At 36.9% G+C, this 71,500-nt stretch overlaps 6 protein-coding genes and 1 non-coding gene across 14 annotated transcripts; 4 read left to right on the top strand and 3 right to left on the bottom strand.

The window, feature by feature from the left end:
* The first annotated feature begins 24,579 nt into the window (after nt 1-24,579).
* TRNAV-UAC (transfer RNA valine (anticodon UAC)) lies at nt 24,580-24,652 on the top strand. The gene has a single exon. It is a non-coding gene; the product is annotated as a tRNA-Val (tRNA).
* A 12,111-nt stretch (nt 24,653-36,763) lies between these two features.
* On the top strand, nt 36,764-37,656 carry LOC149659287 (uncharacterized). Its single transcript, XM_089844059.1, has 2 exons — nt 36,764-36,961; nt 37,009-37,656. The coding sequence occupies exons 1-2, from the start codon at nt 36,764-36,766 to the stop codon at nt 37,654-37,656; spliced, it is 846 nt and encodes a 281-aa protein (XP_089700185.1).
* A 581-nt stretch (nt 37,657-38,237) lies between these two features.
* Nucleotides 38,238-39,661, top strand: LOC149659286 (uncharacterized). Of its 2 annotated transcripts, XM_089844002.1 has the most exons (3): nt 38,238-39,108; nt 39,178-39,368; nt 39,432-39,661. In XM_089844002.1, the coding sequence occupies exons 1-3, from the start codon at nt 38,865-38,867 to the stop codon at nt 39,483-39,485; spliced, it is 489 nt and encodes a 162-aa protein (XP_089700128.1). In that variant the 5' UTR covers nt 38,238-38,864; the 3' UTR covers nt 39,486-39,661. The 2 variants fall into 2 exon arrangements, with proteins under 2 accessions (XP_089700128.1, XP_089700127.1); XM_089844001.1 differs by having other exon boundaries at nt 39,178-39,661.
* A 1,078-nt stretch (nt 39,662-40,739) lies between these two features.
* Nucleotides 40,740-42,044, bottom strand: LOC149659285 (uncharacterized). The gene has a single exon (XM_089844058.1). It carries the CDS (start codon nt 42,042-42,044, stop codon nt 40,740-40,742), a length of 1,305 nt encoding a protein of 434 aa, XP_089700184.1.
* LOC149659284 (uncharacterized) lies at nt 41,872-45,467 on the bottom strand. Of its 2 annotated transcripts, none has more exons than XM_089843999.1 (2): nt 44,995-45,467; nt 41,872-44,907 (listed from the first exon to the last, which is right to left on the bottom strand). In XM_089843999.1, exon 2 carries the CDS (start codon nt 43,737-43,739, stop codon nt 42,543-42,545), a length of 1,197 nt encoding a protein of 398 aa, XP_089700125.1. In that variant the 5' UTR covers nt 43,740-44,907; nt 44,995-45,467; the 3' UTR covers nt 41,872-42,542. The 2 variants fall into 2 exon arrangements, with proteins under 2 accessions (XP_089700125.1, XP_089700126.1); XM_089844000.1 differs by having other exon boundaries at nt 43,796-44,907.
* LOC149659283 (uncharacterized) lies at nt 45,452-46,677 on the top strand. Its single transcript, XM_089844003.1, has 3 exons — nt 45,452-46,245; nt 46,319-46,462; nt 46,548-46,677. Exons 1-3 carry the CDS (start codon nt 46,126-46,128, stop codon nt 46,644-46,646), a joined length of 363 nt encoding a protein of 120 aa, XP_089700129.1. The 5' UTR covers nt 45,452-46,125; the 3' UTR covers nt 46,647-46,677.
* A 116-nt stretch (nt 46,678-46,793) lies between these two features.
* LOC149659282 (uncharacterized) lies at nt 46,794-54,592 on the bottom strand. 6 transcript variants are annotated; one of them, XM_089843994.1, is made up of 9 exons: nt 52,743-54,592; nt 52,386-52,682; nt 52,198-52,326; nt 51,862-52,142; nt 51,674-51,790; nt 51,404-51,620; nt 48,464-51,341; nt 48,078-48,398; nt 46,794-48,011 (listed from the first exon to the last, which is right to left on the bottom strand). In XM_089843994.1, exons 1-7 carry the CDS (start codon nt 54,248-54,250, stop codon nt 50,081-50,083), a joined length of 3,810 nt encoding a protein of 1,269 aa, XP_089700120.1. In that variant the 5' UTR covers nt 54,251-54,592; the 3' UTR covers nt 46,794-48,011; nt 48,078-48,398; nt 48,464-50,080. The 6 variants fall into 6 exon arrangements, with proteins under 6 accessions (XP_089700120.1, XP_089700121.1, XP_089700123.1 ...); XM_089843995.1 differs by having other exon boundaries at nt 48,078-48,333; XM_089843997.1 differs by having other exon boundaries at nt 48,078-49,149; nt 49,204-51,341.
* Nucleotides 54,593-71,500: the final 16,908 nt, after the last annotated feature.

The raw sequence follows: 71,500 nt of genomic DNA, 5'->3' as shown, positions 1-71,500 counted from the left end.
TGCCCGAAAACCCGAGATAAGTAAATTTTTGAAATTGATTACCTGTAAAATAAGTTATTTCAACGGAAAACGGTAATGGAACGTTGTTTTTTCTTAAGCATGTCTTTAAGTTTCAATTAAAAAGAAAAATTAATATCTGAACCTTAAGTCAATACTTTTTTAAGTCTTGATTCTAATCAAGACATTTTTGATTAATATTGATAGAGTCAAAGAATATTGGTTATTTATTAAGAAAAGGATTTAATTTATAACATAATTGTTCAATTGGCGATTGAATAAGAACAAAAAGGCAGTCTTGGCTCTACATGGGATCTCAGAACGTTTTACGGCGGAAAGGGCACGAGGCGAGGCTTGGCCCATTTTTGTAGATGTTAATGTTTTTCATTGGATCTCACTTCTTTCTGTAGACCCTCTCGTTATACTTCGGTAGTTATATTAAAACAAGACCCTCTCGTTGTACTTCGTATGCCAATATAATTGCTAACGCTTGTCCATATTTACGCTGAATAACCCCTTTCGACCCCTAGAGAATATCCAAAAATGATAGTACGCTATATCCTAAAATAAGAAAGTAGCATCAGCTACGACTTTTACGTCCTTTCAACAAGAACACACTCTAATTCTGTTGAAAAGATGACGGCGCCATCTAGTTTTAAAATAAAGAACTAATGAACAGTTTTATAAAAATTTCGGGATGTTTTAATTTTTCTGTGCTTTATAAAATAAATAAAAACTAAGTCCTGAATTTTAAGTTTCTATCTACCCTAGAAGGGTTCACGGGTAGTTGAGCGGTTTTCAAAAGAGCGTTTTGGAATAAAGCGGTTCCCAAAACAGCGGTTTACAAAACCGCGTGGAAGCAAAACCGCGGTTGCTGTTTCCGCGTTTCTCAATACAGCGCTATTTCCCAAAACAGCGGTTGCTGTTTCCGCCCAAACTGTGATTGATAGGGAGGGAAATCTCTATTATATTAAGTATATAGAACAAAGAACAATATTATGCAAAAAGGAGTAATGTTATAACGGAAGTAAATATAAAATATATTTTTTTGGAAAAGGCATGTTATTTTGGGAAGTCAATGAAGATAAACAACAATATTTTATAAAAGGCGTACGAAACGACGCTCAAGATATAAACGCTGTAATCAAAATGCGCTAAAACGAGAAATTGCTATAATGGCAAACGCGTTTATGAAAAAGCCGTTTTGGACAATGCTGTTTTGATAACACGCCCAATCGATAGCATACCCCTAGAAGTACCTTAGAATTTTGATGATCGGCGAGTGAGTGAGTGACAAAATAAGGTAGATTTCACCTTCGATATTTCGAAAAGTATAAAGGGTAGGAACTTGAAATTCGGAAACTATCGCTAGGATTGACAGACCTCGCGGCAAGCAAAATTTCAGACTTTTACCTATACCCATCACGAAGTTACAGTGGTCTTAAAAGTGCCGTGATTGGCTTCGAGAAAAGGATGTCAGTGCTCGACTTGGCGGGGCGCTCCCAGATTTACGCTTTTTCAAGAACAAATTAGATTTTCCTGATTTATTTTATGATATTAATTACTTTGAAGGGAATACGTGTTGAGACATATTGAATATGTGAAATATTCTACTGACTGTTTAAAAAGAGCAAGAACTCCTTAAATTTAGAATTTCAAGGTATAATAAATTATCCGTGTGGAATTAGAACCAGGGACCACTTGAGCCCAAAGCGAGTATCATACACCTAGACCAACGGACCACGAAAACTTAATGAGAAGAAAAATACGAAAATCAAAAACTCCCTGAGATTTAAACGCGGTACCACTCGAACCCAGTGCGAGTACCATACCCCTAGACCAACAGACCACTAACATGTACTACGAAGTCAAACACGAAAATCAAAAGCTCCTAAAATTTAGAAGTTCAAGGTGGAAGAAACGGTTCTTGCCAGTGTTGGCAAAACTTTTGTTTATAAGAAAAGCTGTGATTTTTATTGTTTAAAACACGATTTAAAATTAGATTTTCCGAAAACATTTTATCATGAAATTAATTATTAAGAAGGGAGTACGTTTTCAGAGAAAAATATTCTACTGACTGTTTAAAAAGATCAAGCGATCTTTTCAAAAGGAAAATGTTATATTTTAATAGGGATACAAAATGAGGGTGATGCGTGAATTTATACATTTAACCTCTAATGTCTAAATGCTCTTTTTGTCGCCACTATTAAGGAATTTCCGCTTCCGTACTTTTGAGTTTCTTGGTCAGAATTCATCATACGTTTGAAACGTCACCACCCCTTACTACTTTGTAGGCGCTTCATGTTTTCCGTTTAAGCGTATTAGTTTTAGCACTGTCAAGTTCCTGTAAAACAGTAAAATGTACCAACAGTGTAGAGAAACCACATTGGAGAAACGCTGTTGCTTTGTTTTAAGTAGACGACAAAAGCCTTAATCATATTTTTGGAATATCATTCTTCAATACAGATTGGTAACGGATAAATCAACTGGTAGGGTTTTTTTATATACTAAGTATATGGGCCATGTGGGCTTGGCTATACGCCTGCCTCGGGCCCGTCTTTATAGGTTACAGCTTGGGTTTATGTACAAATTGCTCTTCTACATTTTTTGTCGGTTACATGGCTGTGTGTTTTGTTACAATGTTAGTGTACAAGTGTGTTGGATTTTTATTTTTATTTTTTTTTTCGTTACAACCAGTTTATTGTAGAATTTGGTAGTGTTTAGAGTGGACCGGCACTGTCCCTGGTTTCAGCGGCCTGTGGAGCCAAAGCCCCCCTCTCCTCGGTCGGTTGGCGGTAATGTGGCGGCCTCTTCCATTGGTCCTGTGTAGCATGGTTAATTATCATGTGCGCAATTGCGTCCCCTTGGGTTATGTGAAGTTCCGTCTGTGCTATGTTGAAGAGGATCACTTTGACCGGGCCGCGGTAGTCTGCATTAATTACGCCTCCTCCTATATGGCATCCCTACATCATTAGATTGTGTAGTCCTAGTAACATGCCAACGTGGCCATCCGGTATTGCAAAGGCCAGCGCTGTGTCCACGGCAACTCTGGTTTGTGGGGCGATCTGTATGGTTTCTGCGCTGTGAAGGGTCAGGACGCCATTGCTAGAGCTTTCTCTCTCTGGGGCTGTGGCAGCGTTGGACAACCGTTGATATGGGAGTGGCACCGAGGAGCCTTGTTCCACCATAGGTGTCGTCTTTGTGTTGGAGTAGGGGTTGCAGCTATGTTATATACCCCGTGTGCTGTCACGTCACCAACGGCGGGCTGTTTTCTCATACGCAGCCCAGAGGCACGTGATCTTCCTTATAGTTTCTTCTTGCCATTCATGGTGCTAGTTAGTAAATTTTTTAGGGTAACCTGTTTGTTGGGGTTAGGGGGGCGCAAGGGTTGTCTGTGTGTGTCATAAAGTGGACAGTGACACAATACTCAAAAAACTAAATATTCGTAATGTAATTTAATTCTTTAATGATTCACGAGGAATTATTAAACAAAAGTTAACTTCAAAATTCCAGATAATTATAATTATTCATTAAAGAACTCTTTTCTTGAATAAAATTATTGACCATAATTTTTATAGCTATTTAATTACTGTACTCAAGACCTAAATAGCTGACAACACGTAATTTCACGATTCATTTCATAAGTATAAATAAATAGTTATTTTCAATGCTTAATGCTAAAGCTAAACAGTTCCATTGCCTACCCTAACACGGTACCTAATATTCTACCCTACAATTTTTCAATACCAAAGTCAGAAACCAACTAGAAGTCAATACGAGGGCGGACCTTAAAGTAGCTTATGCCAGCTTTTTCAAAAATACACAAAAAAGAAAATCTCTAAAAGTACCAAAGTAGCGATGTTGCACTAAACTTGCGCCTGTTATTGCATTCAAATTACTATCAAATTGCCCCATTTAGAACGATATTACTAAAGTGCCAATTGAATGTTTTTCCACCAAAATATTGCTACCTTTCCCAAATTATAGGTAGTTGGTTTATTTATAGTCACGTTTATTATAAATTGCCTATTTCACCAACTGCCAGAATAAGACATACTTCAAAGTCATTCATGTTGAACATGAAAGTATTTAAATGTTGTTGGAACAATGGCATTAAAACAGTCTTTAAGAATGATCTGCGTTGGAACATCTGGTATATTTCTGGTCAACCCCCATCGGGAATTAATTAATAATGCCGATTCTATGGTATGAGGGAATCGGAAATTAAATAATAATGCCGATTCTATGGTATGAGGGAATACGCGATGAAATAATGGCTAAAATCAACCCCGGTTTCAACATTAAAATAAATTAATAAACAATTAAGACTTAAGTTGCAGATATTAATCAAAAATGTCTTGATTAGACTCAAGACTTAAAAAAAGTATCGATAAGACTGAGGTTATCACTTGACTGAAAGTTCAGATATTAATTTTTCTTTTTAATTGAAACTTAAAGGCATGCTTAAGAAAAAACAACGTTCCATTACCGTTTTCCGTTGGAATAACTTATTTTACAGGTAATCAATTTAAAAAATTTAATTATCTCGGGTTTTCGGGCACAATTCCATTCCCCCAAAACATTTTATCATTACATTAATTACTTTTGAGAGATAACGTGTCAAAATAAGCTTTAAAACAATAGAAAACTGTATGAACGGTCTGTTTAGCCATGACCAAAACTTTCAAATCAGTGTTGCCAAAGTTAGAAAGTGGATTTTCGCACTTCCATTTTAAAATTTCACTCATTTCCCGCACCCCCTTTTTTACAATCATATTTATCTGGACTATTTTATCCTACAAAGCTTAATATCAGTCCGCATGGCTTTGACAATATGTACAAATGCTCCAAAATGCTATAAAGCTTAAATTCTCAAAATAGGCTTTCTTTTTCAGTGCCAAACTTAAAATCACCGAATTTATTTCAAAACGTCGCTTAAAATTATTAAACCGGTTAAAATTTTCGAAAATACACTAATTTTAATTGCACAGTCTGCACTATTAACCCTTTAACAGGAAAATTCCGACATTTGATCGATTTCGGAAAAATATTACCTTTTCCCCACAGAGCCTAACATCAAACTTAAATTTCCCACTGTGAGAAATTACCCACATATTGGCAACACTGCTTTAAAAAGTTACAACAAGCACCCTTTCGAGACATGTCCAGAACAAATTAGTGCTTAACCTGCTAATAGTACGACTACGGAGAATTGATGTAAACTGTAGTTGAAATATCATCATGTGCGACCAGCGGCACTGAATAGTCTCTAACCATTGTTTGAAACTAGAGAGAGAAATAGGTGAGTACCATTAATCATGTCCTGAGCTATGAGAATGAACAGTATGACTGTTGACTGAAGTACACTAGACATTACATCATTTTGCATAACCACGAGTAGAAATCTAACTGTCCCTACTTAATTTTCCGCCATTATTTTCAACTGTTCCACTGCGAAGTGCGAAGCATGCCGGGCACAAATGGGGGAACCTTTTAAAACTCAAAGTCATACACGTACTCTCTCAAAAGTAATTAATGTAACGATAAAATGTTTTGGGGGAATGGAATTGTGCCCGAAAACCCGAGATAAGTAAATTTTTGAAATTGATTACCTGTAAAATAAGTTATTTCAACGGAAAACGGTAATGGAACGTTGTTTTTTCTTAAGCATGTCTTTAAGTTTCAATTAAAAAGAAAAATTAATATCTGAACCTTAAGTCAATACTTTTTTAAGTCTTGATTCTAATCAAGACATTTTTGATTTATATTGATAGAGTCAAAGAATATTGGTTATTTATTAAGAAAAGGATTTAATTTATAACATAATTGTTCAATTGGCGATTGAATAAGAACAAAAAGGCAGTCTTGGCTCTACATGGGATCTCAGAACGTTTTACGGCGGAAAGGGCACGAGGCGAGGCTTGGCCCATTTTTGTAGATGTTAATGTTTTTCATTGGATCTCACTTCTTTCTGTAGACCCTCTCGTTATACTTCGGTAGTTATATTAAAACAAGACCCTCTCGTTGTACTTCGTATGCCAATATAATTGCTAACGCTTGTCCATATTTACGCTGAATAACCCCTTTCGACCCCTAGAGAATATCCAAAAATGATAGTACGCTATATCCTAAAATAAGAAAGTAGCATCAGCTACGACTTTTACGTCCTTTCAACAAGAACACACTCTAATTCTGTTGAAAAGATGACGGCGCCATCTAGTTTTAAAATAAAGAACTAATGAACAGTTTTATAAAAATTTCGGGATGTTTTAATTTTTCTGTGCTTTATAAAATAAATAAAAACTAAGTCCTGAATTTTAAGTTTCTATCTACCCTAGAAGGGTTCACGGGTAGTTGAGCGGTTTTCAAAAGAGCGTTTTGGAATAAAGCGGTTCCCAAAACAGCGGTTTACAAAACCGCGTGGAAGCAAAACCGCGGTTGCTGTTTCCGCGTTTCTCAATACAGCGCTATTTCCCAAAACAGCGGTTGCTGTTTCCGCCCAAACTGTGATTGATAGGGAGGGAAATCTCTATTATATTAAGTATATAGAACAAAGAACAATATTATGCAAAAAGGAGTAATGTTATAACGGAAGTAAATATAAAATATATTTTTTTGGAAAAGGCATGTTATTTTGGGAAGTCAATGAAGATAAACAACAATATTTTATAAAAGGCGTACGAAACGACGCTCAAGATATAAACGCTGTAATCAAAATGCGCTAAAACGAGAAATTGCTATAATGGCAAACGCGTTTATGAAAAAGCCGTTTTGGACAATGCTGTTTTGATAACACGCCCAATCGATAGCATACCCCTAGAAGTACCTTAGAATTTTGATGATCGGCGAGTGAGTGAGTGACAAAATAAGGTAGATTTCACCTTCGATATTTCGAAAAGTATAAAGGGTAGGAACTTGAAATTCGGAAACTATCGCTAGGATTGACAGACCTCGCGGCAAGCAAAATTTCAGACTTTTACCTATACCCATCACGAAGTTACAGTGGTCTTAAAAGTGCCGTGATTGGCTTCGAGAAAAGGATGTCAGTGCTCGACTTGGCGGGGCGCTCCCAGATTTACGCTTTTTCAAGAACAAATTAGATTTTCCTGATTTATTTTATGATATTAATTACTTTGAAGGGAATACGTGTTGAGACATATTGAATATGTGAAATATTCTACTGACTGTTTAAAAAGAGCAAGAACTCCTTAAATTTAGAATTTCAAGGTATAATAAATTATCCGTGTGGAATTAGAACCAGGGACCACTTGAGCCCAAAGCGAGTATCATACACCTAGACCAACGGACCACGAAAACTTAATGAGAAGAAAAATACGAAAATCAAAAACTCCCTGAGATTTAAACGCGGTACCACTCGAACCCAGTGCGAGTACCATACCCCTAGACCAACAGACCACTAACATGTACTACGAAGTCAAACACGAAAATCAAAAGCTCCTAAAATTTAGAAGTTCAAGGTGGAAGAAACGGTTCTTGCCAGTGTTGGCAAAACTTTTGTTTATAAGAAAAGCTGTGATTTTTATTGTTTAAAACACGATTTAAAATTAGATTTTCCGAAAACATTTTATCATGAAATTAATTATTAAGAAGGGAGTACGTTTTCAGAGAAAAATATTCTACTGACTGTTTAAAAAGATCAAGCGATCTTTTCAAAAGGAAAATGTTATATTTTAATAGGGATACAAAATGAGGGTGATGCGTGAATTTATACATTTAACCTCTAATGTCTAAATGCTCTTTTTGTCGCCACTATTAAGGAATTTCCGCTTCCGTACTTTTGAGTTTCTTGGTCAGAATTCATCATACGTTTGAAACGTCACCACCCCTTACTACTTTGTAGGCGCTTCATGTTTTCCGTTTAAGCGTATTAGTTTTAGCACTGTCAAGTTCCTGTAAAACAGTAAAATGTACCAACAGTGTAGAGAAACCACATTGGAGAAACGCTGTTGCTTTGTTTTAAGTAGACGACAAAAGCCTTAATCATATTTTTGGAATATCATTCTTCAATACAGATTGGTAACGGATAAATCAACTGGTAGGGTTTTTTTATATACTAAGTATATGGGCCATGTGGGCTTGGCTATACGCCTGCCTCGGGCCCGTCTTTATAGGTTACAGCTTGGGTTTATGTACAAATTGCTCTTCTACATTTTTTGTCGGTTACATGGCTGTGTGTTTTGTTACAATGTTAGTGTACAAGTGTGTTGGATTTTTATTTTTATTTTTTTTTTCGTTACAACCAGTTTATTGTAGAATTTGGTAGTGTTTAGAGTGGACCGGCACTGTCCCTGGTTTCAGCGGCCTGTGGAGCCAAAGCCCCCCTCTCCTCGGTCGGTTGGCGGTAATGTGGCGGCCTCTTCCATTGGTCCTGTGTAGCATGGTTAATTATCATGTGCGCAATTGCGTCCCCTTGGGTTATGTGAAGTTCCGTCTGTGCTATGTTGAAGAGGATCACTTTGACCGGGCCGCGGTAGTCTGCATTAATTACGCCTCCTCCTATATGGCATCCCTACATCATTAGATTGTGTAGTCCTAGTAACATGCCAACGTGGCCATCCGGTATTGCAAAGGCCAGCGCTGTGTCCACGGCAACTCTGGTTTGTGGGGCGATCTGTATGGTTTCTGCGCTGTGAAGGGTCAGGACGCCATTGCTAGAGCTTTCTCTCTCTGGGGCTGTGGCAGCGTTGGACAACCGTTGATATGGGAGTGGCACCGAGGAGCCTTGTTCCACCATAGGTGTCGTCTTTGTGTTGGAGTAGGGGTTGCAGCTATGTTATATACCCCGTGTGCTGTCACGTCACCAACGGCGGGCTGTTTTCTCATACGCAGCCCAGAGGCACGTGATCTTCCTTATAGTTTCTTCTTGCCATTCATGGTGCTAGTTAGTAAATTTTTTAGGGTAACCTGTTTGTTGGGGTTAGGGGGGCGCAAGGGTTGTCTGTGTGTGTCATAAAGTGGACAGTGACACAATACTCAAAAAACTAAATATTCGTAATGTAATTTAATTCTTTAATGATTCACGAGGAATTATTAAACAAAAGTTAACTTCAAAATTCCAGATAATTATAATTATTCATTAAAGAACTCTTTTCTTGAATAAAATTATTGACCATAATTTTTATAGCTATTTAATTACTGTACTCAAGACCTAAATAGCTGACAACACGTAATTTCACGATTCATTTCATAAGTATAAAATAAATAGTTATTTTCAATGCTTAATGCTAAAGCTAAACAGTTCCATTGCCTACCCTAACACGGTACCTAATATTCTACCCTACAATTTTTCAATACCAAAGTCAGAAACCAACTAGAAGTCAATACGAGGGCGGACCTTAAAGTAGCTTATGCCAGCTTTTTCAAAAATACACAAAAAAGAAAATCTCTAACAGTACCAAAGTAGCGATGTTGCACTAAACTTGCGCCTGTTATTGCATTCAAATTACTATCAAATTGCCCCATTTAGAACGATATTACTAAAGTGCCAATTGAATGTTTTTCCACCAAAATATTGCTACCTTTCCCAAATTATAGGTAGTTGGTTTATTTATAGTCACGTTTATTATAAATTGCCTATTTCACCAACTGCCAGAATAAGACATACTTCAAAGTCATTCATGTTGAACATGAAAGTATTTAAATGTTGTTGGAACAATGGCATTAAAACAGTCTTTAAGAATGATCTGCGTTGGAACATCTGGTATATTTCTGGTCAACCCCCATCGGGAATTAATTAATAATGCCGATTCTATGGTATGAGGGAATCGGAAATTAAATAATAATGCCGATTCTATGGTATGAGGGAATACGCGATGAAATAATGGCTAAAATCAACCCCGGTTTCAACATTAAAATAAATTAATAAACAATTAAGACTGAAATTGCAGATATTAATCAAAAATGTCTTGATTAGAATCAAGACTTAAAAAAAGTATCGATAAGACTGAGGTTATCACTTGACTTAAGGTTCAGATATTAATTTTTCTTTTTAATTGAAACTTAAAGGCATGCTTAAGAAAAAACAACGTTCCATTACCGTTTTCCGTTGGAATAACTTATTTTACAGGTAATCAATTTAAAAAATTTACTTATCTCGGGTTTTCGGGCACAATTCCATTCCCCCAAAACATTTTATCATTACATTAATTACTTTTGAGAGATAACGTGTCAAAATAAGCTTTAAAACAATAGAAAACTGTATGAACGGTCTGTTTAGCCATGACCAAAACTTTCAAATCAGTGTTGCCAAAGTTAGAAAGTGGATTTTCGCACTTCCATTTTAAAATTTCACTCATTTCCCGCACCCCCTTTTTTACAATCATATTTATCTGGACTATTTTATCCTACAAAGCTTAATATGGAATATCAGTCCGCATGGCTTTGACAATATGTACAAATGCTCCAAAATGCTATAAAGCTTAAATTCTCAAAATAGGCTTTCTTTTTCAGTGCCAAACTTAAAATCACCGAATTTATTTCAAAACGTCGCTTAAAATTATTAAACCGGTTAAAATTTTCGAAAATACACTAATTTTAATTGCACAGTCTGCACTATTAACCCTTTAACAGGAAAATTCCGACATTTGATCGATTTCGGAAAAATATTACCTTTTCCCCACAGAGCCTAACATCAAACTTAAATTTCCCACTGTGAGAAATTACCCACATATTGGCAACACTGCTTTAAAAAGTTACAACAAGCACCCTTTCGAGACATGTCCAGAACAAATTAGTGCTTAACCTGCTAATAGTACGACTACGGAGAATTGATGTAAACTGTAGTTGAAATATCATCATGTGCGACCAGCGGCACTGAATAGTCTCTAACCATTGTTTGAAACTAGAGAGAGAAATAGGTGAGTACCATTAATCATGTCCTGAGCTATGAGAATGAACAGTATGACTGTTGACTGAAGTACACTAGACATTACATCATTTTGCATAACCACGAGTAGAAATCTAACTGTCCCTACTTAATTTTCCGCCATTGTTTTCAACTGTTCCACTGCGAAGTGCGAAGCATGCCGGGCACAAATGGGGGAACCTTTTAAAACTCAAAGTCATACACGTACTCTCTCAAAAGTAATTAATGTAACGATAAAATGTTTTGGGGGAATGGAATTGTGCCCGAAAACCCGAGATAAGTAAATTTTTGAAATTGATTACCTGTAAAATAAGTTATTTCAACGGAAAACGGTAATGGAACGTTGTTTTTTCTTAAGCATGTCTTTAAGTTTCAATTAAAAAGAAAAATTAATATCTGAACCTTAAGTCAATACTTTTTTAAGTCTTGATTCTAATCAAGACATTTTTGATTTATATTGATAGAGTCAAAGAATATTGGTTATTTATTAAGAAAAGGATTTAATTTATAACATAATTGTTCAATTGGCGATTGAATAAGAACAAAAAGGCAGTCTTGGCTCTACATGGGATCTCAGAACGTTTTACGGCGGAAAGGGCACGAGGCGAGGCTTGGCCCATTTTTGTAGATGTTAATGTTTTTCATTGGATCTCACTTCTTTCTGTAGACCCTCTCGTTATACTTCGGTAGTTATATTAAAACAAGACCCTCTCGTTGTACTTCGTATGCCAATATAATTGCTAACGCTTGTCCATATTTACGCTGAATAACCCCTTTCGACCCCTAGAGAATATCCAAAAATGATAGTACGCTATATCCTAAAATAAGAAAGTAGCATCAGCTACGACTTTTACGTCCTTTCAACAAGAACACACTCTAATTCTGTTGAAAAGATGACGGCGCCATCTAGTTTTAAAATAAAGAACTAATGAACAGTTTTATAAAAATTTCGGGATGTTTTAATTTTTCTGTGCTTTATAAAATAAATAAAAACTAAGTCCTGAATTTTAAGTTTCTATCTACCCTAGAAGGGTTCACGGGTAGTTGAGCGGTTTTCAAAAGAGCGTTTTGGAATAAAGCGGTTCCCAAAACAGCGGTTTACAAAACCGCGTGGAAGCAAAACCGCGGTTGCTGTTTCCGCGTTTCTCAATACAGCGCTATTTCCCAAAACAGCGGTTGCTGTTTCCGCCCAAACTGTGATTGATAGGGAGGGAAATCTCTATTATATTAAGTATATAGAACAAAGAACAATATTATGCAAAAAGGAGTAATGTTATAACGGAAGTAAATATAAAATATATTTTTTTGGAAAAGGCATGTTATTTTGGGAAGTCAATGAAGATAAACAACAATATTTTATAAAAGGCGTACGAAACGACGCTCAAGATATAAACGCTGTAATCAAAATGCGCTAAAACGAGAAATTGCTATAATGGCAAACGCGTTTATGAAAAAGCCGTTTTGGACAATGCTGTTTTGATAACACGCCCAATCGATAGCATACCCCTAGAAGTACCTTAGAATTTTGATGATCGGCGAGTGAGTGAGTGACAAAATAAGGTAGATTTCACCTTCGATATTTCGAAAAGTATAAAGGGTAGGAACTTGAAATTCGGAAACTATCGCTAGGATTGACAGACCTCGCGGCAAGCAAAATTTCAGACTTTTACCTATACCCATCACGAAGTTACAGTGGTCTTAAAAGTGCCGTGATTGGCTTCGAGAAAAGGATGTCAGTGCTCGACTTGGCGGGGCGCTCCCAGATTTACGCTTTTTCAAGAACAAATTAGATTTTCCTGATTTATTTTATGATATTAATTACTTTGAAGGGAATACGTGTTGAGACATATTGAATATGTGAAATATTCTACTGACTGTTTAAAAAGAGCAAGAACTCCTTAAATTTAGAATTTCAAGGTATAATAAATTATCCGTGTGGAATTAGAACCAGGGACCACTTGAGCCCAAAGCGAGTATCATACACCTAGACCAACGGACCACGAAAACGTAATGAGAAGAAAAATACGAAAATCAAAAACTCCCTGAGATTTAAACGCGGTACCACTCGAACCCAGTGCGAGTACCATACCCCTAGACCAACAGACCACTAACATGTACTACGAAGTCAATCACGAAAATCAAAAGCTCCTAAAATCTAGAAGTTCAAGGTGGAAGAAACGGTTCTTGCCAGTGTTGGCAAAACTTTTGTTTATAAGAAAAGCTGTGATTTTTATTGTTTAAAACACGATTTAAAATTAGATTTTCCGAAAACATTTTATCATGAAATTATTTATTAAGAAGGGAGTACGTTTTCAGAGAAAAATATTCTACTGACTGTTTAAAAAGATCAAGCGATCTTTTCAAAAGGAAAATGTTATTTTTTAATAGGGATACAAAATGAGGGTGATGCGTGAATTTATACATTTAACCTCTAATGTCTAAATGCTCTTTTTGTCGCCACTATTAAGGAATTTCCGCTTCCGTACTTTTGAGTTTCTTGGTCAGAATTCATCATACGTTTGAAACGTCACCACCCCTTACTACTTTGTAGGCGCTTCATGTTTTCCGTTTAAGCGTATTAGTTTTAGCACTGTCAAGTTCCTGTAAAACAGTAAAATGTACCAACAGTGTAGAGAAACCACATTGGAGAAACGCTGTTGCTTTGTTTTAAGTAGACGACAAAAGCCTTAATCATATTTTTGGAATATCATTCTTCAATACAGATTGGTAACGGATAAATCAACTGGTAGGGTTTTTTTATATACTAAGTATATGGGCCATGTGGGCTTGGCTATACGCCTGCCTCGGGCCCGTCTTTATAGGTTACAGCTTGGGTTTATGTACAAATTGCTCTTCTACATTTTTTGTCGGTTACATGGCTGTTTGTTTTGTTACAATGTTAGTGTACAAGTGTGTTGGATTTTTATTTTTATTTTTTTTTTCGTTACAACCAGTTTATTGTAGAATTTGGTAGTGTTTAGAGTGGACCGGCACTGTCCCTGGTTTCAGCGGCCTGTGGAGCCAAAGCCCCCCTCTCCTCGGTCGGTTGGCGGTAATGTGGCGGCCTCTTCCATTGGTCCTGTGTAGCATGGTTAATTATCATGTGCGCAATTGCGTCCCCTTGGGTTATGTGAAGTTCCGTCTGTGCTATGTTGAAGAGGATCACTTTGACCGGGCCGCGGTAGTCTGCATTAATTACGCCTCCTCCTATATGGCATCCCTACATCATTAGATTGTGTAGTCCTAGTAACATGCACACGTGGCCATCCGGTATTGCAAAGGCCAGCGCTGTGTCCACGGCAACTCTGGTTTGTGGGGCGATCTGTATGGTTTCTGCGCTGTGAAGGGTCAGGACGCCATTGCTAGAGCTTTCTCTCTCTGGGGCTGTGGCAGCGTTGGACAACCGTTGATATGGGAGTGGCACCGAGGAGCCTTGTTCCACCATAGGTGTCGTCTTTGTGTTGGAGTCGGGGTTGCAGCTATGTTATATACCCCGTGTGCTGTCACGTCACCAACGGCGGGCTGTTTTCTCATACGCAGCCCAGAGGCACGTGATCTTCCTTATAGTTTCTTCTTGCCATTCATGGTGCTAGTTAGTAAATTTTTTAGGGTAACCTGTTTGTTGGGGTTAGGGGAGCGCAAGGGTTGTCTGTGTGTGTCATAAAGTGGACGGTGACACAATATATGTTCGGTGTCCTCTATGACACCACAAGTGGAGCAGTTTGGGCTTGCGAGTTTGCCCATTTTATGAAGGGAGTCTCCCGTCATCCACCGTCTACAATGTAGCCTTGATATGCAGGTTTCTTGTGTTCGCGTTAGTTTTGAAATTTTGTCTTTGTAGGGATCGGTACGCCATTCCTTCTGTATTGCTCCTTCTCAGGTTCCCCTCCTTTCTGTTATAAGAGTGGAGTGCCTGTGTTGGCGAAAAAGTCTTTTGAGCGTTGGGGCGGAGTAGGGGAGCCAGTAGTCTGGGTAGTCGTTTTCCTTTTCTAGCGCTAGCTTCGCCGCCCGATCCGCTCTTTCATTGCCTGCTATACCTATGAGCCCAGGGCTCCATATAAACGATATCTCTTGAGAGCTCGCTGCAATTTGGTGCTGTATCGTGCGTACCAATTGGTTGTCCGGGAGTAATTGTTGCAGGAGTTTGAGGGCTGCTTGTGAGTTCGTGGCTATGAGGACGTGTGTATGTGGAAAATCCCTTGCCTCTGAGATAGCTAGGTGTAAGGCCATTAATTCGCCCTGAGTAATGTCGTGGTGTCCGTTGATTGTCTTCTTTATCGTTAGGTTAAAAGATTCTAGTATTATCCCCAGGCCTTATTTTTTCGCCCCGAGCCGGTATGAAGCGTCCGTGTTGATCTGTAAGGTGGCGTCGATCGTAGATGCGGTAGAAAGTGCCTGACGGTAGTGTTGTAAGAGTTGGGCCGATGAAAGTTCCTTTTTTGAGCTTGGTTGAGAAAGGTTGTAGATTTTTGGTGTGAAGGTTCTCCACGGCGCAGGGGGTCTGGCGTTGAGAGGTATCGGCTAAGATAGTGGGTTTGGTGTTATAAGGTCCTTGGGAAGACTGCGGCAAAGGTATTGTAGGCGCTCCTTCAAGGTTCTAGGTTCTTCTTTCTGGCGGTGGGAGAAACTTCTGTGGACTGGTAGTGTTGAGCCATTCCCGGCTCTTCTCTGTCCCCAATTCCCTAGCTAAGAGGTTTAAGTCTAGTCTTCGTCGTCTTTCCGATAGGGGAAGAATACCCAGCTCGGTTTCCATTGACGAAATGCTTGTAGATTTGGGTGTACCTAGTATGATCCGTAGGGCATTATTCTGTATCTTATCCAGCTGCTGGAGTTGGGTATGACTTGCCGCTCCGTATACCGAGGCTCCGTAGTCCATCGTGGATCTGATCATTTGGGTGTAGACCATTTTACCTGTGGTCCGCGTCGCTCCCCACCGTAAGCCCGTCACTGCTTTGAGGACATTCATTCTTTTCTGGCACTTCAGTATTACGTTCTGGATGTGATTTTTCCAATTGAGCCGCCTGTCTATCCATATTCCGAGATATTTGTATGCGTCTGTACCACTGATGGGGTTACCGTCTATGTGTATGGGGAGCTCCACTGGTGGGCCTCTTCTTCTTGTGCAGAGTAAAGCTTTGCATTTTTCGTACTGTATCGGTAAGGTCCATGTTTCTAGGTTTGCTGCGACGAGATTGAGGTTGTCTTGTAATACCCTGGTGGCCATGGTCAGTGTGGGAGAAGAGGTCCATTTCGCAATATCATCCGCATGTAGGCCGTATTCGCAATTTGGGGAGAAGTCCCGTCCAATATCGTTGATCGCAATCAGGAAGAGGTTGGGGCTTAGGGGGCTCCCCTGGGGAACTCCATAATTCAGTCGTCTAGTTGAGGAAACTATCCCATTTAGGCGAACCTATACTTCTCTTTCGAGGAGGAAGTTGCTAATCCATGACCACAAGTTTCCGTGGCAGTTTAATTTCGTCAATCGTTGTAGTAATCGTCCTGGTGGTACGTTCCCGAAAGCATCCTTTATATCAAGAAAGACTATGCCCATGTATTGTCCCTGTTCCAAAGCTTCCCTGGTCGCTTCCGTCAGGCGTAGTATGTTGTCGGTAGTGGTTCTCCCCTTCCTGAAACCCGTCTGAAAAGGGTTGAGGGCTTGGGTGTCTTCCAGGGAGTGTTGTAAGCGTCTGTTGACAATTTTATCCATCAATTTTTTCAGGGTTGAAATGAGCGCTTTAGGTCGATAATGGGACGGGTCCTCCTTCGTTTTGTTCGGTTTCAGAAAAGGGACGATGACCGCGTCATTCCAGTGGGGCGGATATTGTTGTGTGGTCCAATGGTGATTAAACATGTTTAGGGCTTTCTGAGGGGTCGACTAATCTGCAGGTCCTCTGAATGTCTGAAATGCAGTCCACGGTAGGAAACCTACTATTTGTAGTATGCAAGTTTGGTTCAAATTTACAAATATAAGAAAGCAATTCTAGAATTCATTGCCTAACATACAGTCCAACAAAATTAGAGTTTCAACTCTGAAATCTTTTGACTAAAATGCGGTACTGTGAAATGCAGTCCTCGAAAACTATTAATTTCAACTCTGAAATCATTGACTCAAACGCAGTACTCTGAAAAGCAGTCCTCGAAAATTATTAATTTCAACTCTGAAATCATTGACTAAAACGCAGTCCTTGAAAAGTATTAATTTACACTCTGAATTCGGTTGACTAAAATGCAGTTCTTACCGTTAATTTTTGCCGTTTAAAAAAATGTTTATTTCTCGTTGCCCGTTACTTCGCCTTCTCGTATCGTCGTACTTAAAGTTTAGACTTTCAAAGTAGTGCTTTGTTTTCTTAAATATTACTTAATTGTATAAAATTTCAATGTTATAATTGCGTAAAACGAATACAATTTGTTTGTTGATGGGACGCGCCTTGCATTTGAATTTCGTTCCCTCGAAACTACCCCCTTTAACGGGCCGGAGAATTTTTCTTTATCACCGTCTTTCGGTCGCTTCAGCCCCGAAAACAGCTATAGTGAGAAATGCTATTTACTAAACATGTATACGCTCAGTGTGTTGTTGTGTTTGCATTTTAATGCTTCTAATCGTAGTGCGTGTCGAGGTTTACGAATCCAACGTGTGTTGCGAAATGAAAATCAAGGGTGGATAGTATATGATCTATGCTTTAAAAGGAATTTGACGGCGACATGCAGCCAAGCAAAACGGTATTAGGCCTTGCCAAAACTTGACTGAGCTAGTGCACCTTGTCAGATTACCACATATAATAAATTCACCCTCGGATATCCTGTGACGAGGAGATGGTTTTAAAGTTACTAACACTCGATTTTGGAGGTAGATATTGTCTTGTGACACTTGAAGTAACGATTTAATCTTATAAACAAACTAACATCATGAGCCCATATCGTAAATTAACCGTTGTTGATATTAAAGCTTAATTGAAATACTGATACCAATTTTTTTAACTCAATGAATTTTAATATCAACATCAACAATTATCTTCTGAAAGAGATAACTACTTATATTCCATTCAAATTTCTCGCAACATTTCAAATTAACGGATAGAAATGTGCAAATGAAGTTCAATATGATTAATTGGGCAAATTGCTATATTGTTCACCGTTACCGATCACAGATAGATTTGCGCCCTTCAGTAGTGTTTATTATGCTTGTGAAATGGTAAGCGAAATCTGTGATTAAAGTTTAAAATAGACATGAGCAAAAAGGGCTTTATTCATATCAACTCGATTGCCGAATATCTAAATTTGACCAATATTAACAAAATATTCTCTTCATGATTAAAAATCTTGTTTGAAGAAGCAAGCCATCTAATCCTTATTTACCTTCTTTTTAAAAAAAATAGGTTGATAAATCTTTCAGTAGATGATTGATTGATATTTCAGTTTCATCAAGTTTAAAAAAAATTGGTTCCGCCATTGGTTAATTTTCAATATTGACCAATCGACAATCACAAATTTTAATAACTAACCCTAGCTGATCGCCGCGAATGTCTTAAACCAAACGATGACGATGGAGTTAGAAGCCAATGAGACAGATTGGTGTCTATGTGGAATAGACGGAAGACCAGTAGATGGTGGTGTTTAGAAGCCAGTATGTACAGACTGGTGTCTAAGTGGGATGGACAAAGACCAGAAGATGGTGGTGTTTAGAAGCCAGTATGTACAGACTGGTGTCCAAGTGGGATGGACAAAGACCAGAAGATGGTGGTGATTAGAAGCCAGTATGTACAGACTGGTGTACATGTGGGATGGACGAAGACAAAAAGATGGTGGTGATTAGAAGCCAGTAAGTACAGACTGGTGTCCGTGTGGGATGGACAAAGACCAGAAGATGGTGGTGTGAGAACTCAAGTAGAGGAGCCATTTCCGTGACTGTGAAAGCAGTTCGGAAATGGCGAACACGTTTGCTCCGATTTGGAAACAGCGAACGCGGTCACGTGGGTGTAACAACAGACGCACACACACACACCCCGACACACACGATCGTTACAGAACCTCTCCGTGACATACGTCACTCGGAGAGGTAAAAAGAGACCGAAGGTGGCATATTCTCGCGGCACAAAGGTGACGTTAATTTCATAACCAGTAAGGAGGAAACCTTGGAGTTTGGCATGTCTTACTGTTTCTCGTAGCACAAGGCGTAGCACACTCGAATACTGCGCTCACGTACGTGTTTGCGATATATCTAGGCGAGCAGCTAGCGTCAGTGGGCTATTCTGAAACTAAATAGGTTCCTCCCATCACCGAGTAATCATGAACGAGCAATACTAGTACTGTTGGTCCATAAGAGGTTTACCTGCAGAAATAAGTGAGATCGTAACAAATAAAATTCTAATAATCAACTTCTAATCTACTTGGCATTTCCAAGAGAGACAGAGATTATAAATGTACTTTGCATTTTATACGCTTCAAATATTTTGAAAATATAGTTTATTTTCCCAAAAGTTGTATTAGCCTTTTGAATATACTAAATGACTTTCGTCTTGAGAAAACTTAACCCGAATTGGAAAAATGGATCATTTACCGAAATGAAAACGAGTGGCCTGAAGCCGGCATAAATTTATAACACGCGAAACTGTTTTTCTCCTAAATTTAATTAAATATTTATCTTGATTAAAATCGCTTAAAATATGAAATGTTTTCGTTTAACACTTAGCTTATAACCAATAGGCGTAAGAAATCGATGCTAAATGCATTAGTACAAATGTTTGAAGTTTTGCCTTTTAGCGAAATTAAAGCGTTAGATGAAGGTCCTTCGAAAATTTTAAACAGACGCTCTCGAGCAAAGTAGCAGATTATCACGTATCCCGAACCCGTCGGTGAAACAAGAAATATTTGCTAGAGCTCTCGGATCAATTCTGCGGGTTAAGTTAGGTAACGTCCAATAAAATCAAACGGTAAGTTTGTCAAATGCTTACAATCTATAACAAACCCTCTTCACTTCATAAATCGCTTCAAATTTCCCCAGTGTTTCCTAATGTGGCCAGTTAACAATAATTGATAAGAGAAACCGCAATTACGTAAACCTTTGGTGTAAGCCTCGCCATTGTGAGGCCAGATTTTTCTCGTAACCCTATCCGATCACGGCGTTTATGTTAACCCTATCGATGACAATGGATTAAAAGCCAACGATACGTTCGGGCGCAATTGATTAACGTTACCATAAGATTTTTCAAAGAGTTTTAAAACAGTTCGCAGCTTTAACTTTTTAATGTTTTTTTTTGATCTTTAAAGGGAATGAGTCAGAATATCTTAACGTGAGGCCTGGTACATTTCATGATTTTCAAGCGACCACCGTAGCTTCATCTCGATTTGTTGTTCTTAATTTAGAATGACATTGCTAGGGTATCATGGAGTTCCAGATGTATTAGCTAGTTTATTAAATTTTAAACATAATGCCAAAGGGAAACATGCTAAAGGCAAACATTCCCCAACGTAATTTCTCTGAGTGATGGGCTCTAAATCAAACAGCCCCAACGTTTTGATTTGCATTTTCCAATTTTCAGATAGGTGCGGCTGTATAACCAAACCTAGTGCTTTCCATGGTGTTTTGTCTGTCTGTGTGAGACACCGATTAAAGAAAGATCGGCCATCACAAAAAACAACAAGCTAGATGTAAGCAAACCACTAATCTCGCTCTTTTTGGACATCAATTTTAAAACGAAGCACCTTTTACTTAGTGACATGGCTGAATCTATGAGGCTTCACCTTAAATGGACGCTCTAATGTTAGGATCAATATTATGTCCGCATAATTGAGTTATTTTCCCAGTTTTCGTTGCTCTTAAACACCGAGTATGAAACAATGAGCTCTGTCCATAAGATTTTCATACCCAATAGTTTCGGCCTCAAAGAGCAGATACAAATTAGTTCAAAAATTGAAAGAAAATGAATTTCACTCACAATACAATGGAATATAATTTAATATTATAAAAAATCGGTTATTCACATAAGTCCAATTGCGAATTTAGAACAGGGCCGGATTAAGCACCTTTGCACCCGGGGCCGGGAAAATGTTCGCCCCCTTAAGTCAAAAAAAAGTCAACAGTATATGTTGCTTAGGGAGAATAGTTTAACTCAATGCGCCCCCAACAAGCTTCGCGCCCGGGGACCAGAGCCAATTCGCCCCCCTCCCTTAAATCGTGCCCTGAAACGAAGAGACAATGAGGTATGAGAAATTCCTTTAGGCTGCAGCCTATTTCTTGAGCCTCAAAATCGCTCCGCGACTAACTATTCACATTCTGCCTCGTATAATTCTACACTAGACCATTATTTTTGGATGCTTGAAAAATATTTCGAGTGTTAACTCACATATCGCTGCAATTTCAATCTTCGGATAAACAAGTCAGTGAACATTTTCGTCAGAAGCCGGAGTGCCCTCTTTTCCGAAGATCTTAACCAACGTCACTGACAATTGATAATATGTTAGAGGTAATTCTTTTGTGTTTACAAGGTATGACAGTTCTTCGGTAGTGTCAAAATGCCCATATGCAAATATATTTTAAAAAATGACGTAGCAGGATGAATCTTAGGTGATCTTAAAAGCGATCGTTGTGACCAATACCTGAAAAATAATACTAGTTTAACTGAATAAGCATCTATTGGTATTTATTGATAAGCAGGCGTTTAAATTAAAATACTGAATTATTCCAGCGTTATCAGAAGTTTTATTCATAGCTAGGTTGCCGTGTAATCCCTATTTCTCGTTATGCCATATAGGATTATAAAAACATCTCGGTTTGGACCAAGGACCAAAAAAAATAAACGCCATAAGTAATTTTCAAGAACAATTCGATTTTCCGAAGCATTTTATCATGAAATTAATTATATTGTAGGGAGTATTTGTTAAGGGATCACTATTGAACATTTTAAATATTCAAACTTTAAAATTTCACAAGCCAAAAACAAAACTATTTCCGTCAAGGTGCTTACAAGTTAGTAAGAATCGACACGAAATCCCTTCAAAATAATTAATTTCATTGTGAAATGTTTTCTCAAAATGTAATGTTCTTGAAAACGTTTCGTAGTAAGTTAGACGAAATAATAAGATTAAGAGTAAAATCAGTTGATTGAATTAAATTGTGACCAAAGTTTCAACAAATAAAAATAATTAAAGAAAAAATTCAATATCTGAACCCTTTCATATCGTTTGTTTTCTCGCCGTTGGTCCAAACTAGGACTTTTTTAATCTATGTCATTTTAGTCTTAATTTTAATTGTGCTGAGAATGAAATGTGCATAAATCTATTTAACAAGCTGTTGGTAAAATCAAAATTCCAATCAGCTTATGTAAATTCCCTCTAAGAAGATTATGGACGCGTAGATTATGGCTAAAAAATCACAACATAATCCTAACCAAGCGTAGCATAAAATTAACCCTAACCGTATCCAAACCTACCCATGCCAGTTCTACCACACCATAAATCAAAGGTATGTTATCGATTGGGCGTGTTATCAAAACAGCATTGTCCAAAACGGCTTTTTCATAAATGCGTTTGCCATTAAATCCATTTCTAGTTTCAGCGCATTTTGATTACAGCGTTTATATCTTGAGCGTTGTTTCGTATTGTTGAAGGTATAAGTATTAGAGCTCGGCATTATCTATCCATTATCCACGTTATTTTATCCATAATCCAGAATCATCAACAGAAGTTGTATGTTAAATTGAATTATGTCCACAACATTTATCTATAAATAATCGATTATTCACTAATTTACGGATAACGGATAAATAATTCCGAACTCTAATTTGTATTGATTTCAGCTTAAGGTTTGAATTTTAATGGTTGTCAAACAAACAGTTTCGTGGTCTAGTGTGTTAATGCGTTTTAATGTTTGGTTGGAATGGGTTATTAGAACTCCTATAAACTACCTTCCACCTTATCCAAAATATCCTCCTATTAATTAGCTGCCACCTTTTCCAAAATATTCTGATATTGATTAGCTGCCACCTTTTCCAAAATATTCTCCTAATAGTTAGCTGCCACCTTTTCCAAAATATTCTCCTATTAGCTGCCACCTTTTCCAAAATATTCTCCTATTAATTAGCTGCCACCTTTTCCAAAATATTCTCCCATTAATTAGCTGCCACCTTTTCCAAAATATTCTCCCATTAATTAGCTGCCACCTTTTCCAAAATATTCTCCTATTAATTAGCTGCAACCTTTTCCAAAATATTCTCCTATTAATTACCTACCACCTTTTCCAAATATCCTCCTAATAATTAGCTGCTACCTTTTCTAATATATTCTCCTAGTAATTAGCTGCCACCTTTTCCAAAATATTCTCCTATTAATTAGCTGCCACCTTTTCCAAAATATTTTTCTAATAATTAGCTTCCACCTTTTCCAAAATATACTCTTATTAATTTGCTGCCACCTTTTCCAAAATATATTCCGCGAACCAGTCCATAACCTGAGGATCACAAACGGTTATGAAACGCTGTAGTGCTAAAGCGCTGGTTGGGAAAATAGCGCTATATATTGAGAAACGCGGAAACAGCAACCGCGGTTTTGCTTCCACGCGGTTTTGCAAACCGCTGTTTTGGGCACCGCTTTATTCCAAAACGCTCAACTACCCGTGAACCAAATCAAATGGGTGTTAGGTTGCAGATTGATACCCTCCGTGATCTATATTTATTATTGGTTATTAAATACAATCTGCCATAAAATATTGAACTCACAGTTTTTACAAAATCTAAAATTAACAATATAATTTCTTCCTAGCAATTTTTACGAAATTAAAATGGACAACATATTTCGTTACTCAACTCGATCTGTAAGTGTTCTACCAATCCAGGATAGTTATAAAAAAATTACAAAATAAATGTCATAGCTAGGGGTGTGCGGGTAGTGATTCTCTGGATAATAAATCTGGTTCAAGTTATCAACTATTTCATACTCAGTTATCGGGGTAATTTGCTTAGCCGGTTGACAGTTAGCAGTCGAATATCAAAAGTTACAAGAAATACTTATCGGGTAAAATGATTTTAATTGGCATCTATCAATCGAAATATTCAACAAAACTACTGAATTTTTCAAACTTGTAGTTGGTTATTTCTCAGTTATTTTCGCTTCCTTTTAGTTTTTTTTTGGTTTAGTTTCTTAAAAATCAGTTTGAAATCTAGGGAACAAACATTAAGGCAGATGCTATCGTCTAATCGGCTTAAAAAATCCTGATCTCAACACAGCATTTTGGTACTGTTATTAAATGGGTGAGCAAACTGTAGCTGCCCTCCAGGGTTCGACAAAACCCGGTTTTTCTTAAAAAAAACCACCTCACCGGATTTTCCTGGATTTTGCGTTTGTCATCTTTACCAATTGAGTGCATTATTCTACAGGGCCGGTAGGCCCTTGTAGATATGACTTGATACTCTTCTTTAACGTTAAAGCAAAATTCACATGCTTTTTCCAATTTTCCTATGGAGATTAACATGGGGTTTTTCGTGATATTTAACCACCTCTAACTGAAAAACTACAGCGAAGTTACTTTTCGGAATACTCTTAATTTAACAATTAAGTATTCAGGGTGTGCGATCGGCTAGTTTAATCAGAAAAAATTAAGTCTAAGTATGTTAATTTTAGTTAATTACAGAAGTACTTGTTTCGACCATCGTGATTGGACATAATATTAATGCTAGAGCTCTTCGAAAACTCAGATTAACCAAGTATCTATGGTGTAGTGGTTATCACGTCCGCTTTACACTCGGAAGGTCCCAGGTTCGAGCCCTGGTAGATACATGACTTGACTATCGTTATTGGACACAATAATAAGCTAGATCTCTTCGAAAACTCAGAATAACCAAGTATTCATTGTGTAGTGGTTATCACGTCCGCTTTACACGCGGAAGGTCCCGGGTTCGATTCCTGGTAGATACATGTTTTGACCATCGTGATTCGACATAATAATAAGCTAGATCTCTTCGGAATCTCAGTATTACCTGGTATGTGTAGTGTAGTGGTTATCTCGTCCGCCTAGATACATTTTTTGACCATCGTAATTGGACATAATAATAAGCGGTAAAGAAAACATAATTACTCAAAATTTAATTACATTAAGACTGAAGCGACAGATATTATATAAAAACGTCTTGGTTTGGACCAAGGCCGAAAAAACAAACGATATGTGTGAGGTTTATCAATTGACTGAAGTTTCAGATATTGAAATTTTTTCTAGTTATTTTTATACACTCAATCCTTAATCAATATTTAATTCAATCAACTGATTTTACTGTTAATCGACCTAGTCTCTCTAAATTCATTTAAAAAATTACATATCTACGCTTTTTCAAGAACAATTACATTTTCCGAAAACATTTTATCATGAAATTAATTATTTTGAAGGGATTTCGTGTCGATGCTCACTAACTTGTGAGCATCTTGACCGACATAGTTTTAATTGTTGCTGGCTTGACAAATTTTCAAGTTTGCACCAAAAGAAGTTTAAATCTGTTTTAAGTTGTTGATAAGACTGTCGTTTAGAGTGAATGTCGTCTACTTAAGACAAAGCAACAAAGTTTATCCTGTGTGGTAAAGGGTAAAGATCACATGAACAGAAATACTTCTCAGACTTGTTATATTCATTTCCCCCGGAAATAATATGGTTAAACACATCATTCATTACTAGTTATGCCAAGAAGGTCACATTTAACTCCGACACCCCCTGCCTTCCTCTATTTTCCCAATATATGGCATTTTATAATCACCAAAGATTTCAGTGTATGGGTCATCTGAGCTGTCGCAACACGCTCAGCCAATATTACCATAGACTGAGTTATGACCAAGAAATTCTTAAGTACGGAAAAGGAAGTTCCAGTGCAACTTTACCATCAAAGAGGCGACAATAGAAATGTAGCATTTCGATATACGAAATTAAATGTATGAATTCGCGCAACACCCTTGTTTGGCATCCACGATCAAATATTTACATTTTCCATTCGAGTTATGCCAAAGTTCGCTTGCTTTTTTTAGACATCCAGTAGAACATTTCAAATATTCAATACTGTATCCTCAAGATGATAAATTAATTTCATGATAAAATGTTTTCGGAAAATGTAATTGTTCTTGAAAAAGCGTAGATATGTAATTTTTTCAATGAATTTAGAGGGACTAGGTCGATTAACAGTAAAATCAGTTGATTGAATTAAAAATTGATTAAGGATTGAGTGTATAAAAATAACTAGAAAAAATTTCAATATCTGAAACTTCAGTCAATTGATAAACCTCACACATATCGTTTGTTTTTTCGGCCTTGGTCCAAACCAAGACGTTTTTATATAATTGAAATTGTCATTCAAAAGTTTCAGCTTAATTATAAGGTCTTAAAAATGTCTAGTAAAAAATAAATAATATTATTAAATATTATTTTGAAGTTGAAACAATAAATATCTTAAACTATGTTAAAAGTGAAATTAATCTACCATTCAAATTCATCAAAATTGAAGATCTTTGCGATGTGTTTTATTAAGTGGGTTTTTTATGGTGTTTAATACCCAATAAAACCCGTTAGTTTCTTTTGACTGTTTTTTTAATTCGAACCCTGTCGCGCTCCTTGGTAAAGTTTTAAAAATTTTATACTCTGTCCTCTGATTAGACTACTACCGAGTGCTTATATTAGGTTAAATAAATTTAAACTAAACACATTATAGTTTTACACACTGAATATTAAATGCTGTTCGTAGTCTTTATGGAAAGAAATAACCTGGGAGGAGTACAGACCCCCGCCGCACTTAGTTCTACCTCCTTACATAACCCGACAACCAGTATGAACTTGAAACGGATAGAAGAACCAAACAGTTTTCTGCCTGCGCGGTTTCAAGTAATTGGAAAAGCCAATTTCAGGTATCGTAGTGGGTGTTCGATCTGCTCTCTGAACGGGTACTCGAATAGTTTCGCTTACCAGCACAACCCTAGTTCGAGCATTTTTTATGAAGCAGGATTATACAAAGATTTCTTCAACTTGGTATCTTTAAGAGGCCATAGACCCCATACAAATATCTGATTGACTGTAAAGGGAAACACCAAGAACTTTCTTAAACCACTAGCTCCTCCTACGTCGCGTCTTATTGGTGTTCGAAAGTGTAGGTCACCGTGGAGATCACGACTTTTGTAGCTGTCATTTTTTGGTGATTGCCATGATTACCACTGGATTCTTCGTGAATTACGATGAATGTAGTGATTATTTCGATTTCAGCTGATTATTATTTTTATTTTAGATTTTCGCATTCCTAGAATGATTTTGTGTGATTATTTCAAGAAATATGTGATTGCCGATGTGATTACCAGTAAATCATGTGATTATTTCTGATTTTCTCAAGAAATATGTGATTACCAGTAAATAATGTGATTATTTCTGATTTTCTAAAGATTTCACGTGATTTTCTAGTGATTATTACCCACAAAAATTAATGTGATTACTGATGATTTTCTAAAAATTCTAGAAATAGAGTAATTGATTTCTGCCGTTTAGAACACCTTATTATTATTAGTATCGCAACCAACGGGCTGATCACTCTCAAATTACTCTTACACCGATTACTAGTTGCATGTTATCACTAAAAAATTCGAAGAATACCTTTAGTAAAGTTTAAAGTACTGTGTATATTCAAACTTACCAGACTGACTAGCCACCTGACCCCAATTCAGCCCTCAAAGTTACTTTGACAATGCAACCGTAATGTTTTTTTTATTATTATTAAAGATAAAAATTATGCTTAACCAGAAAATCTAACAAATGTAAAAACTTGCAAAACTCAGGCTTGAGAAAATATAAGAATCCTTCGTCTCTACCCATCAGATCTTGTGGCAAATATCGTTTCTTGTCTTGAGTTTTTATGTAAACTTTCTTGATGAGATCAAGTATGACTAAGGCCATCTTTTTTTAGTTGATTGATTTATCAGAGTTTCAAACTTTAAGACGAAGTCCACCTCCTCCAATTAAAGTTTTTGTACACTGGGGTTTGGAGACAGAGCATTAAAACCAAATTCTCAACAAACTGTGTTTTAACAAGCCAAATACTAACTAGGAACTTCGTTTTCAATTCATTGAAAACGAAAGACTTCTCATTTTAATTCGTCATCTTTAAATTCTCTAACACCCTGAAAAGGTTTCAAAGTCCCTCTAGCAATGAAGGGAATCACTTCTACAAAAGAGTTTCTTGGTGTTTCTATCACAGTTTGTTCAGTCCAATTTAAGATTAAACATTCTTTAAGTTCATTAGACCCTGGATTATCTTTATTATAAGTTAAAAAATTTGTAACATTCAGGCTATGAAAAAAGCAAATTTTAACTTACGTTCTTTAGAAGCATTTAACGCCAAAGTATGAAAGTATATAGAAGTAAAAACAAAGTATACGTCGTCGAAACTTGCTCGCGCCGTGTAGTATGAGAAGCCCATCTTTATCCAAGAATATATATCCTGTATGATTACGTTCCCCACCGTGGTATGGGAATGAGCCGTGAATAGGCTCATAATTTAGCAGATGCTAGATATAGTACCAAAAACTTGCGTTCGGATCGTCAGTATCACGTACTACTTTCTAAAAACCTATGTCGTCGAGAAGCTCTTTCCTGATTGGTAAGTTTTGTGTAGGGGGTAAGCGGAGGGTAAATTGCATCTCATTTTACATGCAGTCTACAGCCTAAAGCAGGGAATTGTTAATGAAGTGTACTTTTTCTTTTTAGTCTATATGCTTTTGGTAAAATTCACGATTTCCCTCAGTTCATGTCTGGGGTCTTCATGACGTTTCCAATTCTTCGCCTGATTATAAGTAATCTAATGGAATGCAAAACTATTAAAGCATAGCGCGGCTCCTGTGGATCGGATCCACAGGAGCCGCGCTATGCAAGTTGACTTTACTTACGAACTCCAGTTTTGGCTTGGCAAAGCTAGGGGCATTTGTGGGCGGGATTTATACGTGCATGAATAAATCCCGCCCACTAGTCTTTGCCAAGGCAAACCCGGAGTTAAGGAGGAAAGTCCCCTTGTAGGGGAGCAGCGCTATGCTTTAAGTCGAATATTGTTTTCTTGAGTAAAATTGTTTAATTACAAAAGACATGGCTTTATCCCCATCTGAAAGACTGCTCTCCAAAATAGACCTTTTCACCGGTAGAGCGGGAGTGAACAGGGGGGGAAAATTTCGAGAGGTGAGCATGCGTAGAAAGAATGTTTGGGGGCAGTGCAGTACTTTTAACCATTCCTTTTGCCTTATTTGCTTCGCATTCAAGTTTATTTTTATAAAACAGTGTTTTATTACTTGTTGTAAAAGTATTAATTGAACTTCCGAGGTGAAATGTTATCGAATTCAATTGATAGACGTAAAATTAGGGAATTTAATGAAATTCTACTCACTAAATTGGGCGCCAAGGCTTACGAGCGTGTTATACGCAGCACTTTCGGCACGGCATCGGCGGTCATCGCCGATGATCCCATACCGTCGCCGAGGCTTAGTGAGTTTAACCTACTAGTATCATAGCACCGTTTCCATTAGAACTTAAACCCTTTATTTCTTTACATGGTTTTAATTGTACTATCTCGGTTTTAAATACTAGGCATTTTATTTTAATATTGAATTTCAAAAGGTCTCCCATACGTCCATCGTAGTGTAGTTTACACGTTTAACTCCATAGAAGCGCTATAACTCTTGCCCCCAAACATTGCAACTTCTCATGCGCGGCCCTTAAAGTGAATAGGCTAATAGAACTATTGGTCATGTACCACTCACGAAGGAACGTGGACTTAGAGTTATGATGGCAAAAATCGTTTATGCTTTTATTCAAAAGCGCTTTCCGAAGTAATTCAAAATCTGATAACCTTGTTTTAATAGAAAAATATTTTGCTTATGACCTGCTTCAGTTTAAATACTCCATTTTCCAAAAAACTGTATATTTCCCTAACAACTACATCCAACTCTACATTTTTCAAATTTTCAACTTTTCTTCTTTTAAAAACTTACTTTTAGTCTTTGTGTCTGACGTTTTTCAGATTTAAAATTAAGAAACATCAAGGGCAAATCTAACTACTAAAATTAAAGAGTGTCGCATTGCATTTCCATTTCCACTTCCACCGTTCCACGAATCCACGGAACTTTCTTTTGGGGCTTAACCCTAGGTCTACTCGTTAAGACGACCCATTTTCTTTACATTCGAGTTCGGCGCGCATAGTTCGCGGGAGTAGTGGCGCAGGTTGCAAAACTCGTCTATGTCAAGTGGTATTTAAGATTATGCGTGACGTCAAGAGTGACGGTTTCTACACCTTCTCCCCTTTTATTGATGCACGAAGGCCCATAAAATGGACTCTTAAAATTCGCAAGTTGAAGAAAACTTTATATACCTGCATGAAGTAAAAGCGGTGCTGTTCCCATTCATAACAGTTTTTTTTTCTTTTAAAACTTTAGTATCACGATAAAATAAGGAAAACCAAAACATTTTGGAATGATAGACAAAACTTTTACATTCAGGATTACATTATGGATAAACTGACCAACAACAATAACATCAGGTACTGTTAATCTCTTCTAGCAAAATCACAGTTATAGTGAGTTAACCCTAGTAGCACAGTGGACTTTCGGTCGACGTAGTTGTTTCAAGGTCAAACCAAGGCTTGACGAAAAAGCGTCTTTGGGATTTCCTTTAGACCGTTGAAATGTCCTAGCCATAAAAGCTCCGACCCAACTGTTAAGTTTGCTGACAGTGATACCGACTTTGAAAAGTAACTGAGCAAACGCTTTTTTAAATATTCATCTTAAGTCGGCTTTTTAAATTTTTAAAGGTGGTTTCATCGACTTACATAAGTTGGTTTCATCGACTATTAAAGATCGGTTACATCAAAGTTTAAAGCAAATGTCAGTTCCTGTTGCACCCGTAACATTCGGACTAATCTTTACCCACGAATTTTACTTTGCCAAAGGTTGGAGGCAATCAGAACTCGACAATGAGGGCTGAGCTGAAACTAGCCTTTGCTAATGTTAGAGGGCCAGTCAACTCCACCTCTCGATTATGTGGCAAAACTTTAAGCTAATCCAAAGCCGAGATTTCTTTAATTATCGACGAAACCGATCATTGAAATTCGATAAAACCGACGATTAAAGGTTCATTTTTGCGGCATTTAAAAGTCGGTTTAGTAAACTATTGAAACTCTGTTTCCTCGTTTGTTTGAATGTGTTATAAATCTTCTTACATCATGATGAAGGGCTGACTTACACGCAATATAATGAGTCGCTTACCGATGAATCTGTCTTGTTCCCGGCTAGCTTTTTTGAGCGGTTTTACCGATCACTTAATGGTGGTCTTAGCAATCTTTTTATAGTAGGCTTACGAAAGAGACTTTTTATGGTGACTCAGAGTTGCTAGTTAGTTTTGAACCTACCAGCCAATAACATTCTTAAAACGGCTTAAAACTTGCTAATTTTTAATTTATAAGTTTAACCATAGAAAAATAATTTTATTAGAAGGATTAAACTCCATGTACTATTATACAATTACAATGCATCTTAAACATTGGAAAATCTCTCCGGTTTATTTATTAACTCAATCGGTCAATGACATTCCAATATTCCTCATAGCCAACTTTAAATCGATGTTATAAAAGACACGATAATGTAGGAATGAAGTCATGAGGGCCGATATGATCATAAATCGAGATCTTAGCTATTCCAAATGGTCGGTAGGTATTTGGAATTGGCTTTCGAAAAACCACGTCTCAGATGGTAAGGAGTCTAAAAGTCCACAGGATCTTTGATATCATAGGTCTATTATGTAAGGGGACCTTATATAATAGACTTATGTTGATATGGTAAGCCCAGTTCTAAATATACAATCATCCCGTTCCTATTGTTGGTCATCACCGCCGACATTAAACCTGTGTAAGTAGCTGGACTTGTATCAGAGTCGGAATATAGACGAAAGTGCCGCCCGACTTGAACATAAACCGACTAACCTACATAGAAAGGAAACAAAGCGAAGACCACTTTCTGTACATAAAGTGTTAAAATGTTTTGCTAATAATCACACAAAATAGGAAAATTTCTTCTTTTGCTGTCTTAGCCGCTTGGATTTATCTAACGAACATGGTGTAATAAACATTTTTAATAGCCGATTTTTAGGTAAGCCTTTATGTTCCCATCTCACATGCAGGTCACGGTTATTATAAAAATTGCGCAGTTTCTATATCTCCTTATTCCAAGGAGGAACTACGAGCAAAAGTCACGCAAACCACGTAAAGCGAATCATTAATACACGGAATTCAAAATTTGTATTCCTGACACTTTTACTTCAACTGTCACCCAAGTCGCCTCAACCTATCCAATACAATCCAACTTAGAGCGTATAATTTTACGGAGTTGACTAATTAATATAGTATTAATAAAAACTGCCTTTGTAGACAAAGCCACGAAATAAAAGTAAACAAAATTGATTCGCTGAAGTTACAGATATTAAAATTTTCAGTTTTGAAGGCATGACTATAAATTATCATTTACTTGAAGAAAAAACTTATCTTCGCTTAGTTTTTGTTTCGAATGTCGCGCCGAAATTTTGAGCTTTGAACAGTTTTTAGAAATTTTGTCCATGTAAAATAAATATCAAATAATCACAAAATATAAATAAATGTATATGAGGAAAATATACCAATGTAAAAAAATATACGCCACTTAAAATAGATAATAGCTAAAAAACCTTTGCTGTTTAAAATCAAATAATGGAAATTTAAAAAAAAATGGACACGTGACCAAAAGGGTATCGCGTCTCTTCCTAGTGGGCTCTCAGAGCTCAGTCTCGACAATACCTCCAACACGAGAAGTTCAATAAAAATTTACCTTGCTAAATTAAACTATTACCTGCCAATAAAGTTGCAAAGTTTCGAAAGCAATCCTTATTTTACCAAAATTACCAAAAAATATATATTAAGACTAGTCAATTTTCAGTCGGTTAATAAGTTCGTTCAAACAATATTAGTTCTCTCAACAACCAAATTCAACGAAGCTATTCGCAACAGTTTTATCAAAGTACCATTTACTGAAAATATATTTTATGGAATTTGTGGATTATCTAATTTTATATGGTTGGTCAAGTGTACATTTTATAATCTATTGTCTCATTTAACAGTGATATGTATATATCTACTTTAAAATATATAGTGCAACGAAATAAGCTTAATTCTTCTCAATTCCAAGTATTTTAAACGATCAAAATAAGCTTAATTCTTCTCAATTCCAAGTATTTAAAACGATCAAAAACTAATATTTGTCGAAATTAGTATTTCTTTAAAAATCCCTGAAAAATCCTCTTTCATCATAGATCTAACACTGATAGAAAAAGACGAGTGAAAATTAGGTTGATAAATGGTGTTTTCGTGTAAAACGAAGATAACTATTTTATAAAATTAATTATCGTTTGTCTTTAAAATTGAAAATTTTAATTTCTTTTACTTCAGCAAGTCGATTGTGTTTACTTATCTTTTACCTTTTCTATTCATTGTCTACATGGACAGTTTTTTTATTAATATCTGTTTCTTCATTCTTAATTTATATTAGGCTAAGTATGTTGAGAAAGTGACGTGTGTTTTAAACCTTACTGAAAAACGTATGTGATAAATTATATTTAATAATAATATACCCTAACCTAACATGAACTATCGCACCATAAAACCAATGGGATCAGGAACCCGATCCTTACTCGTTGATGATCTACAGTGTGGACGAGATCAGACCAACACCTTCCATTGTGAACAACCCCCAAAACCCCCAAAAGATGACGTCACTACACTAAATTATAGACCTCATTACAGGGTGGAATAAATACGTTTTTAAGTTCAGGTTTATTGTACGCAAATGAGAAGGTACCAATGCAATATTGGGGAATATGCGTGAATGAAACAAAATTTTGAGAAGAACAGTCCTAGTATTAGCTTTTGAACTTAAGACCCAAATTATAAACTCTAATCTGTTTGGCAAACACCTCAACGAAAAGGATCAATGTGCCTACCAACGTAATCGAGGCACTCTTCAAGACAACTAACCAGATCTTGCAATACATTTGCAAGCACTAAGCTCATGACGCAGAAAGTCAGAGTAAATGTCTCCAGAGGTGTTTTCATCGCAAAAGATGGGTCCAATAATTTGGTGTCCAAGAATGACAACCAAAAAATTTAACTTGCATCGCATTTGATTTTCATGGTGTAACCATTTGGAATAGACTTGCTTTTTCTAAGACACATGAATTACTACTGTAATACGAACTTAAGCCGCTACACTAACGATCTTGAATAAAGGGACCTGCAATACCTCAACGTTGAGTATGCAGAGTGATTCAGAGATATGTGCGTTCCTTGTAACAGTAGATTCATGGCAAAATTTGGAGTTGAAATTTCCTGAGCGGTTATGTTCTAAACCGAACTGTTACAGAGTTACAAGGCCTTAAACTCCGGGCCCATTTGGGTACTCATACTCCCTTCAGAGTTATTATTCGTTAAGACATTCCCGAACCGCACGGCTGTAGAGCGCGGGAACACCATCCTGCAGAATCCACATGCACTTATTCCCATTTAATCTAAGTAACCTTACTATAAATAGCTGAAAACTTTACACAACTATAACGATAACCCTACATTACTTAGAAAATGGAATTAGGCTTAGCAATTTTTAGAAGTTAGTTTTAAAATTATTAACGTCATAAGCGTGAAACTCTTTTCTACTTCTATAAATTCAAAATTTATACGTTGATCATTATTGTATCAGTTCACGAAATTGTTCGTATTTTACGCGAATTGAAATTCCATTCTCTTCTAAAACAGTAAAATCAGGGGTAAATAACGAAAGGAGTTAGAGACGCTAGCTTCCGTAGTGTAGAATACAGTGGGACTTTCAAACGTAGACACAGAAAAGAGAAAACGCCTCGGTCACGCCGTCTATAATTCAAAATAAGTATGATATTTTCCAACCAATAGCGTGGCAGCAAAGTTTCGAAAGTCATGCTGGGATATCGATTTTCTCCTGTCTGCTAGTGTTCGTCTGCTAGTGTTCGTCTGCTTACGACTGAGTGATAATTAGGCTTAGAGTAAAGTTAATTCATTAAGGTGCACTTGAATTAGAAACATGCAACTTTAAAGTTGGTAAATTCCTTATTCGATATTGAAATGGAATTAAATGTCGTTTTTGCATCCTACAATACAGTTTTAGTTGTTTTAATTTCTTTGGTCACAGATACAGTCGATGATCCTGATCCCACAGTTCCCACTGGCACGGAAAAATCACTAAGCCTTGGCTCACTGGACCGACTCTGTAACCGCGCACTTACGGCAAAACAAGTTTGAACACATTTTGAGGATTTCCCCGGCTTCAAATTGCAAATTGTTGACTTATTTTTCTTCATTAAATCGCTGTTTTCTCGCGATTGAATATACTAATTATATTGGGTTGATTTATGAGACGATTTCACAACATCGACACCCGCCATTTTACTTTACCCAGAATACCTTGCGGCGCGAGATTTTAAGGCAAAACTTTTAAGGTTCTGGTCTTATTTACAATACAGTTCCAAAGATGGCACTACATTAGTTACAAATTCTATGACGTTTCAAGGTCCCACTGTATTCTACACTACGGAAGCTAGCGTCTCTAACTCCTTTCGTTATTTACCCCTGGTAAAATAAATTAACTTGTTTTTCAACCAGCACGAAAATATGATGAAATAGCTTTGCAGTTGGACGTGAAACGTCAGATTTTTTTTACATTGTCAGCCAGCGTTATAACGTTTTCACTTTGCGTAGTTGTTGAAAATAAGACAATGTTCCGAGCGAGGATCAACTGGCTGACCTATTGACCAAGCCGTTGTCAAAGGAAGTTTTCGAGCGCTTTAGATGGAACCTAAACTTACGTGACCATTCTGAAGTCAACATTAAGAGCGAGTGTTGAAAATAAGATAATGTAGACTTATGGTAGAACAAAATATGTTTTATTTGTTTATCGTTATCTTAAGATGTTTGTTTATCGTTATCTTAAGATGTTTGTTTATCGTTATCTTAAGATGTTTTTCAATATATCAAACTGTTAGTTATGCTTTAAAACTTTGTATATATACCCTAGCAAATTTCTAAAACACTTACTTCTCGTTCAGACGTTATAATGTTCAATTAAGAAATCAGTTACCACTTTCTATACCTCGTCTTTATTTGGATGCTTTGCTAAGGGGAGCATAACTCTAACAGGTTATGGGCCCAGCACGCTTCCACTGGGCCAAGTAGAACTATTTTGTGGAGTGCGCGTTTGGACCGTCTCTGATTCCTGTTTCGTGAACTCAATGCGCCCCCAACAATCCTTGTGCCCCATCGGCCTCCCCTTTAATCCGGCCCTGACTAAACTAAAACTAAAAACACGATCTGAAGAAGTTTTTTAACTCTATTTTTGCCGTGTAATATTATCGGAGTGAGAATTATGTTTCCTTAAAAGTAGCGAGATTGATAAGCTAAGTGGTCCAGAGAACTGGAGAAGCTGGAAACGTCAAGTCAGCGATGCCCTTACGATTCGAGATGTCATTGGCATAGTTAAGAGTAGTTGGACAGATCCACTCATGTCAGAAGGCGACACTTACTTAGCAGACCTGAAGAAGTTCCGGATAGCTTTTTGTACAGCCCGTACCATTATATGATCATCCATCTCAAGCAAGGTTCAGAACATGATAATGAATTGTGACACTCCTCGAGAAATGTGGGAGAAACTGTTGGAAGTCTATGAACAGAAGTCCTCAAACCGTCTTCAAAAACTGTTAGCCCAGCTGATCAAAGCATCAAAATCTCCAGAAACTGATATCTCGCCCAGTTGCGTTCCTTGTGGTCCGATGTACTGACGACAGCAAAAATGGAGAAGGACACTGCGTTTTATGAATGTATTCTGGTGGCGTGTATCTTCGAGTCCCTGCCTCAGGATGAATACAAAGAGTTCAGTATGTTGTGGGATACGTTACCCGACACGAAACAAACGGTTGATGAACTCAAACGCCTGCTAATTGGACGGACTACGAGGGATGATAATACTTTTGGAGAATCGTCAGGTCTGGTAGTAAATCAGAAACAAGTCAACGATCCGCCGAAGGGAAACCGTAGAAAGGCGGTCAGGAAATTTACTTGCTACAACTGCAAAAACCTGGACATATCGCAAGAAACTGCCGAGAGCCAAAAGAGGAGTCATCTAATAGTCCTAAACTCATGAAAGATAGCCCGAGTGGAGGATTTTTCGTAGCGAGCTGCCTTGTTATTCGGAAACCAGAATCTGCATGGTATTTTGATTCCGGAGCAACACAAAACATTACGAATGACGCTACGAAGTTTATCCGGTTCCTGAAGTTTGACAAAGCGGAATGCGTTGAAGTCGGAAACAAGGCAAAGATATTTGCTGAAGGCGAAGGAGACATTGTCTTTCTTCTCTACAGCGGAAAGAAAATTCGTAAAGAAGTTCACTCAAACGTATGGTACGTGAAGAACTTCGCATGTAATGTCTTCTCACTCAGCAACAAGAATCTCGAATTTTCGGCTACATCTAACTCTTGTGGACTTTATGAAATCATCCAAGGAATCAAACATCTTCGTCTACCGGCAAAAGTGGAGTCATTGTATCGATTGGAGATCGAGGTTGAAATCCAGCAAATTCCGCTCACGTCGCAGAAGTTCCTAAGAAAAACCAAACGGCCGATCTCCAAATCTGGCATGAAAGACTGGGCCATCAAAACAAGAATCATGTTGCTGCTATGTTAAGAAACCTTGGATTTGCGGTTGTCGAGATGGAAACTGGAAGACGATGTGAATGCTGTATCTGCGGCAAGATGACCAGACACAGTTTCGGAACAAGGGCAGACAAATCCACGAAACCAGGAGAACTGATCCATTCAGACCTTTGCGGACCTTCTCCGACATCGTCGATGAAAGGAAAGCTGTATTACTTGCTCTTTAAAGATGAGTATTCTAGTCTCCGAGTAGCCTATTTTCTGACTAAGAAATCTGAAGTCGTTGAACGTTTTAAAGATTTTTTTGGCCATTTGCAAGAACTACAAGCACACGGTGCGAGAATTGGTGACCGACAATAGGACAGAATATATCAACGACGAATTTCGTCATATAACCACGCAGAAGATCGGCTTAAAGCATCGTACATCTATGCCATACACGCCGGAGCAGAATGGTGTAGCGGAGAGAGAAAACCGAACTATTACGGAGTCCGTAAGAGCTATGTTACACTCAAAGCCGCATCTACCTCAAAACTCTGGGCGGAAGCAGTGAATACGACAACCTACATCCTGAATCGTACGGCGCCAACACGAGTCGCCGGGAGTAGTGAGAAAAGGGGGGTTCTAACTCAGGAACCACCATGTTAAACCTATGGGGTTTTCCAGAGTACCACCATGTTATTTCCCATAGGGAACCCATATGGAACCCATAGGGAACCCATATGGAACCCATGCTATGTATTTTCTATGACGTCCTCGTTTTTTTTTTTATGACGTAAAGATCGGGGGGGGGGGTGTTAGTGGTAAAATGGACACGTTTGATTTCCTGACCTATAAAAACCAAAATGTGGGTTATTTAAGTATTGAAGGAGGGAGGGGATGTGATTTAAAAAGAATTTTTTTTTACGACGTAAAGATCAGGGGGTGGTGTGAATATGTTGTGTCTGGGCAGTTCGATTTCCTGACCTATAAAAACTAAAATGCGGATTATTTTTTAAAGTATTAGAGGAAGAGGGGATGTGATTTAAAAAGAATTTTTTTTTTACGACGTAAAGATCAGGAGGTGGTGTTAGTGGTAAAAAATTAGTCGAATATGTTGTGTCTGGACAGTTCGATTTCCTGGTCTATAAAAACTAAAATGTAGATTATTTTTTAAAGTATTAGAGGAAGAGGGGATGTGATTTAAAAAGAAAAAACCCCTCTGGGAATACAAGACATAAGAAAATTTATCTCGTGATTATGTATAAATACCATCTTACTCGAGAAAATGGGAAAATTTGTATTTACACTACAAACGTTGAAATGAATACGTTGGAAGTTGTTAAGCTCTCTCAAGAAGCGATTATTCCAACTAGAGGGTCTGCAAATTCAGCCGGACTTGATTTGTATTCTCCTCGAAATTATGAAATTCCTGCTCAATCAACTATGTTGATAGAAACAGATCTTCAAATACGTGCTCCTTCAAATTGCTACGTCCGCATTGGTATGGTTTTAATTCCCGAACCATCATCCTAAAAAGGGGTGTATTTTTAAAGTTAATTAAATTTTTCAGCCGGACGTTCGGGTTTAGCGTTGAAAAACTCAATTTCCATCGGAGGTGGAGTTATAGATCGAGATTATACTGGTAACGTTGGGGTTATCTTATTTAATCATTCAAACGAGATGTTTATCGTTGAGAAGGGAGATCGTATTGCTCAACTCATTTGTGAAGTTATTGTGTCCCCTGTTTTGTTAGTATGTGAGGTAAAACTACGCGTTTTCAAAACAACTTTATATTGGAGTATAACCTTATTTTCTTCCCTCAAGTCTCTTGAAATGACCGCCAGAGGGATGAACGGTTTCGGCTCAACTGGAAAATAACGAATTTAAATTCATACGAGAATCGAATAAAAAAGCGTCCCCCGTTTTTTTTTTATGATGTAAAGATCGGGAGGTGGTGGTGTTAGTGGTAAAAAAAAAACTTTATGTACCACTTAATATTAATTATCTGCAAAACTTGTAATGTGTTAAATAAAGACAAAAATATTTCAATCAAATTTGTTTATTTTGGAATATGAATTACAAATTTGTTTTTACTTTAAAACTAAAGATAAATGTTCGTGGTAAAAGCTGTCCGGGGTTTTAATATCATTCATTTGTCGCATCACCCAAAGTAAGTAATTATCCACGTGCAATTTCGCCTTTTCCTCCAGAAGTTGCGACGGGCTGGGCATTTTGAGGGTTTCAGCTATGGTTGCATTAAGTCCATGACCCAAACGACTGAAAATTTCTCCATCTCTGATATTTTCGAGAATGATGGTACTTGCGGGGCGAATAATTTTTCCAATTATTTCTTCCTGATCTCTGTACTCAAAATCCCTCGTCCGAATCATCTTCTCATCAAATGGAGGTCTTTGTTTCGTTATTCGAGCAATTTTTCCTTTCTCACTCGTTTCATGTTCGAAGTAAATGGTAAACATACATGGCATTTGAAGACAATAGATTACCATGTACTGGAATTCATTTCTCCCCTCAAAACGTGTGTATGTAACGATGTAATGCATTTTTCCCGAATGAATTCGAAGCGATAGAGTAGATGGTTCTTATAACAAAATCTAGTAATCAACGACGCTTTACGGTATTTTTTTTAAAACATTTAAAACTTTTTAGTATTTTATAAACGTAATAACAAACTAGAATATCGTTTAAAACAGGATATGTTGTATAGGATTTAATAATCCGTTTCAGACTCCACCCTTTGTGCATTTTATGAATGAAATCAATTGAGTATAGTCCGCATGTTGAAGATCTAAAGTCTTGAATTTGTTTATTTTGTATTTGAAACTGACGCGCTAGATGATGTATTTTCAAATTGTACGATTCGGGTCCTAACCCAAAACTATCGAAAAAAATCGCTTTTCCCCCTTTTTTATTAGCTTTGACACCCAAGCTAATCCAATGTTGTCCAGGCTGATCACTCGTTTGATTGTTAAAAACTATATAGTAATCACCTTTCCTTTTTTTAGCGATGAAATTGGAAGGGAAAACCCCGTAAAATTTTCTACCGCAAATTTTGGAAAGAATAGATTCTAGCTGCAGGGTATCCATTTTCTTTCCTCAGTTATGAGGGGTTGTCTAATTATACGTAATACCTCTGTCCCTGGATATTTTCAATGTTGATTCGAATTCGGAAAATAAAATGACTGTTATATTGTCAGTTAAAGCCGCTTTAAATTTTAAAAGTAACTGTAAAGATCCTGTCTTAATCGGCTCTAAATGTTCCAAACCCCCTAGTTCATCGGCGGTTAGAGGGATGACGAAAAATGAATTTCCACTAACGTATTCGTCATATGTTATATTCGATCCGGAATTAATATTATAATTATTAGATCCCGTGAATAAGCTGAGATATTCTCTATGATATCTTTTCTCAGCGAAGTTCGGGGTAAATGCGGGGGAAGGATACCGACGAGTATCTATTATACACTCTAAGTGAGTGAGACCGAAATGTTCGAATGTGTAAGGCGAGGTGTGTATATTACCATTAAAATTAGTGGACTTACACATTGCGACAATTAATCTGTTGGGTAGGGTACCATTATACACCATGTCTCTGTACGTTTCGATAGTCCCCTGAGGTAGAGTGAAAAATTTGACCTCACTGCGGTTTAGGTTATAGACAGCCGGTCTATGTTCTAACGTTAACATGTGTCCGAGAACCAAATCGGGGTTTAATTTCCATTTTTTAACATATAGACTACTATCTACAATTTCGATTTTATATTGATCGTTATTGGTTGAGGGTGTCATTAAAACAAACTCATCGGGGTTTCGATTAAATTTTAATCGAAGCGAAACCCCATTTAATAGGGCTTTATTCATATTGAACAGTTCATGGTAAATTGGACCGAAGACAGTTACAATTTTCGACTGAGATATAGTTTGCATTCTCCTTTTTAAACCGTTTGAGGTGGTAGAGTTAAAAAGGTTGTCAATATCTAAACCTTCATTTTCATGTGTATATAATCTAGTCGACATTTGAGTTCGTTTGGTTTCTCTATTGAAATTGAGATGATCTGTTATATACCCTTTATAACTATACGTCGGTAGACCACTACTCAAACTGACCTCATTCAAGGCTACATCTAAATTAGAAAATAAAGCGGATAGACAATTGTTAACAGTAACCACTTTAGCATCGTTAGGAAGGTTATCGCCGTCGGCTTTAACTACCATAAAGCTTACTGATAATAAAGTATCATCTAATTTTAGATAATGATCGGCTGAACCATGAACGAAGAATTCTAACGGAACTCCGGCGGTAAATGAATTACTCAATGGTTTTATTAAAACGCATTCACTCGCGTCCAAACAATTATTTGTAGCCGGTTCGGAAAAAAAATCGAGCGAGCTCATGAGTAACGTGGTATTATTGGCCATTTTTGTTTTTTAATCCAAGTAGTCTGGAAGACGTCTGGTTCTTTTTCTCTTAGGATTAGATGTGGTGCTACGACGTTTTTTTTTTCTTTTATATACGCCCTTCCCGGATTGAAGATTATTTATAACATTCATCCCTGATTCTTTCAATCGTTTAACAGCGGCTTCTTTGAAATTAGCGCCCTCAGCCAAATCCCCTAACACATTCGAAGTAGCACGTAGCGCCTCATTTTTTAAAACTCGACCAATAGGTTTGTATATGGGTTTTAAAAATGAAAATAGTGATCGAAAAACCGAACCGAACGAACCACCATGTTGATAATACGGTACGGAACTAAAATATGGCAAATCTCCCCCAGTCTGGTTGTTACTATTATGGTATCGTGAAAAGTATATTATATAAGGATTGTCGCTAGAATCCATTATGATTTTTATGTACCGAACACACTATGAGTCATTCATGAATTAAATAGGTTTATGGGAAGACAAGCCTATTTATATTCAAGAGGAAGGTTTTTTTCTTATGTGGAGTTTGAGAATGGTTTTGCCCTTTAAGAATTTTAGAAAGTCACCGTAACTAGTTCTAATATTGATTTCTATAGCTTCGAAAGAATTACATTTTAAGGGATAATAATCGGGGAAATCATAACTTTTCACTAAAACCTCCTCTCTTTCGAGATTTCGCGGGATGGGGACGGTCCGTAAAATTGGAGCCATTGTTGAAGCGTACAGGCTTTCTTCGACTAGAGATGAGTAAATTAGGAAATTTTGAATACCGGATCGTACATCGTGTACCCGGTTTGATCGAATTAGACCTTCGAGTTTCACGTTAATCTGATCTGAACTGAAACCTAAAATGTACGCCAAATTAGGGTGTGATTCGGGGAATTTTATAGAGACGGGTTCGCTAGTAGCTATCCGTGTTTTCCCATCATACGATTTAGATATTGTTACTTTATTTCTAAATTCACGGGGAATTACCTGGATCATGGAGTTATAAATCTCTTCTATACTAACATAGTAGCCGGGTGTGATATTGAGTTCGAGAGATTCGTCTATGTGGGAAATTTTCTGCGTTTCGCAAATTAATGACGTTTCGGAGTCTATAATTACCCCCGGTTCCATGTCCTCAACATGCGGTAATTCATCAGACCTAACTATCCCCCGAAATACGACCCAACCCTCATTATCCTCTTTACTTTTAAACCGTAATAATTTAGCCAATTCAGGACTAAATTTAACCAAAACCCCATTTGAAACTTCAATTTCAGCGTACATTTTCATTATAGTTTTAATCTCTTTAGAATTCGAATCTGTAGTAAATCTTTTACTTTCAAAAAGTCTAAAATTGAATCGTCCGTCGGAATTACTGTAGCCGAGATTGTGAAGCCATTCCTCTAAAAGTCTGTATAATTCATACCCCCCCGCGGACCGTTTACCTTTCCCAAATTTTTCCCAGTCCATGACGTGTGTTGAGGAATTTTCAATAACTTTTTCAGATGAAACTAAGTGAAAATGGGTACAGTCATCCGGGACATTTTCATATTGCAAAGGCATTATCAACTCTTTCAACCCACACTCGTAGTTCCCGTGTAAATGTATTTCTTTTGGTAATAAAATCTTAAACTTACTACTAGAATTGTCATTGAAAACATCCAAAGACGCGGTTGATATACAATGAATATAAAACGCGTCCATTATGATGTGAGTCGTATCATCTTATGATCAGGATAAATAAAAAGAGTCGTCATATATAGATTTCAATATGTTTATTGATATAAAACAGACACACCAAAATTTTTCCACAAGGGGAATCATGATTAAAAAACCTGAATAAAAACCGATATTTTTCCCGAATTGCAAATGCAATATCAAAAATATAATTACGTTGTTATAAAACCAACAAACTTACAAAACACAATTAAAAATTTAAAATGGTAATTAATACTTAATTTCAGTTTCATAACTAGTGAAGAAGCGAGAAGAAATTTTAACTTGTTTATTTTTTTGATTCATGAGGTCGGTTTTAAAGTCTTCTAACTTTAACAAACTATTAATAATGTCGATAGTTTCTTGAGCGTTTCCGGGGGCACGTCTTAAAACTCTTTGGTAAAAGTTAATATAATTTAATACTTCGCTCATCTGTAAATTTTGGACGGCCTGATCATAGAACGAAGAAACCCTATCACTCCAATCTAGGGTCACACACTGATGGCCCAGTTGGTTTTCGTATGAGTTTTGACAACCAACACACGAATTCTCTGCTATTTTATTTATTTCCCTTATGAGGAGATACGCCAACGTTTGTTGGGCTTCAAAGTCCCCTGTCAATTTAGGTGGGAAAAATATGAAATGTATAGTTGGAATTAAATATTTTAAATAATTCCATTCGTCAGGGGTCATCATTATCCCGGTTATACTACATGATTTTTTTTTCTGACGTGTTATAGCGACATTATGTTCAACACCTGCGTTTAAAACAGTTAACCACGCTCCATCGTTATTATGGTCCGACAGTGGGTATATTAATTGAGCGGGTGTCAAAAGTAAATTGTTATGACCTCTAAATGATTTAGAAAGTCTGATATTTTCTTTCGCTTCATTAAGTTTCACGATGTGTGTGTCGGTCAAAACTACGCCATCATGTGTTGGTAACCATCTTCCGATTTCAGACGAATAACGGAAAGAGCGTATGTTTAAGAACATATTCCCATTGTTGTTTTGTCTGGAAATAGTAGCGTATTTGACCAAAGTTCCATCTTTCTTTCTATATGTTGATCCTAATGGCGCTTTAAACAATATGTCAAAGCCACTTTTATTGTCATGAAACACGGGATCGGCTACGTCCATGTTGTAAAAATCGGGGCTGTAATTGGACGTCAAATCATTAACACTATAAAAAGCTATATAAATATAACAGATTATTCGGTAAAATGAAAAAACATCCAATTACCAAATTAGAGAGTCTTGAGCCATTTTTAGCGTTGTTCGCGCGTTGGATAATTGTAGAAGACTGAAAGCTTCCAACTGCAACCTTTCCTCTTATGTGATTTTAGTTTCGATTTACTGGACTCTCAAACCTTTTTTTTTTTTTTAAAAAAAAATCGGACCCAACTTCGAATTCGTGGTGGAAATAAGCTGCTTAAATCTTACAACATTGTATAAGATCCGGGCTGTAATTGGAAGCAAATCATTAACACTATATAAAGCTATATAAATATAACAGAATATTCGGTAAAATGAAAAACATCCAATTACCAAAATAGTGATTCTTGAGCCATTTTTAGCGTTGTTCACGCGTTGACTAATTGAAGAAGAATGAAAGCTTCTAACCTCAACCTTTCCTCTTGTGTGATTTTAGTTCCGATTTCCTGGACTCTCAAACTTTTTTTTTTTTTTTTTAAAAAATCGGACCCAATTTCGAATTCATGACGGAAATAAGATGCTTAAATCTTATGACATTGTATAAGAAATAGTTTATTCTATTTTCACGTTCAATATAATATATTACGGATATATTGTCGAAACGAACTTTTTTCATTTTAATAAACGTCGAAACTACATGCGAGGACGTGTTTTCGGATTAATCGTTGTGGGTGAATTAATAATGGATAGTTATTTCTTTGGTTTTTAATGTATATTGGATATTTTATGAAGATAAGTCCTACATGATCTACCATAGAAACTAAATATCCTATTTGACCCACATACGAAACTATTTCGAGGTGGGATTAGCTAGTGATAAAAACGTTAAATTACATCAATAAGGATTATAGGTATCGGATTAAGCTTTGCGGGTGGATTAATAGTGGATAGTCATTTCCTCGGTTTTTAATGTATATCGGATATTTTACGGAAATAAGTCCTACGTGATTTATCGTAGAAAACACGAGTTTATGGTATTTTTAAATATCCTATTTGACCACGTATGAAACTAGTTAGGTAAGTTTGAATTCTTTCAGATTGTATATGTATTATACTATACTAATTTATTCGTTCCAGCGAGTATAAAAGTATCGGTCCTTCCTTCTAGAACCATCATTCTCGAATAGTATTTCTAGAGATAGTAACATTAAGATAGAAAATGACTGTCACCCCAATCGCCGTCGGTGAAGAAGTTAGAGCTATCCTACGGTACACGGCCACATTAGGCCCAATACCTGGACGAGATGAGCTACCTGAATTCACGTTCAGGGATTTGGAGGTAAGAATTTAACAAATTGATTCATTTTTATATTAAAAATTAAATATCACAACAACGTTTTTATTCATTTAAGATCTTGGTGCGATCGATACATGTGGGTTTTGTAATCAAGTTCGACTTACGACCGGAGATATCGTCCATAGATGTCTCCGTCTCTTACCATCCGAACCTGGACCGGCTCGTTAGAAGAATTGGGGGTGAAAATAGTATTGTAAAGGTATGTTTTCTCTCTCTCTCTCTCTCTCTCTCTCTCTCTCGCTTAATTACATCATTATTCCATGTTTCCTTTATTTCTTCACTAGGTGATGAAGTTAGAGACGTTCATCCTACCACATGAACGGGCCCGGGCTTTCATTTTTAAAGACTATTTCGAGAGCCGGGGTAGCGGCAGCGGAGTGTAACCAAAAAAATTTAATTTAAAAAAAAAAAAAAAAATATATATATACACATATAATATCATGGAAATAAAAATTTTAAAAAAAAATATATATATAAAATAAATTGAATATTGAAATAAATTAAATATTAAACAAGTAATGGAAAGTCTCTATTTTTTTTTTACAACATTTTATTTTTAAAAATCTTCATCATCCCAATCAATTAAAATTGGGGGCGAAGTTATTACAACTTTTTTTCTGGTTTTCTTATTAACCATAGTCGGTGGTTTCTTCTTTTCCAATAACTCCGTCTGGCTTCTAGTTATAATCGGTTCTTGACCGGTATTTCTGTTCACTTTACCCGAGACATTATATTTTCGTGATTTTTTTACGATTGGTTTCGTGTTAGTGGGAGTAAAAGTCGAAGCTGCGGGGGTTTGAACTGCGTTAGTTTGAAATGTTGGGGTTTGAAGGGGAGGAGGAGGAGTTGGAGGAGGTGTATAGGTGGAAGGGTTAGAATGAATAATTATAGGTGACGATTGTATATTCGGTGGGGTTGATGGTAGATTGCTAACGCTAACCGTTTTCGGAACAATGTGTTTTTTAGAAAACTGATACTTTTGAAGCAATTCTTGATACCGTCGAGTTTTTTCTCTCGATGTAAGACCTTTTGTTCGAATTACCGTGAACATTTCCCGGTCAAGGTCCGTCATTTCATTGTTAATTAGATCTTGATTTGATCGAATTTGATCATATGGGACGAGAATTAATTTTTGAAGAGTATTCATTGTCCGAGTAATGTAGAAATACCACTGATAATGCTCGGTAAAAGCGAAGAAATTAGCGGAAAAAAACCCCCGTGTTGTTTCAATTTCAGAAGAGACTTCTTTCTTTTTAACGAAATATTTTTATCAGCTAGTTTACGTATCAAATTCCTGTACTTGACTAATTTTCTCCTTGTTTTATTATCTATGATAACATTTCCTTTTTTTAAGTTGCTTGATAGTTGGCATATGAATTTAAGTTGCGGATCGTTTACGCAGTCCACCCCTCTTAGAGGAAGACCGTTTAGACTACTAAATCTCCTCGATGTTCTCGACATAATGATGAAATTAATTGTTAAATATAGCTATTTATAAAATATCATCGGTAGATCTTCCAAAATTCCGTGTCCTCTTAACCTCAAATCATCGGGGCAATCCACCCTGAGATCCAGAATTAGATACGCGTACGGCGATAAACTAGTCGCATCCTCATACGCCAACAATAATTTATTGGGTTGTTTGGGAAAGACCTGTCTGGAAAGCGTAGCAATCTGATTCTTATCACGCATCATTCGCTTCAAAATTAAATAATGCGTGTTCAGGCTGATATCTCTCATTACGGAACCTTTAAAAAATTAGACATATTCAAAGTATGGTAATAACATATACACAAATAAAATCCATACACAACCTTGCTTGTACATATTTTGACTTAATAATATGCAGCTGGCGTTTTTATGGTGCGCATTTTTAATGAATAAATTTCCGACAGTTTTATTGTCTTTCAATTCGTTTAGAAGGTCATCGATAATAATCAAGTTATTTACATTACAGTCTAGTAAATTTTCAAGATCATCGGGGATTCCCTTAACAAATTCCAAAATTGGAAGTTCCTTTAGTAACTTTTCAAACTCGGTTTGATACGAACCGTACATATAAATTATTCTCTGTATTTTCGGGGTTATGCAAAACTCGTGATTACGTAGTAATTTAAAAACGAACGTGCTTTTACCTGAAATTAAGTTTTAAAGTTAATAACTATCGTATTAATTGTAAAAACAACGAAATTGACGTAACCTGATAAACTGGGTCCGTAAATAGCGTAGTTGCTAGGGTGACGAAACTTCAGATAGCACGAGTTCATTTTTAACAATGGATGGAATGATGTTCCGTGTCCGATATTTATACATGATTATTATTTTTTCTTTATTAAATCGATTTCGCTAATCCACGAGTTGAAGGATTCGTCATACGAATACCATTTAACGTAATGTTCTTTAGTACCATCAGATTTTTTACGCGTTTTTAAAATTTTTTCAATACGGAAAACGCAATCATTCAAATCTTTCCCCACAATTTGCATTTCCGGTTGAAGGAAAGTGCCCTCGATCAACCGAGAATTCAGATCTTCAATCTTATAGGTCCTCGGTTGCGTATTTAAAACCTCAAGCACTCTAAATAGTTCATCACTCCATCTTGGCTTGAATTTTTTATTAAACACGTTTGTTTGTTTGGAAATTCTAATAATGTTTCCCACGTATATATCTTCCGAATCTAAAGGGGGGCTGAAATCGATTTTACCAAACATTCTATACCAAACTTCTGCAGAGTTTTCGCTGTTGACTTCATTAGGATTCATTCCGATTGTTCTATGGAAACTGTCGTTATAAGCCTTTACTAAATTCGGTAATACATTATTGTAGTTAAACGTGTTATTCGCTGTCATATACTGGTAAATTCGATGTTTCATAGTTTGTATAAATCTATATAAAAAAACCCAAGTTAGACGCTTCCTTCCATTTAATAAAAAGTCTCACCTTTCACATATGGACGATTTCATTTCCGAAAACGTTGTATAATATTTTATACCCTTACTTTTTAAATATATCTGGAAACGAGGACCGAATTCTGAACCTCTATCGCTAGTAACTAATTTAGGTTTGTGTCGATTGCTTTTTAATAGGATATGTTTAAAAGCTTGAATCACCGTCTCCACCCTCTTATTTTTAATCGGAACTAGCGAACCCCATTTTGAAAAATAATCCACGCAAGCTAAAATATATCTGACCCCTTTATTATACCTTTTTAAGCTTTGCATATCGATTAAATCCAAACCCCAAATTTGATCAATACCAAATGAAATAACTCGCGGTCTCAAATAATTAATTCTAGCTGGTCTGTGTAGAGTATAAACATTTTGTTGTTTGAGAAATTCTTTAACATCTCGTACCCGATAACCAAAATTCCTCGCTTCCTTAAAGAGAGCAGCGACACTAGCGTAGGACCCCGGGCTTTTACTATTATAATAAATGCTTCGAATTTTCCCCCAATCTTTCCCCTTGTTTCGTGTCTCCTCTGCTCTACGCTTTTCCATCTCGTATCCTTTTCACAACGTAAAAAAAATCACCGCCTAAACTTTCACCTTTCTTGGTCTATTCACTCTCTTTACTGTCTTTCTCAAATGTTTATTCACATTCCAAAACCTTTTCCCCCGTCTAACTACCCTCCTACCTGATAGAAGTTTCCGCGAAACCTTAGACGGGACTATTATAATTCTCTTACGTAACATCATGGATCCAAATTCTGAATGAGTATGGTTTATTCATACACTTGATATTTATAGGAAAATAACGCAACTAGGAACAATAAACATCTTAGTAATATTTTTTTATTATCACACATTACAAAATAGGGTTATTTTTCCGCTATATCCTTATTCCCGTAAGGTAATGAAGTAACACCATCTTCCAAAATATACCGTTTATCATCATAACACGATAACGCGGCTTTCTGAACTTTCAAGGTATAAAGTTCATGATTCTCAGACTGGAATCGATACATGGTCTCCGACGTACGTTTCCTTTTGAAAAGACAATTTTTATAGTCCTCGTGTCTTATTTTGTTTTTCACAACAGTTTTACAAATCCCTTTCAACGTTTTTTTTTCTTCCGTTTCACTCAACAAAAGACTATAAATTTTACTACGGAGCCCTACGTATTCGTGAATGGGCTTCCCCGAAGTTTCATCTTTGAACTTCCCCAACGCCTTTTTATTGACCTCATTGTAGAGAAAATGGTTCTTAGGATAATTGCTAAAGTCAAATTTATCACCGTGTCTTTCTAAATCTTTATACACGTTTTCCGTTTGAACTTCAATACAGAATGAATCAGTGTCGGTGAATAACAATTTCACACGATCATTATATACTTGCTTTAAGAAATTGAAGTAAAAATCGAACATGAGATGTTTTGATAATTCAAGAACAGAAAACCCTATGTAAATTGGTCTATTTAAAGTAATTTTTTTGGGACGCATGGAAACGCCCACTAAATCTTTGTTAAATACCGTCACACTTTTAAACGAGGGTTGACTAACTTTCTTTAACAATGTTTTTTTTGTGTGCGCTAAATGAAATACTATTCTTTTCCTTAAATTTTCCATTGATTTACCAAATAACGAATTGACAATTAGCTTGAACAATGATTGTGTAAATTCGTCGGGCGCTAGCTTCCGCTGTTCTGTATTGAATTCAATAAACGGTCTAAGCCAACGCTCTTGTCTGAATTCTAACGCTCTATGTATTTTTGTTAAGACCATACCTTGTTGTAAGTAAAGTTTTAGATTTCTATAATGGAGAACATACTTCGTTTTAGACATTTGGTTGGGAATTAATTTTGGGTTTGATTCTTTAGGAGGTATGTTAAATTCTGCTAACACATCTTGACAATATGGTGAAAGTTGGGAAACCTGAACGCTCAATCTTTCGGGAGCCAAAGGGAAATCTGATGTAAAAGCATGAATTTCCGGGGGGTAAAGAAGGTCGCATTCGATGATGTATCCTAGATTATTATCATCGGGTATTTTGGGGATTTTTGTCATTAAACTATTTAATTCCGATTCGGGGACCCACTTAAAACCGTCAATTGGTAAATAATCGCTTAAACTTGTCCCATATCTGAAATGATAGACTAACATTAACCCCGTGTAATTATTTTTAAAAATCAACAAGTAACTCACAGGTTATTACAATCCAGATAGAGAATGTAACTCGTTGGTTTATCATTAACATATGTTTGAGGAATAAGCGGATTATTGGCAGCGGCGTATCGGTGTGTTATCATAGAAACTCCTCCACGGATTTCCGATTCTAGGAAGAGATACTGATCGATGTCTAATAATAACTCTAGTTTCACCCCAGTTTTGAAAAGCATCGCTTGCCAGGCGTAACCTGGTACTGTTGAAAATATTACTTTCTAGTATTTAAGAACTACATTAACAACACCTTACGTGTGAACGAATGTAGAACATCGAGGTTGTAAAATTGAAAACATTTGTCTCTAAACTCGTTAAAAACATCACATAATTGAACACAGTCGGTAAGCACATATAGATCATGGAGGTCACCTAGATATTTAAATGAATCCTTTAAAAACTTCAGCCTTTAGATTTTTTTGTTAGAAATAAAAAGCTATTACCCATATTTTTCAATTGGAATGTATTCCAAATTAATTTCACGTGTTCATAATCCTCTTCATCAATACTTTTATCCGATAGAGTACTGAAAAACGCTTCTTTATCCGGAAGCGCTGTCTCATCGAAAACCTTCAAGGAAGTTACGTATTCGTATGGATACGGTAATTTTTTTAATAGCAATTTCGCTTTGTCCTCTTCAAATAGGTTATTAAGAACCTTAAATTTTTCCGCCCCTTCTTTACCCAAATTCATCACGAGATTGGATAATGAAGTGTTTAGAAATCTAAAAACAATTACTATAATCACTTTTACAGGAGTAAAATAATGAAATATCTTACCTAAATGAGTCAATAAATCGGATATTACTAAACGTAAACGAAATGTAACGTTCCGTGTTTGAGGGGATGCAGGACAGTTTTTCATTTTTGAAAGATCCAGCCTTTTGAAGAATTAAATGTAAATCATAGCTGAAAAAATAGTGTTATGTTTTTAATCCTATTTTAGAATTTCATATTCAAACTATTACTTGGAGAGATTATGAAAAATACATGGTAGATATTTAGGGGGTTTGATTTTCAAATTACATGATGAATGCGCCGCTCCACGAAACTGACCAGTTAAATGACAATGATCACGTACTGGTCGGTCATCATCATCATCATCGGCGAAATTCTTCTTACAAACCCTACAGTGACTTGAAAATTGAAACTCTTTCTCCTGTTTATCCGTCATAATTAGTGGAATATTTATAGAGAGCATGTAACTATTAATGTCAGCCTCTATTAGCATTCGTTTGAGAAAAACACTAACAGCGTCCAATCCTCTGTTTAAAGGGGGCTTCAATTAGAACCGGTTAAAAGTAATTGGAAATTAAAAAATGTACCTGTAAACAAACGGTTTTGATGTTGTACCATCGCTATTCATAACGATGTATGCAAAACCACAAGTGATATGTTGATTAATTTTATGCGTGTGCGAAACTTTGTTATCTTGTTCGGGGCCTGCAATCGGAGATAGAATAGATTCGAAATCGGCAACAACGTATCTCGGTATTTTTTCCCTCATTTCATAATTCTTAAAAGTAAATTCTTGTTCTTCCGGCATTTCTATTAATGTCGGCGTGTGTTTTTTACAGCCGTCGATGTGTTTATCCCTTAATGTTTGTTTCGAAAATCTGTGTAGACATCTCCGACAATAAAATGTCGTGGCTTTCTTTTTAGTTAAATTAGAAAGAAGTCTCGATAAACTTTTAATCAGACAGAAGTGTTTCTTTCTTCCTTTAGAAATTAGCAACAGGTCTATTTGACGCCGTTCTTCACATTCGTATTCACTGATGAACAAAGGGTAGACAAACTTTTCGAATCCGAAAATATTGATACTTAAATTGTTACGCTTTTCGAAGGAAATTAGCTCACTCGGTGACACTTTGAATGGACTTTTAATATTTCCCATGTCTATTTCATTCAAGTATCTCGTGTAGTTACTAACTCTTTCACTGTTGAATTCAACAGGATGTAATTTAGCTAGAATAGAGTATTCGAAACATCTCTCATCCTTATTTCGAATATTTATCAACGCTTTTTTTGATTTCAAAAACGGGGGTAGCTTGAAATATGACGCTGGTCTTAGCGGATGATATGATACGATATTTACTTGTAAAAACAGAATTTTGTTCAAAACCCAGTTGCTACCACCTTTCTGGAATTGTTCCAAAGAGTTCCTAATTTTCTGAACACTTCTCTCTATTTGTTCATAAATCTCATCCTCGCTTAAAGTTGTATTTGTATAACCGCGAAAGAAGGGAAACTCTAAGACTTCCTGCGTTGAATTAACTAATTGTCGACTAAACTGGACATTAACCACAAGGTACCATTTAATACCTCGTCTTTCAGTCAAATGTTTCTTCAAATACGCATATATTGCTTCTCTATGTCTACTAGTAAACGTTAAAATATCAACTTCATTTTCATTCGCCTCTATCCGTGTTGTTACTAGAGCGTTACGTAAAATCGGAACTTCATTCGACTCTAAGTCATTAACTCCTGATTGATTTAAATTCCTTTCACTCGATGTGTTAGTACGTGAAGTACTAGGTTGATTCAAATTACCACGTGAAGTACTAGGTTGATTCAAATTACCACGTGAAGTACTCGGTTGATTAGTTTTGCTAGATGGGTCCGCATCATCCTTCCCTCGATCGGGGTAATTCTTTCTCAGTTGTTTTAGTCGTTTATGAATGGTTAAATGTTTTTCTAATCTGTAACAGCGGGAAAATGTCGCGCCGCAAACTTTACAAGTTAATTTGTTTCTTTGATGAACTTCGCGTATATGTCTATTTAATGTTTTCTTATAACTAAACTCCCGATTACAATCCGGACAGATGAAATTCATGATGATAACTGAAACTTAAAGTGCGGGTCTTTTCTCGAGTAGGATGGTATTTATACATAATCGTGAGATAAATTTTCTTATGTCTTGTATTTGCAGAGGGGTTTTTTCTTTTTAAATCACATCCCCTCTTCCTCTAATACTTTAAAAAATAATCAGCATTTTAGTTTTTATAGGTCAGGAAATCGAACTGCCCAGACACAAGATATTCACACCACCCCCTGATCTTTACGTCGTAAAAAAAAATTCTTTTTAAATCACATCCCCTCCCTCCTTCAATACTTAAATAACCCACATTTTGGTTTTTATAGGTCAGGAAATCAAACGTGTCCATTTTACCACTAACACCCCCCCGATCTTTACGTCATAAAAAAAAAAACGAGGACGTCATAGAAAATACATAGCATGGGTTCCATATGGGTTCCCTATGGGTTCCATATGGGTTCCCTATGGGAAATAACATGGTGGTACTCTGGAAAACCCCATAGGTTTAACATGGTGGTTCCTGAGTTAGAACCCCCCTTTTCTCACTACTGCCGGGAAGACCCCATACGATTTATGGAGTGGGAAGCCTACGCCGTCCATAAAGCATCTGAAGGTCTTTGGAACTGATTGCTACGTTCATATTCCGAAGGTGAAACGAAAGAAGCTTGCAAAGAAAGCGTATAAAGGTTATCTCGATGTCACGACGGCGTTCCTTTATGGAGATCTGGAGGAAGAAATTTGTATGCGACAACCCGAGGGCTTTGATGACGGAAGCGGTCAAGTCTGGAGATTGCGAAAGAGTCTCTATGGTCTAAAACATTCCCCGCGGTGTTGGAATGAGAAAATCGACAAGAGTCTCCGAGACTTTAGGTTCACACAAGTAGACGGAGATCACTGCTTATATGTTCTGTCCACCAAGGATAGATTCCTGATCCTTATCTTGTACGTGGATAACGGATTGATTGCCGGGAAGACCGACGTTGAAGTAGAGGCATTCCTTAAGTTCTTTGGAGTCAAGTTCGAGGTTACAATAAGTCAACCAACAATCTATCACGGTTAGAAGATAGAATATACGATGGATGGAGCGATTTTTCTCAATCAGTCTGCCTACATCAATAGGATATTAGATCGTTTCAGTATGTCTGATTGTAAACCAATGACGACGCCTGCTTGCAAGCCTGACCTTAGTGAAGACGGACAAAAAGCATTCGACTCAACAATCTATGTCTAAGCCGTTGGTAGTCTTCGATACGCAGCTATCGGAACTCCACCAGATATCGAACTGCGGTGAATCGCGCATCGCAAGCAATGTCAAACCCAACCATTTCTGACTGGACAGCTGTTAAAAGAATATTTCGATATTTAAAAGGAACAAGCTCGCTGGGATTGTTGTTTGAGGTGAATGACAATGAAATTATTACACCATAAAGTGACGCTGACTACGGAGGTTGCGAAAGGACCAAACGTTCGACATCTGGAATTGTTTCTTTGATGGGGTCTACACCTGTAACTTGGGCCAACCGACGACAGCTAGCTGTATCGTTCTCCACTACAGAATCGGAGTTAGTGGCAGCTACTGAAGCCGCAAAGGACGTTGTCTGGATCGAGGCAATTAAAGCAGCTGTTGGTATCCTCGAGAAGAATCCCGTTCTTCGTATCGACAACGCGGGGACACTCAAATTGATTCGGAATCCGGAGTTCCACGGCAGAACCAAGTATATCAGCATCCGGCAATATTACATTCGAGAACTGGTGCAGAAAGGGACACTCGAAGTGATGAACGCTCCGAGCGAGGATCAGCTGGCTGACCTACTGACCAAGCCGTTATCAAAGGAGGTTTTCGAGCGTTTTAGATGGAAGCTAAACTTACGTGACCATTCTGAAGTCAACATTAAGGGCGAGTGTTGAAAATAAGATAATGTAGACTTATGGTAGAAAAAAATGTTTTATTTGTTTATCGTTATCTTAAGATGTTTTTCAATATATCAAACTGTTAGTTATGTTTTTAAACTTTGAATATATACCCTAGCAAATTTCTAAAACACTTACTTCTCGTTCAGACGTTATAATGTTCAATTAAGAGATCAGCTACCACTTTCTATACCTCGTCTTTATTTGGATGCTAACAGTAGTTTCCGCAAATAATAGAACCAAGGCTTATCAGATAAACTGAACACTGCACTTATTACGGCCCATCTATTGTCTTTCCTTTTTGGTCATTGTAATCTTTGTGTCCCATAACATAAATAAATGGATTGTTGCTAACATCTTAAATAAACCTTTCAGCATTGAACTTAGGCATTCTCAGTAATTTGTAGTATTTACTGACTCGATTAGGAACGAAAAAACAAAAACATGGCGGACGGCCTCTTCCGAACACGCGTGGTCGAAAATGACGTCACAACTCTAGCTTATTGCAGATTGTCTCGCGTAGAGCGTTAACGTTGAACGCGGCCCAAAAATTAGAAAGCTAATATCGCCACACTCAACGTAATTTCTGTCCAGCGTAACTATGTTTTTTTTTTTCGTTTGTCGCTTGACGTCGGGCGAAAAGTCGTGATTTACGCTAAGTGAAAACCATGCTTCAAACTGAAACTTGGAAAAGGCAAACCGTAAAGAGTTAAATAGAATACAAAGTATTATTAGAAGCCACTTAGGTTAACACAATAAATTTTTTTTTAAAATTTACACGTTTAATTCAACGCTACACGACAAGTTTTGTCTTTATACAGAGGCATCATCAGGTCTGGTTTTGGTTGGTCACCCCCCCCTGTCGTCGAATTATTAGGATCACTGCCGTACGAAAGTTCAGTTAGGTAGCTAGCAAGGGAATTATCTGATTTAAATATGTTTTTTGTTTACGTTTTTTATTGTTGTGAAGGGATTCTCTCAGGCTTAATTTTAGAAATTTCTCAACTATTTTAATTGATTTAGCGTTATCAGAAAGGATTTCATGGCCATTGTTGTCATTAATGTTCTTAGCTAGCGCAGAGGAAAAAGGGTTTTTATTCCTAATGTCATCCTTGTGTTCATTGAATCTGAATCGTAAGTTACGTATTGATTGTCTGGCCTAGGATTTAATACAGGAAGAGCTGATTTCATAAACACCATGTTTGTCTATTAAATTGGTTTTTTCCTTGAGAGATCCGAACATTGATTGTATTTTGTTTATACGGTTAAAATACTGGTTTAATTTTATTGTTACTAAAATGATTTATCAATAACCTCGCTAAGGCTACCAACAAACGGAAAAACTACAAGTTCTAATCTTTTGGGGTAAAGTTCAATCTATTACAATAGTTGACAACTTTCTAAAATAAACCTGAGAGAATCCCTTCACATCAATAAAAAACTTAAACAAAAACATTTTTAAATCGAGATAATGGTCCAGCTAGCTACCAACCAAGTTACCAGACCTTTTCATAAAGGCGAAACTAGTCGTGTCGCGTTTCATTTAACGTGTAAAATTTTTAATAAGTTTTCCAGTGTGTTAACCTAAGTGGCTTTTTTTCCCATTATATTCTATCATTACTCACAAGTGCTTTCAATTTTAATTATAGAGTTAATTGATAATTTATAATAGCTCCGAAACTTAACTTCACTGTAGTTTTTAAGTTCATGAATGGTGTAGGCCACCAAAAACCTCGTGCTTTTTTCCAAGAAATTTAACGAAAATGTGTGATATTTTTCATTAAATATTACTGGTGGGTGTCAAGCCTACCGCCCCTGTAGAATAACGAATCCCCGAAATATCCGTCTAAACGTGTTGAAAAAAAAGGTCAGAGTTCGCAAAACTAGCCATAAATGGCTAAAAATAGTAAATTCAAAAGGGTTTAAAAACGATAACAATTCGCCTATTCATATCAAAACGAAAATCTTGTATAGAAGAGATTCGTGAACGCCTGACCCGATCTTTCATTTCTGTGGAACCATAAAATCAAGTGTGTATGGTGACGGGTCAAGAACCGAAAAGACGTCACATCTTAGCTTTGAAAAACCCTCTCTCTCGAAAGCGTAGTCCTGTACGTGAAATGACCTATTCTTTAGTAAACAAGTTCATGAACTTTATGTATATAAGGCCTACGCGCCCCTTTGTAACAACACAAAACTTATGGATTTAAAACAGCAAGGAGCTCTACTCCAGTAAAATAAAACTTTGGAAACTTAAAACTTTGTATTTTGAATTTTGATAATCCTTAGAACTTTAGGAAGCAAATAAAAGCTTAACTTTAGACTTAGAAAACTTAGACTAGAAACTTAGTCTGGTAAATTCTCGCGCAATCAAAAAAACATTTAGCGCGATTGGGATTTTTCAGTCGGGCTCAATAGCGAACCTTACCGCCCAGCCCTTCCAGCTGTACGACAACGTCGCTTTAAAACCTTTACATTTTCTTCGCAATAAAACTTTCACACACAAGCTAATATAATAACTAAGTCGTAACGAAGTTGTTGACTAAGGTGGGATGGCGTAGCCGTTAGCTCATTCGCTTCGCAGCAAGAAGATCACGTGTTCGATCCTAGACTGTGGCACCGGGTGAAAATCTGGGCACAAATTATTCAGCGTAGAGTTTAAAAATTCTCTTGTTAAAAGGAGTTTTCCTTCCCGGTTTTTCCTCTTCATCGAAACTCACAGAGGTTAACAGTAACAGTTAGTAAAGGGCGCTGTCGGTTAGCTGTGGCATAGAGACCTGAGACCATACCCTAGCCACTACCCCTCTATACATATGCCACCATTATAAGACAAAACTTCAATTATTATTATTTTTGCTTCCACTTTTTTCTAGTTCTAAGTATATAACTCGAGAACAAGTTAAAAGTAATTTGTCACAAATGAAAGATCCAGTTGCAAATGGAAATGAAATAAACTACCTGAATAAAGGAGCCAGCATTGGGGTAAGTTTACTTTTTTGTTTGGTGGGGACAGAACACCTTTTGGCTACAAATAGAACTGTAGAGACGTGTCAAACGAAAGAAAGCTATCGTCATTCATAGTGAAAAAAATATTATCTAGTACCGAAGAAGGTATTGTTTCATGTATCCGCAAAATATACCTTGGCGAAAACTAACTCTTAAAGAAGGGATTTTTTAAAAGAACAATCTGTGTTGTGCTACCGAAATAGATATTTACAACCCAATTGGAATTATAATTAAAAATTTTTAAAGGTACTTATTATCTGATATAATAGCCCAAAGCTGATAGGGTTATGGCCCACCTTTGGATTCTTGCTACTGTAGTGGTTAGAACTCGCTTGATGTTTGCCGACAGTATTGCTAACGGGCTGTAATTGGTTAATATTGTGACCTTCCTTCCCAGAATATACTCGCGGAAACGTGTGAATTCGAAGACTAGAGATAGAAGTTTCTTCTAAACCTGGCTATAGTTCCTTTCTGCTGAAGATGTTGTCACTAACAGCAATTTTCTTTAAACGTATGGTTCGGAGTTGTTGGTTCGCATTTTCTTCCACTTAGACTAAATGGCGGGGCTTTAATCAAAATACTCGACGGCATACCGTTAGCATGTGGTTTATATAAACTCGACATGACACCACAAAATTTCTGTCATGCAGATAAAGAGCATTTTGATGTTACGTGCAATTTAAGGCGGTTTGGGCGAGGAGGACCTCTTGATTTAGCTGTACTATACCATCGTATGCTATTGAAACTTATTAATAACTCTAAAGATACATTTTCCTCTAAATTTTTTACTATTTCCTTGTTTTAGGGACACTCTTTGGAGGGCCATATCTTCGTTAATAATTGGTCCAGATCCCATTTTTTTTAGACACTTTCCACTCTTATTGACCCTTGTAATTTATGGCAGACTAATCCGAAATACCCAGTATATAAAGTGTCTAACGCGATTTCGTCAGTTATTTTAAATGATTAAATTAGTTTTTTCTTTTCAGATTATTCACACTTTCTTTATGTTTGGGATGCCACGACCATCAACTGTGCTTAATTATTATTTTATTCCACCGAGTCGTCATACTAAAGTGGGAATATTAACTTGCGACCCAATAAAAAATGGAGTCGTGACTTGTGAATCTGAAACATTTTCCGTTCAAGGATTGGATGATTCAGTCTGGCTTGTTTTAGTTATAACTATAATTTTTATGACATTCCTTTCAAAACTTTTCAAAGAATTTTCTATTCCAAATGTTAAATTCAAATTGCAAATTTTTGTCAACGTACTTTGGTATTTCGTAGCAAGCCTTCTTAATGGTGATAAACATTTTTAACGTTTTAAAGTGTTATAGACAAAATATCTACAGGGTGTTCCAATAAGGGTGGTAGGACCGATTTTAGGTCTAAAGTATTGTATGACATTATTCATTCATGCCATCAAGTACGAGTTATGATAAAGGTATTTTATAGATGGCCCTTTAAATAAATTAATTTAAAATATTCTGATCATAAATTTAAAACGGTAGCCCGGACATCTAAATGCAATAGAATACATCCCACTCAAAATTGCTCACTGAACACTTCGGTCCCACTGCTCATTTTGGAACCCTGTATAATCCTTGGCACTCTCAAGACGATATTTCTCTATATTCTGCAATCCTTCATCAAATATGTGATTACTGATAACGATATATAATATTTGAATCCACCTCTTTTACTTACAGGAAGTGATTTACAAACAGTATATTTCGCTACCCGAATATTTTTTGGCACTTGGATTTTCCTATCGAGCATAATAATGAAAGCTTATAATGGCAACTTGAAAAGCGTTCTCGTTACAGACAGATCAAGATATATAGACTCCATTGGAGATCTCTTATCGAATAAAAAACTAACACCAATAACAGCACAAGGATCAGTGGCTTTTTTTAAAGCAAAAGTGAGTTTCGGTTCTTATGAACCTAAAAATAATCCTGTGCATCTCCTTCGACCTCGTTTTCACATTTCGGGCAATCAATTTGTATTATGACAATTGAAAATATAACGCCCAAAACTTGAATATTGTCTTTCGCCTAAGATTTTGCAATTTTTTGGCGTAGAGAGTTAACAAACCGGTCTTTAAGTTTAAAAATGTTAATACCTTTTACTTTCCAAAAGGAAATGCAGAAATTAAATGACGCCATGTTTACTAAGTTGATGGAAAATTTGAAAGCAATTCCTCAAGGAGATCTATCAAAAGTGTTTGTTTGCTGTAAACACGCTATTTTTCACGACATTGATTTTTTGCTGTACCTTGTTCCCTGGCGACGATTTTCCTCTTGTTCGTGTCACTTGGGGACTGAGACATACTTTTCTACTTACTACGCTATGTATTTTTACAAACATACGCCACGAAACGTCTTGGAAAGCGCCAATTATATGTAAGTGCATAAATTGTGTTTTGCGGGGAATGTAGCTTTATAGCCGTTATGGACTTCTTTTAACCTGGCTTTTATCTCATTTATGTGGTGCCCCGCCCTTTTAGTGAATCTATAATTTCAAAAACCACCAGGTAGTAAATATTACTAGTTAAGGAAGACCAATAAAACCAAGAAAAATTATAGAGGATATAGAAATACTTTAAACCCACAGAATGACCGTAAAAAGCGAAGGGAAAAAAGTAGAAAAGAATACATGTCTGAAAAGGCAAAGTTTGACTTATATAATATCCGGAGGAAAGTTTGGCGAACACAAATAAAAGAACCCATCATGGAGGTTCATGATCATATCGAAAACCTTATACCGAATCTCGTTGGATCATCTCGAAAACATGATAAGGTCATAAAAGAAATCAATAACCACGAGGATGATATCCTGTTCACGGACCCGGATATCACCACGGCAATGAAGGGTATAGCTACAGACACCGCTCCTATAGTACCGACCACTTACTAATGCGGACGGTAACTGGAACCAGAAGTCAGAACTTAAACGCTATGATTGCCACCTTAATGGATAGATTGTTAAACCGTCTCTAAAACGTGACAGAGCTGTCCTTATATATAAAGGGGGCGGTGAAAAGCACCAGAAAAACTTCTATTTTGATTTTTTTGCAATCGTCAATTTTCTTATCAGCCGAAATAAAAACTTTCAAACTTGCGAAGCAACTGGTAATCGGCGACACATTAACTCCCTATTTGTTAAAAGGGGCCCTGCAAAACGCGAAAATGGAATCCATGGAATATGCAATCATATTTCTAGACATCACGAAAGCCTGTGACAATATAAGCCACGAGCACATTGAAAAGACTTTGCACACTCAAAGGAAACTTCTATTGAAGCTAATTCGAAATAATGAAGTACAGAAATATGGGACCCTAAGATGACGAAACCAAAAAATTTCAAAAGGGGCGTTCCTCAAGGGGCCTTTATTTTCACAATGCTTATTAATATTGTCATCGATTTTATTCCAAAAGAACCCAATGAAGGATCCGTAGCGGCTGAGCATGGGTTTGAAATAATGCCGGGACGAAGACCTTTTTTGAATCTTGGATACGCTTATGATACGGCAATAGTAGCTAAAGATAACACTGCAGTGGACTTAGGACTGTTCACGAGCCGAGCTGAGCGAGCTTTTTAAAAGCTTGGTTCGGCTCGAAAAGGATCGAGCCGAGCCGAGCTGGCTCGATTAACATATACATGTTTAACAAAAATTGCTACCACCAACGTAAAACTGGAGAACGACTAGAAATGCCCGGAATGTAGTGATTCAGTAAAACCCGCTCCGTAAAATATGATCAAGGCTAGAGATGAGAATTTTCCGAAGCTTTATTTCTTGTAAAAATACACCGGAACGCTATTGGTGAAGAGAATAAAGACTAAAAGGAAAGCACTATTTCAGTGACTAAGCTCGCGAGCCGGCTTGCGAGCCGTGGTGGCTCGATGGCTGTCGGCTCGACCATAAAAAAGTTCGCTCGTTAATTAATCAAGCCGCCAAAGTGTCGGCTCGGCTCGCTAAGTGGTAGCGTTAGTTCAAATCTTTATAGGAGGCCTTAAAGAAATTGGATTATCGGTAAACTACAGAAAGAGAAAAGAGCTATTCGAATATGCAAGGGTATATTAGACCAATCGATGACGAATTGTACAACCCTCAATAAGGAAGTAATTCCAATCCTTGCTCGGGACGAATCTGTTAAAGACAATGGAGAAACTTTTTCCGGTGAAATTGTGCCGCAGCAGCCGGACAAAAGAGAATTCTTGGCGTCGGTGTCTGAAAATTTGGATCTCAAAGTTGCTAATCCCTGATTACAACCTAAACTAAAAACCAACATAATTAATTAATAAGGCCCATTGGGGTTTATCCTCCCCAAAAGCTCACCTTTTAAAGGGAGTTTAAAGTGATTTTTTATATCGATTCAGCTAATAATTAAATTATAACACATGTCTGCATAGTGAAACATTCTGGAAATGCCTCCGATCGATTTTAAATTCAATTTAGGTTCAAATTTAAAGGATAATTTTAAATAAGGACCTGCAACCAATCGCGTAACTCACTGCCTTTTTGTTAACAAAATTCTCGTGGCAAGCTCCATGTCTAGCACCACGATTGTGACATCTCGCGATAAATTTCTTTGACATGGAGCGTGCCACGAGAATTTTGTTAACAGGAAGTCAGGGCGTTAAGGTAACTTCGCAAACGAGCGTAAAAGGAAAACTGAAAGCGGTATCTGAAGCAGATTGAAGAATTCAGTTTCAGCGTGGCCTTTCGCATACTAGACTAACGCGGATTTGTTTAAACGGTGCGCGCTGAATCCCATTTTCAGCTAATATCTGTTTCAATTAGATATTCCAGTTTCCTCTTGGGGCCACGTGATATATTTTGACCAATTAAGAGTTAATTTAGGGAAACCACATTCGATTTACATCATTTTTTATCTTATCGTCCTGTTATTTTTAATTTAGTTAGTAGAGCAATTTTTCTGCCATGAAATCGACCAAAACATAAGTACAAGAAAAAAATGCTAAAAGCATGTCAAATACTATGGGACACATCCTTGCGTGGTTCTGAAAGTATCAAGGATCGTGTTTCAAAACCTTGCATAGCAGAGAATATGGAAATCCCCTTCTTTCTTTCCATTTCGCAAAGTGGAATGAACCCACAAACGAGGACTGTTCCTAATTTTCAATGTTTTTAATACAGTGCGTTAACATTAACAAACGCTTATCTCTTGCACTATCCATCTCTAAAAACTATGTTCTTTAACTAGATGGCGCGTTGGACGGCAAACTTTAATATCCTTGGAAATAATTAAGTGCGCCTATGCGATAGGTGTAGGAAAAAATCAGAAACGAATTTCCGATTCTGAAGCACAAAGCTGAACTCGAAAGCAGAAAGTGTTCAATCAGTTTAAGCTTCTGTACAGCCGATTTCGCTCGTTTGCGAAGGTACCTTAACGCGATTGGTCGGAGGTCGCAACATAAAATCATCCTTAAAATCTGAACCTAATTTCAAAATCATTCGGTTTTATTTCCTGGATGTTTCACTATGCAGATTGGTCTTATAATTAGTAGAAGAGTCATAAAAAATCACTTTATTTTCCACTTCACTTTCCCTTTAAAAACATAACGAACCAGTTTCTGAAGGATCTTGACTGCTTTATCTGGAGCGCTGTTGAATCAATCCTACTCAAAACAACAGACAGCCCGGATGATATGATTTATGAATTGAGATGGAATGGTGCGCGCGTTTTGGGAAGCGTAACCCCAGCCCTTGAGTATAGCCCAAAAAGTTGCAGCGATTCACGACCCCTGTATGGTATGCTAGGTATGCCTGTCGTGCTCTTTCAAACGAGGGACTGGATTGCCACGAGCAGCTATGCATCCAGGTAAGATGAGTCTGGCAACGCACCATCCCTACAAAAACTATAGGACAATCTACGGAGAAACACTCTTGAGGAATGGGGTGAAACAATTTGCTGAATATTCTAAAGCAATTGGGTGGATGAGAAGGGGAAAGGCCTATCATCCTCTCGATGGACGACAGGCTTAAAAAGGAACACAAGTAGTTGTGCCACAATAGGTATCATAGGACGTTCTAACGAAACAACCTCGTGTATATGTCCAAATTGCATGATGAAAGAAACTCTTTGCAACGTTCTCAGGATTGCCACTTGCCAGGGTACTAACGCAATACTTATTGCAAGACACAACCACGTTGTTAATCTTCTTGAGATGGATTTAATTAGAAATTTGAGGTTTATAAGGGAGTACTCTGCGTAAATTCAGTAAAGAAGAAAAACAAACGCATCGATCTGGTAGTCGTTGATCTTAAGGGATTGACGAGGTTGAGACATTACATCTCCATCGAGCACAAAACCAAAAGGATACATACTTGACCCTCCAGTTCGATTCGAACAATACCAAGATCAAGCAGTTTTTGTCAACTATGAGAAAAATAATTATATGGACCCCACGCACAACTATTTTAGAGAGATTTCTCTAAAATTTGTGAATGGAAAGCGATGTGTAGGCTCCCGAGGAACAATTACATTATTTCTGGTAGTTGTGGCAAAATGATTTGGAGAGAGACGTATCGCTCTCTCTTTTGCTTTGCAGAAAAGCGCCTTCAATAGTATTAGTTTTACCAATTTAGTTTAAACTGTTATAACTAAATTAGTCAATGTAAATTATTTTAACAGTTGAAATTTTGGATTTTGTTTTAGTGCGTGGCGATATGTTTCTCGTGTGCAACTAAATGGTAGAAAATTGCGGCTGGTACCAAAATTTGCAGAAAACTGAGAATTCGAAAATAGACGGTACGAGTTTGGGGGTGCGACTGGTGGGCACTAGCCCACGTAATGGTTTTTTGTTTTTAATATAAAACTAATTAATATTTAAATGTAAAAACTTGGACCTTAGGTAAGTGAATATTAACTTACCTAACATATTAAAGATAGAAGGCGCATCAAACGTTCAACACCTGCAATTTAATGGTACTCGACATATTTGATCTATATTCATGAATGCGCCTAACTGTTTGCGAGCAGTTTCCACCCATAGCTCAGGAATCCCTGAAAGCTCTATATATTTTCCAATAGCCCTTAATTCAATGTGATGCTGGCCTCGCAAAATTACCCAGTCTTTTTAATTTAAAAACCATTTTTAGCTGTTTCATGGGACGACCAAGTCCCAAATATTGGGAAACTATTCGCTTTGCGTCAAATCAATGTAGAAGAATGTTTGTTTTCATTAGAATGTTAAGTACGGTCAGCCGAACTGATTTCTCAGTAGGATAGTATCCAAGAAATGGTAATAGAGCCACGCGCGTTATATCTTTGGCCTCGGTAATGAGAGACCTTTGCACTATATAAGCGTGTTTCATTTGACTAGAAATACCAACGCCCTGTGTGTAAGTGGAAAATACGGAGCTTCGAGGGAGTATAGTCTTTGGAACTGAGCACTGAAGAAGAATGTAAAAAGAGGTGGGAATTTCTGTGTCCTGTACCTCTTCTTTAATAATAAATGGTTCGTTTGCGTCAGAAGGTTTAACTTTCTGGTAAATGGCCATATTTGTCCCATTAGTGGTGCGTTGACCGTCAGGTGTATCCTCTTTAAATTCCAAGTTGTCAACAGCGAATGATATTGTTCTTCCAAATACAAAATTTGGTGGAAGGTAGACACTGTCATGTTTGCTGATTTTATGCAGTACGATTTTGGCCATAAAGGTTTCAACTTCTTTCAGCCTTGAACAATTGACGCTCATACCCAATAACTCAGTATCTAAACCAGTTTTGAACTCCGTGATTTCTTGTGAATGGTTAGACCATCTGCAAAGGCATTTCTCGAGTTCGTCTTATAATTTTAGATGTTGTGAGAAACACTTGACGAGGAGATTAGCATTAAAAAATTAGCATCAAAGCCAATCTTAGTGGCCGTTTGTCTATTTCACTTTCACGTTTTTCGTTTGAGTTTAACTTCCCTTATCCATTCACAAACCATTTGAAGAATAGTATCAACTCTTGGGTATTACATCTGTTTCCATATTTAGTTCTCCGTTAAAACACCACTATTTTGATGCCAGAACTAGCTTTCGGATGAACTTTGAGGCTTAAAATATATCTTCATCTCATTTAGGTTTACTTCAAGCTGCATCATTAGTGCATTTCAATGATTCTAAATCTACGGATCGCTTATGTTTAGCAGCTGAAAATTTAATTCTAAGTATTTCATCTTTCAAAAATTCCTTCAGTTGCCTTCTTGACATAAGATCATCTTTAGTTAAATCAATGCTATTTGATGTACAAATGTTCACCTACATAGCGCGAAGTTCAGCTATTGAGATGACTTGAATATATTTCTCTTCAAACTCCTCTTCAACTAGATTTATAAATTCAATGCCTGAAGCTAATATTGCCGCCGTATTTTCTTGTTCCTTACTACCCTTTAAAGACTTTGTTCGTAAAACGTGCGTTGCGTTCCTTCCCCAACAATTCAGGTGATAAACTATGCCTACGGCATGCGCATCAGTGTCATTTATACTATCAGTTAAACGTAATCTCCTAGTGTCGTTCCCACTTAACTCAACTTCTTCCCGTAACGATGCACTACTTAAATCGTAAGATATAAAATGCAACGCGTGCTTTCGAGTTTCTTTATTATCACAGAAGGAACAAGTTGGGAAAACCTAAATATTACCTCTCCGAGTCAAGAGAAGAACTACTTACAAACTTATTTACCCAGATATGGAAATGTTTCTTCTTTTTTTATGAACAAATACTGAAGTTATAATTTATGAAATATTAAAGCAGTATACAAAGCATAGCAAATATACTGTAAATCAGACGACATTTTACATCCAATAAGGATATACTTGTACACATTAAAATCATCCGATGGGGGAAAAACGGGAAATGAAGAGATAAAACTTTGGAGGGATATTACCTTTACCTGTTTGTAAAGGCCCAATTTGCTACTCCTCAACTGTATACCCTCTATGTTCAAAGCCATATTCACAACAGGGTTGCCATGTAAACACTATCCTCTCGTTTCACCTCAAAAATTTTCTTAGTTTGTCAACATGACGATTAACGTTACATAACACCAAAGCTTATTTGTGGCTACACACACTGAAAGTAAACGTGCACCATTAAAATCATGATAACACGAAGCTATAATCCAATAACGATCAGACCTTCACTGATCTGGGCTGCGTTCTGCAGAGCTCACCAAAAAAGACAGCGGATTTTGGAAAACGTTTACCGGTGAGATCTGTCGTCATAGCTTTTCTCCGGTCATCGGTGTTTTAAAAATAAGCTAGCGCAATAAAGCGTGCAAGGTACAAAGGCTTAACAAAAATTGTATGATAACATATTTATGGAGATAGATAAGAACAACTTTTATAACTAAACATAGAAACTAACATATCTCTTAAAATTCTCGCGTGATCAACTGGTTTCACGCCAATTAAATAGCTATAATCCCATCAGAATCAGCAAGAACTATTTGTATTAATTCCTCCATGTTTTTTTTTCGCCAAGCTGAGAACTACGCGTTTTACGACACGTTATCCAACAACCCGACTAATGTCTTTGGTGACCGTGCTGGCTCAGCGCTGAGCACCGTGACGTCAAAATTCAAAACCAAAATCCCGTTCTGTCATAGATAATATACACATTATTATCTATGGTTCTGTAGGACACTGCTAACAGCGCTGAGCTCTGCTTAACGCGGCCCAGATTTCCACCATGATTATAAAATCTAAGCCTGATTATTTAAAAGTGTAATTAACTTTCGGCTCACTCTGAACCGTTAATTTCTCTGCATTACAGAAACGAAAACCAAGCGTTTACTATTTGGTTCACTAGGCCTATTGACAAATGATAGTTCATTTGACCAATATAGTGGCGTTCTTCTTGAAATCACTTTAGAAAGGATTATGCTATAAACAGATGTAGTATAGCTTAAGTAATATATAAACATCGATTTCAAATAATAATATTAAAAAATATTCTTGGGATATCAAAATGAAACAGAGCTTTATAGCTACAAAACCACTAAAGGCATCGAAATTACGAAAAATATTTCCATATATTAATTATACATTATGAGAAAACCAAATTTTAAGGTTTTGTAGGATTTCTTTCCACAAAACAAAGCGAACTGCTAACGCGATGCACTAACGGACGGACATACACAGACTAAAACAAAGACTGCTTTTTAACTCTTTCCGTATTAATTTTGAATTGAGAAACAAGATTATCTTAAATATTAAAATAAATATAATTAATATTTAATATTTTCTTCGTTACTTATTCGCCTTATTGAACGTTACATCGTTTTAAAAAAGAACAATTAAACATTCTTGAGAGACTTGACTAATATTGGCGTTTGAAATGAAGCATACGACGGTTGCTTCCCCTTACTCAAATAGGTAGTATATAAGGGTTTCGAATCGCAGCTATGGATAAGAACAGCGCAATTGCGTGAACCTTTGGTGGAAGCCCCACCATTGGGAGGCCGGACGTTTCTCGTAACCCTGGCCGATCGCCGCGTATGTCTTAACCTTAAGGATGATGATGGAGTTGAAGCCAGTGTGTACAGACTGGTGTCCATGTGGGATGGACAAAACAAAGACCAGAAGATGGTGGTGTTAGAAGCCAGTAAGTACAGACTGGTGTCCATGTGGGATGGACAAAGACCATAAGAGGGTGGTGATTAGAAGCCAGTGTGTACAGACTGGTTTCCATGTGGGATGGACAAAGACCAGAGGCTGGTGGTGTTAGACAAGCAATGGATTAATAGCCTGCAAGTGTAATACAATTTCCGAAATTTCCGGAAATTGAGAACACGTTTGCTCCGATTTTCAAACTGCGAACGCGGTCCCCTGGGGCGTAAGTCAATAACAACAGACAGACAGACAGACAGACACACATAGACACGTCGAAATTAGAACCTCTCCGTGACATACGTCACTCGGAGAGGTAAAAATGAAATTTTGAGTATTTTGTAGACTTACTTCTGGTTAAAGGCGATGGAACATTTTCAACTCTACTACAAGAGGACCGATCTTGGGCTTCTTGGGTGAGTTTTCGATTTTTTCCCGAAAACGTTTTCACTTTGTTGCTCACGAGACTTGAGGGAAAATCTTTTATAGCATTTTAAATGTCACCGTATGCATTGCGTTAATAGATCTTCAATTGTTACATTACCACCAACGAGTTTTACAAGTTACTGGTTCAAATCGTCCTCTTTATCAGCATATTTGAACAACAAAGATGAAACTGTTTGGTACGTTGAATCTCCTGGGCTTTCTACAAGTTTTTCTCTCGTTTTGTGTTCACAAAACACACAAACATCACTTATAAGCGCACGAGCCATTTTAAATTAACTAAAACATAGCGGTTAACGAAGGTCTGCGCAGCGCATTCACAAATATGGGAAAATATTCAAATATAAACCGATCAGAAAAACCTGTATACTAGTGTTTTAAAAGTGGTTGCCCAACATGAAACTAGGCGATGAAATTTCGACCCCGAATCTTTGCTACCTTCGTCCCTTATTTTTTTATGAGGTAAAAATAGTCATGTTCAAACAAAACTCGATGTTAAAGGGAAACCTAAAGCGTATGAATGTTTTTAACACATCCATGTTTATTAAGGAATCAGCCAAAATATATCTTTATTTTTAGCTTAGGTCTATAATATTTCAATTACAAAATGCCATAGTTGAGAAAAGTGTATTTTATACCCTACACCGCTAGATAAATTTCGAATATGCCGTATACCTTTAGTACCAGGTGTTCATGGTTTGTTGCGCCTTCTAACTTTAATATGGTAGGTAAGCAAGATTTCGCTAACTAAGGTGTAAAGTACTGAGTATACGTTCGTAGTAAACAATTTCTTAGTTTTTACATTTAAATTTAAATTATCTAAACACAAAAAAACCCTATTACCTGGGCTATTGCCCACCGGTCGCATCCTCCAAACTCGTACCTTCCATTTTCGAATTCTCGTCATTGTTCTGCAAATTTTGGTATCAGCCGCTATATTTTATTATTTACCTGCACACGAGAATGTTTTTTACATATAATGCCGCGCACTATCATGCGAAAAGTATTTTTTATGCCTGAACCATAATTTATTTTTCCTAAAATCCCATTGATGAGAGACTGTGCGTCGAGAAAGTATAAGCCCAGCTTCATTTCACGAAGGAAGATACTAGATCTATTACTTTTAAATTTGTAATATTTGATGTTTAATCATGATGACGTTAATATTGATTACAGAATCTTGAGATTAGAGTGAGATATAGACCGAGTGGGGAAAGGTGAAGCCCCGCCCTTTGACATGCGCGGTAACCACTGGATGTTTTACTTCCAACAACAAC

The sequence above is a fragment of the Phalangium opilio genome, unplaced genomic scaffold (genome assembly GCF_054372755.1).
Source record: "Phalangium opilio isolate 3A_F unplaced genomic scaffold, DU_Popi_V2 ptg000073l_1, whole genome shotgun sequence".
Lineage (NCBI taxonomy): Eukaryota > Metazoa > Arthropoda > Arachnida > Opiliones > Phalangiidae > Phalangium > Phalangium opilio.
This window is presented reverse-complemented; position numbering and strand designations above follow the sequence as displayed.

Excerpts from the sequence above, each read along its gene's own strand:
- LOC149659287 (XM_089844059.1), top strand. The coding sequence starts at position 36,764 with ATGGAGAAGGACACTGCGTTTTATGAATGTATTCTGGTGGCGTGTATC. Across the intron at positions 36,962-37,008 it reads TTGGAGAATCGTCAGGTCTG|AAAGGCGGTCAGGAAATTTA; the intron begins GTAGTAAATCAG and ends GGGAAACCGTAG.
- LOC149659286 (XM_089844001.1), top strand. The coding sequence starts at position 38,865 with ATGTATAAATACCATCTTACTCGAGAAAATGGGAAAATTTGTATTTAC. Across the intron at positions 39,109-39,177 it reads AAATTGCTACGTCCGCATTG|CCGGACGTTCGGGTTTAGCG; the intron begins GTATGGTTTTAA and ends TAAATTTTTCAG.
- LOC149659285 (XM_089844058.1), bottom strand. The coding sequence starts at position 42,044 with ATGGCCAATAATACCACGTTACTCATGAGCTCGCTCGATTTTTTTTCC.
- LOC149659284 (XM_089843999.1), bottom strand. The coding sequence starts at position 43,739 with ATGGACGCGTTTTATATTCATTGTATATCAACCGCGTCTTTGGATGTT.
- LOC149659283 (XM_089844003.1), top strand. The coding sequence starts at position 46,126 with ATGACTGTCACCCCAATCGCCGTCGGTGAAGAAGTTAGAGCTATCCTA. Across the intron at positions 46,246-46,318 it reads TCACGTTCAGGGATTTGGAG|ATCTTGGTGCGATCGATACA; the intron begins GTAAGAATTTAA and ends TATTCATTTAAG. Across the intron at positions 46,463-46,547 it reads GTGAAAATAGTATTGTAAAG|GTGATGAAGTTAGAGACGTT; the intron begins GTATGTTTTCTC and ends TTTCTTCACTAG.
- LOC149659282 (XM_089843996.1), bottom strand. The coding sequence starts at position 54,250 with ATGAATTTCATCTGTCCGGATTGTAATCGGGAGTTTAGTTATAAGAAA. Across the intron at positions 51,621-51,673 it reads TGTTCTACATTCGTTCACAC|TACCAGGTTACGCCTGGCAA; the intron begins GTAAGGTGTTGT and ends TATTTTCAACAG. Across the intron at positions 51,342-51,403 it reads TATCTGGATTGTAATAACCT|ATATGGGACAAGTTTAAGCG; the intron begins GTGAGTTACTTG and ends CTATCATTTCAG.